This window comes from Myotis lucifugus, unplaced genomic scaffold (genome assembly GCF_000147115.1).
Source record: "Myotis lucifugus unplaced genomic scaffold, Myoluc2.0 scaffold_28, whole genome shotgun sequence".
Taxonomy (NCBI): domain Eukaryota; kingdom Metazoa; phylum Chordata; class Mammalia; order Chiroptera; family Vespertilionidae; genus Myotis; species Myotis lucifugus.
Window position 1 is genome coordinate 9,895,420 of NW_005871076.1, and position 62,451 is coordinate 9,957,870.

At 40.2% G+C, this 62,451-nt stretch overlaps 2 protein-coding genes, 1 non-coding gene and 2 pseudogenes across 4 annotated transcripts in view; 2 read left to right on the plus strand and 3 right to left on the minus strand.

The window, feature by feature from the left end:
- The window catches only part of CDKL3 (cyclin dependent kinase like 3), a 35,603-nt gene extending 34,637 nt beyond the window's left edge, over positions 1-966 (plus strand). The window contains exon 12 of one of the 2 annotated variants that reach the window (XM_023751999.1): positions 816-966. In XM_023751999.1, the coding sequence (XP_023607767.1) occupies positions 816-884 (69 nt within the window). In that variant the 3' untranslated portion in view covers positions 885-966. The remainder of the gene's footprint in view (positions 1-815) is intronic. The other variant, XM_023751998.1, reaches the window with a different exon arrangement.
- A 5,220-nt stretch (positions 967-6,186) lies between these two features.
- LOC111825509 lies at positions 6,187-6,292 on the minus strand. Its single transcript, XR_002828691.1, has one exon. It is a non-coding gene; the product is annotated as a U6 spliceosomal RNA (small nuclear RNA).
- A 22,386-nt stretch (positions 6,293-28,678) lies between these two features.
- On the plus strand, positions 28,679-53,461 carry PPP2CA (protein phosphatase 2 catalytic subunit alpha). Its single transcript, XM_006086595.3, has 7 exons — positions 28,679-29,173; positions 44,546-44,755; positions 48,451-48,624; positions 49,143-49,232; positions 49,916-50,077; positions 51,744-51,862; positions 52,355-53,461. Exons 1-7 carry the CDS (start codon positions 29,072-29,074, stop codon positions 52,425-52,427), a joined length of 930 nt encoding a protein of 309 aa, XP_006086657.1. The 5' UTR covers positions 28,679-29,071; the 3' UTR covers positions 52,428-53,461.
- LOC111825487 lies at positions 38,571-39,607 on the minus strand (annotated as a pseudogene).
- Positions 53,462-54,865: 1,404 nt separating the features above from the next.
- Positions 54,866-56,158, minus strand: LOC102422059 (annotated as a pseudogene).
- Between the last annotated feature and the right edge of the window lie 6,293 nt (positions 56,159-62,451).

Here is a 62,451-nt window from a genome sequence, read left to right on the forward strand (position 1 = left end):
TATAGTCACCTAAATTTGTTTTTAAATTTATTAATCTTTAAATTATTTATGTTTTCTTAATTTGAACATTAAATTATATATATATAAAAACTGCCTGACTGGTACATCCTAATAAAACTACAGCTTATATTAAATCATATAATTTTAATTAATTTATTTATTTTTATTTTTTAATGTCTTTATTTATTTTAGAGAGAGAGGAAGGGAGAGGGAGAGAGAAATAGAAACATTGATGAGAGAGAAACATAGATTGGCTGCCTCTTGCACCTCCCAATTGGGGATCAAACCCCAAACCTGAAACCGGATCATGTGCCCTGACTGGGAATCGAACCAGTGACCTCTTGGTGCACGGGATCATGCTCAATCCACTGAGCAACACCAGCCGGGCAAGTCATATAATTTTAATGATACATTCATTATCTCAGTCATGTTTGATTAGGGGTCATTCTTAGCTTAGGCTCAAAACTTTGTAATTACAGAAGGAAAATTTTTTTAATGTAAAATAAGATCCCAATGTCTGGGAGCACCAAATATTTCTGAGCAAACAAATATATTTGATAAGAATGAAACATGGGTTTGCTTCTACGCTGAACATTCGGGAACAGCATTTAAACATATCATGAAGGTTGTGTTTAATAAGGATGGAAGTTGAGCAAAGCATTGAAGCAAATCTTCTGGCTTGACCAGCATGTTTATCATTTAGTAGTTTAATAGAATATGTTGTTACATATAATTTAACATTAATAGGTAAAGTTTTGGCAATATATATTTACATTCTTATCTCTGGTTCTTACTGGCTTGGTTTCTAATTTTAGGGTGGAGATGGCCATTGTTCGGAGAAGAATTTGAAGAGGAGCAGATTTTTGGGGGGTAGCGTCTTTTAAATCTTAAAATACAAATTGGCAAGCCTTCCCTTTTTATTTTATATACAGTAGAAATGTAACGAGCTGTAAGTAGGCCATTCATCTGCATTAGCATCATTCCACTTCATTTTGTTAGCAAACCATTCACTGTTTTCATCTTTCTTCTAAGAATTCTGTTGATGTGATGCTCTGATTTGGAATTAAAGTCATCTGTCTTCCTGCCTCTTTACTTGCCATGATTACTGAGTAGGTAACACATCCTGTCGTAGGACACACTGTACTTAGACTGATCTCTGCCCTCTGCTAGTCACATAACTTTAAATGTCAATTATTCCCTAGGATGCTCAGGCTTTCTGAATTGAGTTCTTCATGAAATGTCTGACCCATTGTTCTAAAAGCTGTCCATTAACATTAAATGATTAAACATATGTTCTGTTAGTCAGCTGTGAAAGTATTTATAATATTTTTAAAATATCGAAATTATATGATATTCAAGTGTTAAATTCTTTTATCCTTATAAACAACTACCTGCACTCTTTCAGTTTTCTAGTTCCATCAGATAGTGCTTTTTATGTGCTATAAGCCTTTTTTATCTAATAAAACCCAATTATATACAACCCAAAAGAAGAATAGTGCCAAAATTCTCAATTGTCCTAGTCTTAAAAACCAAACAAAAAACCAATAAAATGGGATTATCTGGTGTTTTACCAGAACACTACCTGATTTTTTATTTATTAAAAGTAGACATGAAAAACGAAGGAAAGCATAATTTGTATTATAATATTATAATCTCTTATTTATTAATTACATTTTTATTTATTTTAGAGAGAGAAACATTAATTTGTTGTTCTACTTTATTTTTAATTATTTTTTATTTTTTTGTTAATCCTCAACTGAGATTATTTTTTTAAAATATATTTTATTGATTTTTTACAGAGAGGAAGGGAGAGGGATAGAGAGTTAGAAACATTGATGAGAGAGAAGCATCGATCAGCTGCCTCCTGCACACCCCCTACTGGGGTTGTGCCTGCAATCAAGGTACATGCCCTTGACCAGAATCAAACCTGGGACTCTTCCGTCCCCAGGCCGACGCTCTATCCAGTGAGTCAAACCGGCTAGGGCAACTGAGATTATTTTTCCATTGATTTTTAGAGAGTGGGAGGGAAGTGGAGAGACAGAGAAACATCAAGTATTTGGGCTCAGTTCTTAGACCTATTCTGTGTTCTGTCTACACTCCCTTGGTGAGCTTATCCAGATACATGGTCTTAAATACCTTTTATAATTTTTTATTTTTATTTATTTTTAGAGAGAGAGGAAAGGAGAGGAAGGTAGAAACATTAATGAGAGAGAAACATCATCGATTGGCTGCTTCCTGCATACCCCTTACTGGGGATTGAGCCCAAAACCCAGGCATGTGCCTTGACCAGGAATCAAACCAGTGACCTCTTGGTTCATGGGTCAATGCTCAACCACTGAGCCACACAAGCTGGGCTTAAATACCATTTATAAACTGACTAGAGGCCCCGTGCACAAAATTCGTGCATGGGTGGGGTCCCTAGGCCTGGCCGGCGATTAGGGCTGGCCAGGGCCTTCCTGCTGGCTGTGGGCTGCCAGCTGCCGACCAGAGCCTGCTGGACGGGGGGAGGGACTGCGGGAGGTTGGCTGGCAATGGGAGGTTGGCTGTGGGAGCGCACTGACCACCAGGGGTTAATTCCTGCATTGAGCGTCTTCCCCCTGGTGGTCAGTGTACATCATAGCGACTGGTCGTTCTGGTCGTTCCGGCATTCTGGTTGCTTAGGCTTTTATATATATAGATGACTTTCAATTCTCTGACTCTAGACTTGACTCCTACACTCCAGACTCAGATTTCCAATTGCCCATTTGCCAGCTCCACTAAAATACATAAATATCTCAGACTTAACATGTCCAAGATTAAGGTCCTGATCTCTTACTTCCGCTTGTGTTTTTCCTATCTTAGTTAAGGGAACGCCATTCTTCCAATTGCTCGGGAGAAAAACCTTGTAATTCATGACTTCCCTCTTTCTCTGATGCTCCATATCCTTTCAACTCTACCCTAAAAGTATTTCCAGGATTTGACTACTTTTTACCCTCCTGCTATTCACAACATTTCTTGTTTATATTTTGTAGTAGTATCTTAACTGATCTCCTTGATTATACCCTTGTTTAACCTTCAGTCTCTTACCAACTCATTGCCTGGGTGATTTGTTTGAATATATTCTTATTGATTTTTAGAGTGAGAAGAAGAGAGAGAAACATTGATGTGAGAAGGAAACATTAACTGCCTCCCCCACACACCCCCACTGGGGATTGAACCCACAACCCAACATTGTGCCCTGACCAGGAATCAAACTGTCCACACTGGCCAGGGCCGGGTGTCCTTAATACAGTTTAAATCAGACTGTCACTGCTGTGCTCAAAACCCCCAATGCTTCTCATTTCACTCAGAGTAGAAGCCACAGACATTACAGTAACCTACGGGGCCCTACACAGTATGCCTCTGGCCCCTCTTTAACCTGATTTGCTGCTCTCTTCCTATTGCTCATTCTGTTCCAGGCCCACTGACCTCTTTGCTGTTCCTAGCTATGTTCCTGCCTTAGAACCTTAATTTTTGCTATTTCCTCTGCTTAGAAATTTTTCTCAGGTGACTGCGTGATTGCTTCTCTCCTTCACCTTCTTCCCATTGTTCATGACAACCTCTTTACTGGTTTTTACTCATATATGAAGACTTCTCTACCACGTTTCCTTAAAGTTACAGCTTTCCCCATTCATAATCCCCTTTTAATTTTTCTTTTTTTTTGTTGTTTTTTTATAATTATTAAATCTTTATTGTTCAGATTATTACAGTTGTTCCTCTTTTTCCCCCCATAGCTCCCCTCCACCCAGTTCCCACCCCTCCCTCTGCTCTTACCCCCTCCCCACTGTCCTCATCCATAGGTGTACGATTTTTGTCCAGTCTCTTCCCGCACCCCCTACAACCTCCCCCCCCCGAGAATAATCAGTCCACTCCCTTTCTATGTCCCTGATTCTATTATATTCACCAGTTTATTCACTTGATTTTTAGATTCACTTGTTGATAGATGTGTATTTGTTGTTCATAATTTGTATCTTTACCGTTTTCTTCTTCCTCTTCTTAAAGGATACCTTTCAGCATTTCATATAATACTGGTTTGGTGGTGATGAACTCCTTTAGCTTTTTCTTATCTGTGAAGCTCTTTATCTGACCTTCAATTCTGAATGATAGCTTTGCTGGATAAAGTAATCTTGGTTGCAGGTTCTTGGTATTCATCACTTTGAATATTTCTTGCCACTCCCTTCTGGCCTGCATAGTTTCTGTTGAGAAATCAGCTGACAGTCGTATGGGTACTCCCTTGTAGGTAACTGAGTGTTTTTCTCTTGCTGCTTTTAAGATTCTCTCTTTGTCTTTTGCTCTTGGCATTTTAATTATGATGTGTCTTGGTGTGGTCCTCTTTGGATTCCTTTTGTTTGGGGTTCTCTGCGCTTCCTGGACTTGTAAGTCTATTTCTTTCACCAGGTAGGGGAAGTTTTCTGTCATTATTTCTTCAAATAGGTTTTCAATATCTTGCTCTCTCTCTTCTTCTGGCACCCCCATAATTCGGATGTCGGTACACTTGAAGTTGTCCCAGAGGCTCCTTATACTATCTTCATATTTTTGGATTCTTTTTTCTTTTTGTTTTTCTGGTTGGGTGTTTTTTGCTTCTTTGTATTTCAAATCTTTGACTTGATTCTTGCGATCCTCTAGTCTGCTGTTGGAACTCTGTATAATATTCTTTATTTCAGTTAGTGTATGCTTAATTTTTAGTTGGTCCTTTTTCATATCCTCAAAGGTCTCACTAGAATTCTTGAGGGTCTCACTAAGTTTATCAGCAGTTTCTAGAAAATTCTTGAAAAACCTTATAAGTGTGGTTTTGAACTCTATATATCCAGTAGTTTGCTTTCCTCCATTTCTGTCATTTATGACCTGTTTCTTTGTCTCCACATTTTTTATGCTTCCCTTTGTTTTTTTGTTTTGTTTTTTTTTAATATATTTTATTGATTTTTTACAGAGAGGAAGGAAGAGAGATAGAGAGTTAGAAACATCGATGAGAGAGAAACATCGATCAGCTGCCTCCTGCACATCTCCTACTGGGGATGTGCCCGCAACCCAGGTACATGCCCTTGACCGGAAGCGAACCTGGGACTTTTCAGTCTGCAGGCTGATGCTCTATCCACTGAGCCAAACCGGTTTCGGCTTCCCTTTGTTGATAGAGTAGCTTTCCGTGCTAGGTGTCCTATAGGGCCCAGTGGCTCAGCCTCCCCAATTACCTGGGGTGGACACACTTGGTGCACCCCTTTGTGAGTTTTGTGCACAGTCTTGTTGTAGTTAAGCCTTGATTGTTGTAGTATCACTGGGAGGAATTGACCTCCAGACCAATTGGCTGTGAGAATCAGCTGTGTCTACAGTGGGAGAACTTCTGTGCTGGAGACACCCTTAGGGGCGAGACTTGCTTCAGTGGGGCTTTGGTGCTCACTGAGTCTGCCCCCTGAGTGTGTCCCTTATGGATCTGAGGAGTTGTAATCTGGATGGTCCCACTCTGACCACTGGGTACACTGGCTCTTGGATCTCTAAGGAGGTGCTAATTTAGCCTCTGCCTGAGGCTACCCAGCAGGAGCTATGGAGAGATCTGCAGGTTCCTCTTCCTTGTTTGGGTTTTGGAGGTGCCCAGATGAGGCCCAGCTGTGAAGCAATGCAAGCTGCTGTGGGGCCTTGGGCCTTCTTTTGGAAGTTCTGGGTCTCTCTGACCCAGCTGCAGTTTCTTAGGTAATTTTCAGATTGCAAAGGGCCCAGCCTTTCATATGCAAAAGCCTGGGTGGGGTGGGGTCTCAGGGAATCAACAGGGTGGAGCAAACAGCTACGGCTGATCCTCAGTCCTACCCTAAGGGGCCCCATGTCTCAGTGTCCCGGTAATCACTGCAAGCACCTCTGAGAGAAAGCCGCCCTCAAGTTGCAACCGATGCCAGACAGTCCAGTTTCTCCCTGTATGAGTCTGGGTCCCCATAGACTCGCCCAGAACTGGAGTTCAGAGCAGTTGGGAGCTTGAGACTCCCTCCCGATTGAAAAAGACAACCGCGTCCTCAGCCCTTTCCACGTGCGCCTCCGTACCACTGTACTTTACTTCCGCACCTCCTCTGAGTCTCAGTGTGCTTTTCTCTTTCCTTCTAGTTGTAGAATTTCCACTCAGCCAGCCTTCCTGTAGTTCTGGATGATGTCCGTTTTGTCTTTTAGTTGTATTTTTTTTTTTTTTATAATATGGAACGCTTCACGAATTTGCATGTCATCTTGCGCAGGGGCCATGCTAATCTTCTCTGTATCGTTCCAATTTTAGTATATGTGCTGCCGAAGCGAGCACTAGTTGTATTTTTGAAGTAGTTGTGTGAGGCAGCAATTTCTGGTGTTTACCTATGCCGCCATCTTGGTTTTTCCCCCTTTTAATTTTTCATGTAACACTTTCCTATCTAGCAAGGTATGTATTTTACTTATTTTCTTTATTAATGGTTTCCCTCCACTAAAATAGGAACCACCTGAAGGTGGGGATTTAGAATTTTGTTTGCTGCTGTATTCCCCATGCCTAGAACAGTGCCTAGCACAGTGGTTCTCAACCTTCCTAATGCCGCGACCCTTTAATACAGTTCCTCATGTTGTGGTGACCCCCAACCATAAAGTTATTTTCATTGCTACTTCATAACTGTAATTTTCCTACTGTTATGAATCGTAATGTAAATATCTGATATGCAGGATGTATTTTCAGGGGTCACAACCCACATGTATTGGCACTCAGTAACTTTTGTTTTGTTTATGAATGAATGAATTTACTAAGCACCTTATATAGTAATCACTTGAAAAATATGGGATAATTTTATTGGTAGAATATGCTCTCTATAGCAGGCTATTATTCATTGTTCAAGGACTAAGTAGAAGTGATCTGGCATGGAGTTTAAAGGTGAAGGAGATCAGCTGAGTTTACAATTTGCTAGTATTTTAATGAAGGAATTGAAACTTAATTACAGAAAGATAACAGAAGGATGCATGTTAGGAACAGAATTCCATGGAATATCAGATAAGTTAGAAAAATTGTTTCTCAGAAAGTAAAAAAGAGAAAGGAGACAAGGAAATTCAGAAAAGGCAAGTGAAAGAGTGAATAGAAATGATGCTCTGCAAAGTGAGTTACAGTATATGGGTCAGATTTTCACATTCTCCACCTAAAGTCACCACGTTCCTGTTTTTTAGCCACTGTGTGTCAGGGGACCAGGAAAGTCCTAAATTAGTACACTTAATACTTGCTATAGAGTGGGAAATTGTGTTAAGTACTCTCAGTGTTGTGCAGGTATCTCAATTTGCTCTCGGCTTAGAATAAGTGAAATGATTTCTTTGCTTCGTTAAATGGATACATAACGGTATTGAAAGAATAAAAGAACCTGTGAAATGAAGTTTGCCTGAGATTGGCTTTAAGCTGACTTTGTTTTAAGGTTCTTGCTGTTACAAATTAGCTTTCATTTAATGCATAGTGGTATATAGATTGCAGGTATCCAGTGGCTATTACATAGTTTATGTGCCTCTCTTGCCAAAGAGTAAAGGTGAATCTGGTTTTCTTTGAAGTCAAATAGTCCTAACCTCCTCCAGAGGGAGCTAAGGGCCCAGCATTTTCAGGACCTGGAGACAGTCTCTGCCCTGGTGTAACAAAGGATAGCACTCTTCGTCCCCTGTTAGACTGAACTAGCTATGAAGATGGGATACTAACAGAAGGATGCATGTTAGGAACAGAATTCCATGGAATATCAGATAAGTTAGAAAAATTGTTAGAGCAATGCTTTTTGCTCTAAATCAATGCTTCTTGTTCCTCTAGATGAGAGATGCAATAAAAATGCATGCCAGGGCCCCGCCTGCATGGCTCAGGGGTTGAGCATCTACCTATGAACCAGGCGGTCACAATTCAATTCCCGGTCAGGGCACATGCCCAGGTCGTGGGGCTCGATCCCCAGTGTGGGATGTGCAGGAGGCAGCCAGTCAATGATTCTCTCTCATCATTGATGTTTCTATTTCTCTCTCCCTCTCCCTCCCTCTCTGAAATCCATAAAAATATATATTTTAAAATATTAGGAATTGGGTTTCCTCAGATGAATGACTCTAAAGCAGGGGTCCTCAAACTTTTTAAACAGGGGGCCAGTTCACTGTCCCTCAGACCGTTGGAGGGCCAGACTATAGTTAAAAAAAAAAAACTATGAACAAATTCCTATGCACACTGCACATATCTTATTTTGAAGTAAAAAAACAAAACAGGAACAAATACAATATTTGTATTTGCATGTGGCCCGCAGGCCATAGTTTGAGGACCCCTGCTAAAGTTTTAGGACATATAAACCAAGCTATAGATTATTTATATACATTTCAGCCATCATATTTTGGGCGTCCCTGAGTAATTTCCTTGTGGCTAATAATTATTACATCAAACTGTTTATTACAATGTTGAAAGAATCTGATGCCTCATGAAAACTTTAAAAGCAAGATTTATTATGGAATAATTCTGCCATCAATAGTCTTCCTTGGATTATTGTTTGATAGATTCGAGTTTGAAAAGTTGGTTTTTTTCATTTCTATCCACCAAACAATATCTGGTAAGTATCAGACTATTTATTGAAACTGTACTTATAAACTCCTGGGGCTTCTTTCTTTTTAAAAATATTTATTGAATGAACATTCTATTTTTATTAAAAGCCATCAAGTACAGATGAGTAATAAGAGTCCAATCATGCCTTTACCACTTCTCCACTGGGGCAGATAAGTGTGGTGCTCTAAGACTCAGTTTTCCCAGCTGGAAAATGGGAACAAAAATAGCTGAAATCCTAAAAATAGCTAAAATGAAACCCACTCTCAGACATCACACTAATAATTAATGCAGGCAAGAATCGTTGATAGATGCTAAAACTGAACAGGATATTTGCAGAGTGTCAAAGTATCTTCCCACAATATACTTATTCTAAAGGAGTGGATAGAGCGTCGGCCTGCGGACTCAAGGGTCCCGGGTTCGATTCCGGTCAAGGGCATGTACCTGGGTTGCGGGCACATCCCCAGTGGGGGATGTGCAGGAGGCAGCTGATCGATGTTTCTCTCTCATCGATGTTTCTGACTCTCTATTTCTCTCCCTTCCTCTCTGTAAAAAATCAATAAAATATATTTAAAAAAAAAAAAAGTATCTTCCCACAATATACTTATTCTAAAGGAAAAAATAGTAATTTTATAGAGATGAAACCTGTTAGAAAACACCTTAATAAATTGGTCAAAGTGAACATTCTCATTAATGGGACAAATTGATGTCATTTAGCACCTGACAGGATACAATGAAAAGAACATTATTTCTCTGATATTCCTGCCAAAAATATGTGACCTGAATTTAAACATAATGAAATACTAGAAAAACTAAAATGTTGGGACACTATACAAAATAACTGGGCCGTAAAAATCAAGAAAAGACTGAGGAACTATTCCATATTGGAAGAAAGATAGGAAAGCTAAATAAAACATGTGATCCTGGACTGGAGTATTTTGCTACGAAAAACACACTGGGACAGTTGGGAAAACTTGAATGAGTTCTGTGGATTAGATAGTAGTAATATATTAATGTGAATTTCCTGCTTTTGATTATTGTATTGGGAATAAGTAAGAAAATACTATTGTTGCCCTGGCCAGTGTGGCTCAGTTGGTCCGAGCATCATCCTGTACAACAAAAGGTAGTAGGTTCAATTCCTGATCAGAGCACGTAACCAGGTTGCAGTACTATCCCCCGTTAGGCCACATGCAGGAGGCAAACAATCGATGTTTCTCTCTCACATTAATGTTTCTCTCTCTCTCTCAAATCAATAAAGTAAAATTTATAAAGGAGAGAGAGAGAGAGAGAGAAGAAAGAAAGGAAGGAAGGAAGGAAGGAAGGAAGGAAGGAAGGAAGGAAGGAAGGAAGGAAGGGAGGGAGGGAGGGAGGGAGGGAAAAAAGAAAGAAAGAAAGAAAGACATATAAATTCTAAGTTATTTGGGGACATCATACCAACAACTTAGTCTCAGATGATTCAGGAAAGAAGGAAGGAAGGAAGGAAGGAAGGAAGGAAGGAAGGAAGGGAGGGAGGGAAAATACCATTGTTTGTAGGAATTACATATAAATTCTAAGTTATTTGGGGACATCATACCAACAACTTAGTCTCAGATGATTCAGGAAAAACATGTTCTTTTGTACTGTTCTTATAACTTTTCTACAAGTTTGAAAAATTATTTTAAAATAAGAGAATCCAATGTTCATATCAGCATTATTTGTAATAGCTACAAACTGGAAACCACACAAATGTTCATCAATGGTAGAATGGAAAATGAATTCTGGTATTTTCATATAAAGAAATATTATATAGCAGTAAAAATGAACAAATTACACCCATATGCAAATTACCTATATGCAACAACCTAGATGTATACCACAAATATAATATTGAATAAATGAAGCCAAACACAAAATACATAGTACATTATTCTGTTTTCAAAAAGTTCAAAAACGGTAAAACTAATCCATGGGGTTAATGTTTACCTTTGGGAAAAACAGGAGATGGTGATTGGGAGGGGCATGAGGAGGGCTTCGGATGTCCAGTAATATTCTGTTTCTTGACCTGCATCCTGGGAATTACATGTGTTCTGTTCATTTGGTGACAATTCATTGAACTCTTGTGATTTTGTTGTTTATGTGTTATAATTTTTATAAAAGTTTAAAAAAGACTTGTAATAGAAGGAAATATGTAACATTAAATGTTTCTATCAGAAGATAATGGCTGAAAATTAATGAACTAGACACCAACTGAAGAATTTTTAAGAACAGAATAAAACCAAAATGGAAGGAAATAAGTGTAAGAACAGAAATTAATGAAATGAGAAATTGAGACATAAGACAATAGAGAACAAATCTGCAAGCTGACTTTTTTATAAGACTAGCAAAATGGACAAGCCTATGAAACTGATCAAGAACAACAAGGAAGGGACAAGGAAGTTAACAAATGAGAAGGGGGCCACGAGGACAGAGGTAGTAGAAATTAAAAAAGAAAATAGTAAGAGAACATTGCCAGAAACTGTAAGCCAATAAATTTTAAAATTTAAATTCCTACAAAATGTTGGTTAAAACTAACTCAAAAAATAGATAGAAAACCTAAATGACCCTGTAACCAATAAAAAAAGAGAATCAATTGTTAAAATACCAGGCCTAGAGAGTTTAACAAATATGTTCTCTCAAACATTTAAGGAAGAGAGAATTCCCAAGTCAAACAGCTCCTCCAGAGAATAAAAAAGGGGAACATACTTCAATTCATTTTATGAGGCTAGAATATAATCTCCATCAGGATAGGGATAGTTTTCTCCTTTGTTCATGACATGTCCAAGTGCCTAGAAATAGTGCCTTGTGCATAAGGGGGATTAAAAACTTTGTTCAATGAATGAATGCATGGAATAGTCTTGAAACCAAAGCCAGGCAAGGTCACTAAAACAAGGAAAATAACAGCCCAAGCTCATAAACAACTATAAAACTTCTAAACAAAATATTAGCAAGCAAAATCTAGAATATGTAAAAGTGATAATATGTAACAATTAAGTTGGTTTTATCCCAGAATACAAGGTTGATTTAGAAAACCTATTATTGAAGTCTACCACTCTAACAGATTAAAGGGGGGTGGATTAGTTTTAGTTTCTGGAAAAAAAATATTTTATATAATTCAATATCTATTTTGATAAAAGGTGGAAAGAAACCTCTTTTAAAAATATATTTTTATTGATTTCAGAGAAGGAGAGAGAGATAGATCAATGATGACAGAGAATCATTGATATCATTGATTGGCTGCCTCCTGCACGCCCCACAGTGGGGATCAAGTCTACAACCAGGACCAAGAATTTATTTGAAGTGGAAAAATGAAGCTGCTGGTGCTAATGATTAGAAGCTTGACTCTCATGAATGTGATTTCGTTAAAACAAATGAGAGCCTTAGGGGCACTAAGAGCAGTGAACCTTTAGCCTCATCTGGACTCTTAAGTCACATGCCAGGTGGCATACTCAGCTGTGAAGAAAAGAAAAAGAAGTCTCTACAAATGCTGGAAATACTGTTTGATACTATGATTAAAATGTGTGATGTAATTAGGGATTTTATAGTATTTTTAGCTTTCTAGGAATGAACTGTCTTTAAAACATTTAAGCCCATTGTTTGACCATACGTTTAATTTTTTAATGTTTCATAAACACGAAACAGCACATAGTTGAGTAAAGCTTTCTCTTCCACAGTTACCCACAGAGCTAGAGCTCTAGAGGTAGAGTGAAGAAATCAGCCTAGGCCTGCCACAGGGCCATAGTCTTCAGCCAGCCTGGAGTAGAAGGCGGCAAGAGAAAGGGGGTGTTGGCTCTGCCCGGAAGAACAAGCCAGTCCTGTTTTTGGCAGCCCAGAGCAATTATTTCATTAGGAACTGTCTTGATGACATGTACCCAGTTCACACGGTCAAAATATGCTGTCCAGTTGCATTGTTTCTTGGTGTAGGTGTTGTAGTTTTTATCTTCAGGTATTTGGGTGAGGCAGGATCCTGAGCAGTCTCACTTGAAGTCTTGTTGACCCTGACAACCTGGCACTGACTTATAGTTTCATTTAGTACAATAAAGATGTAGGACTTCAGTAGTCAGGACTGCCAGCTTTCTGAAGCTGAAAACCAGTGGTAGTCACTGACCTCATGGTCTTGACTATCTGTAGGTAGAGTGAGAGGAGGCAGCATGGACATGCAGCCTTCACCCTCCGGTCTGCCTTTGAATTATACATACATCAAGAATGCACATCACAACGGCATCATCAGGAAAAGGAGACTAGAAGTGCTTTAGCCTTGTGCCATATTTTAGGTCCAACACTGTGTATTTATTTTGGCAAAAGCTTTGAGAATAGGGGAAGTCATAGTTTGATCGTATCACTTGAATCTGACAACATCACTGATATTGCCTTTCTCTTGAGTCCCCTAAACTCAGCTGGGTTCAATTGTATTTCACTGTATTTGCTGTCAGGAGGAAATTTCTGTTTAGTAGTAGGGGAAATAGTTCCTGGGCTAAAATCTAGCCCAGAGTTGGAGATTCTTCTATAAAAGAAACCCTCAGGGAAACAATATCATAATAATGATAATGATCCACAGCCTTATTCAACAAACATCACTGAATTATTTTTGAGTTGTCAATGTCTGTTTCTGTTTGCTAACTAGAGTGTGAGCATTTGTATGGCAAAGGACCAAGTTTCCTTCATATTTTATTCCCCATGGCATTTAGTACATGGCAGGGATTTAGTAAAGTGGAACAGAGATGCATATCTAAATAATAATAGTAACACAAGACAGAAAGTGATTAGTGCTGAGAAAGAGGTATGAACAATCTGTGGGATCCTAGAGGAAGGAGATAAGACTTTCAGCTGGGGAACTAAAAAGGCTTCAAGGGGTAGTGTCTCTTGATAGATAGAAAGATCTTAATAGATTGAAATAAGAGCTATCATATACTGGATGTTTATTATGTGCCAGGCACTGTGCTAAGCATTTGACAGAAGGCCTACTTTTATATATGTTTGAAATTATACATTTTTATTTTTTATTTTTTAATATTTATTGATTTCAGAGAGGAAGGGAGAGGGAGAGAGAAGAGAAACATCAGTGATGAGAGAGAATCATTGATCGGCTTCCTTCTGCATGCCCCACACTGGGGATCAAGCCTGCAAGCTGGGCATGTGAATCCACCCATGACCTCCTGGTTCATAGGTCAACGCTCAACCACTGAGCCACGCCAGCTGGGCAAAATTATACATCTTTTTAAAAATAATCACTCTAGGTAGAGGGCAGAATTAGCAGTATTTAGATTTTGAGTTGAGTATTATAGATTTTGAGTTGAGTATTTTTGCTATAATTCATCAGGAGAAATACTGATGAATTATTGTTAGAAAAATGTGCATACCCAGTAATTTCTATTATTTTAAATTTTTCGTTCAATTACAGTTGACATGCAATATTATATTAATTTCGGGTGTATAACATAGTGATTACACATTTATACAACTTACGAAGTGACCCCCTCAATAAATCTAGTACCTACCTGACTGTATATATAATTATTACAATATTATCAACTATACTAGAGGCCCGATGCACAAAATTTGTGTAAGAGTAGGCCTTCCTTCCCCCAGCTGCCGGCACTGGCTTCCCTCCAACACCCAGGACCCAGACTTCCCTTGCAGCCCCAGCTTCGCCGGAAGGACATCCGGTCTAATTAGCATATTACCTTTTATTATTATAGATTATTATTATAGATTCCCTATGCTGTACTTTACATTCCTGTGACTATTTTTATAACTGGTAATTTATACTTCTAAATCACTTCACCTTTGGTATTTTCTCTTCTTAATGCATAGTACACTATTCAGTCCCACACATGTCTTCAAGCCTACACTAACTCTGTACAGCAGTGATTCATTTGCCTGTGCCTTTTATCTGTATTCCAAGAGCTTTTTCTCCTCCAGCTTGTCTCTTCCATTAAGTTAGTAATCTCATCATGGCAGGACTTTCCATGTAACCAGCCCCTCACTCCATGGCCCAGAGTAGAGTACTATGATTTCTCAGGAATGATAAAATAAAATATTAAAGATAAGAGATCACACAGTGTAATCCAATATTTTTTAAAAGGTTTGCGAAGGGATGGTGATTATCTAAATGTTGGTTTTTGTGTTAGAAACAGCGGAGTTCAATTCAATCACCAACAGTGATTCTCTCTGAAGCTATGAGGAATGAATGCATCATACTTTTTCTTCCCGTAAAATATAAATAATCTAGTCTCAGGGTAGAGAAGAGGAGAAAAGGCGGGAAATGGGGGATGAATGGCAACCATGTTCCCCAGAGACCCAGAGGTTGTTCCAAACTTCATTCCTAAGTGGTGGAGACCGTGGGCCTGGCCCAGGAGGGTATGTGTCTTATTGGTGTGGCTGCAACACTGCTCTAATTCTCCTGAGCAGGTGAAATTGAGGCCAGAATCTTCTGTAACAACTGCTACCCCTTTTCCTCTTTTTGTATAGAATTCTAGAAAATGTTATTGCTGAGAAATGTCATAGCATCATTTTAAAGGTTATCCAAAGGCCCTGAATGCAGCAGGGCTCATACTGAAAGCCAGGTCTCAGCAGTGCTGGCCAACTCTCACCTCCACCCAAGTCCTATACACATGTACCTTGGAGGTTTGTTTTGAAAAATTTCATCTGTTGCAAAATAAGTTGAGTGCCTCATTTAAGAACTATAATCTCTAGTTTGGGCTTTCAAAAGGAAGTTAGGGGAGGGTGGCTTACCTCTTAAGCAACCTGCTAAGATGACTGAGTGAACCCCTATGGGGAAGTGGTGACGTCATCAGCCCTTTCTGGCCTCCATACCGAAACTGGAATGCCACTCTTGGTTAGGAAATAAAGGAGGAAGTGAAGTAGATTCATCATTGTTTAAGGAGCCTGGTATGCGGACCCAGGATTCCTTAGTTCTTGGCTGAGGCAACAAAGGGAAACTTTCTCAGCTGAAAAAGGGCTGGCTCTGGGCTCTGCTGAGCTCATCAGGAACTGCAGCGACCCCTGTCTTCTTCTGGCATTGTTCAATACCTTCAGGAAGTTTTCTTTAGGAGAAAATTTTCAGAAGTAGTTCTGCATGATTAACTGACAAATATGACTTTGACACAACAGGCAAGATTTATTTGACTATTGGAAAGTTTCTTCCACTAAATGGACTTTAACATTTAAGATTCCCCTTCTTTGGCCCCCTAAACGTGGTTAAGAAAATGAACCAGGCTCATAGGGCTCAGGGGGTAGACCTCGCAGGTAACTTGAGCTCTTGGAATCCTAGACAGGCTCTGAGCCCTCCTTTTTCTTCTAGGAATAGGTTCTTGTTCAGTTGTTAATAATAAAAATTCAGCTTGCTAGAGCACCTGGCCACGCTTCTGAAGTGTTACTAGATCTGAAAAGAACCTTGGCCTTCCCCTGTTTGCCAGCAGGCTTGCCTCAAGTCTAGACTATACACAGTCTTCTGCTCAGTCTGTTCCTTGAAGGGCTCTGGAAAGATATGAAGTTCCCGTTTTCTTGCCCATGGCCTAGTCCAGCCTGTGTTCCATCTTTCGTCAAATATTTCATCAGGTGTCAACTGAAATCTCCCTTGCCTTAATTTGGGTCCATTTCTTCTTGCTTAGTCATCTGGTGACAAAATAACTTCTTTTCTTTTTTTAATATATTTTATTGATATTTTTACAGAGAGGAAGGGAGAGGGAGAGGGATAGCGAGTTAGAAACATAGATGAGAGAGAAACATCGATTCAGCTGCCTCTTGCACGCCCCCTACTGGGGATATGCCCGCAAACCAGGTACATGCCCTTGACCGGAATCGAACCTGGGACCCTTGAGTCCGCAGGCCGACGCTCTATCCGCTGAGCCAAACCAGCTAGGGCACAAAATAACTTCTTGATCATTATTAAGTAACTGCTCCCTGAAATTTTTTTATGAACTTTGAGTCTCTCAGAAGAGACTTTAAAATCCAATAAACAAACAAAGCATACCTTAGACTTGAAATCAAGTAGGAGAGAGGAAGGAAGGGTAGCCTGAGAATCTTAACCCAGACTGAGACCTTGTAGTGAGCTACTGAAGCTAATTTTAGTCTCCATCATTCTTACCCCCCATCTCTGTTGAGATACAGTTGACATACAATATTGTATAAGTTTAAGGTGTGCAATATGTTGATTTGATACGCTTATATATTGCAAAATGATTACCAGCTGCATCACATCACATAATCATTTCTTTTTTGTGGTGAGAACACTTAAAATTTACTCTTGGTCTCCATTATTCTTTTTTTTTTTTTAGTCCTCACCTGAGGATATTTTTCCATTGATTTTTCGAGAGAGAGGGAAAGACAGAGAGAAATATTGATATGAAAGAAACACATTGATTGGTTGCCTCCTGCACGAGCCCCAACCAGGGCCCAGGCTGGGGAGGAGCCTGATGCCCTTGACTGAAATCGAAACCAGGACCCTTTGGTCCACAGGCCAACGCTCTATCCACTGAGCCAAACCGGCTAGGGTGGTCTCCATCATTCTTAATGACAAAAGAATAGGGGCCTGGCTGACAGCAGGGAGCAATGCTGACTCTGGATTCATATGAGATAGAAGTCACCCCAGATCTCTTTAAAGAGAGAGCATCTGCCAGAACCGGTTTGGCTCAGTGGATAGAGCGTCGGCCTGCGGACTGAAGGGTCCCGGGTTCGATTCCGGTCGGGGGCATGTACCTTGGTTGCGGGCGCATCCCCAGTTGGGGACGTGCGGGAGGCAGCTGATCGATGTTTCTCTCTCATTGATGTTTCTGGCTCTCTATCCCTCTCCCTTCCTCTCTGTGAAAAATAAATAAAATATATTTTAAAAAAATAAAATAAAGAGAGAGCATCAACAAGCCAATGATGTGAGTTAGTGACTTTTAGGACATAGGAATGGAGATCTAACCAAGAGACACTGTGGGAACAGGCACTGAAGGGGTGGTGTATTTCTGGTATGAGGAATGGAAGGGATGAGGCTATGCTGGAGCATCTGAGAAGGAGAAGCCAGGCCCCACTTGATGGTGGGTACCTTGTCCTGGGTGAAGCAGCCAGGCCATTTGTGAACCTCTGGATCTTTCTGTCATGTGGCAGCCATCTCCAGGTTTTAACTTTTGCTCCTCTTTCTAATGCCAAGCTTCCATTATGATTTTTATGTCACAGGCCCACTTTGTGGTCACTATTTTCCCAGCGCTGATGTTTATTAATGCATCCCGCTGATTTGTACTTTTGTTTCCCTGTGTTGTTTCAAAGCCCACCTCTTTGCTTATTTACAACTAGAGGCCCAGTGCACGAAATTCGTGCACTGCGGGGGGGGTCCCTTAGCCCGGCCTGTGCCCCCTTGCAGTCTGGGACCCCTCCCTCCTTACCGCCCACCTGTTCGCTGCTCCTTACACACTAGGCGCTCTGCTCCTTAGCCGTGAGCCAGGCTTCTGGCTGAGCGGCACTCTGACCACCAGGGGGCAGCTCCTGCATTGAGTGTCTGCCCCCTAGTGGTCAGTGCGCATCATAGGGACCGGTCGTTCCATTCGGTTGATTTGCATATTAGGGTTTTATTATATAGGATTGTGCACGAGAATAATAGTGACAATAGTATTCATGTGGCTCACATCCTGGCATGATTGACTGTTATCCAGGCTTATTATAAGTACTGAAATGTAGTTCTAAATTCACAAGCACATTTCAGAAATACAGTAATAGTTCGATTTCTCCCAGAAATCTTACTCCCAGAAATCTGAAAATTCCATTGGTTCTTTCCTGAAAAATCATAAATTAAGCCTTCTGTCCCCTTTTAGAAGTTTGCGTTGTCATTATCCTCATTTGAAAGCTGAGGAAACATCAGCATGAAAATAACAGCTTTCTTAGATATTTGATTTACCTCCACACACATTTAAGAAGGTTTAAATATACCTGAATGGTCACTGGGAATTTCTGATGGACTTTAAATCTGACCCGTTTAAAGGAGCTGTCCTGGATGACTCAATCTAAGCCGCTTCAGCTGACTTTGAGTGAGGACTGCCACTGCTTACGTCTGTCACAGGATGCTAACCAAGGGGCAAAGGCAGGTTGGCTCAGTACTTGATCAGCAGGATTACAGTGTTGTTGTTTTTAAAGAATCTCATTTACTGATATCTGGACTTGTGTGAGATGTCTTCTAACATGCCTGCTCTTATCAAACTCAGGGATGTCTGATGCTATCCTGGTTCTTATCTTGATGGGCATAAATCTAAAGAAATGAAAGCATTTACTTCGCTGGGGGTTTAATCAACACTATAACAAGTATGCTCTAAATGGTTTGGCTCAGTAGTTAGAGCGTGGGCTCTCAGACTGCAGGGTCCCGGGTTTGGTTCTGATCAAGGGCATGTACCTTGGTTGCGGGCTCGATCCTCAGTAGAGAGCGTGCAGGAGGCAGCTGATGGATGTTTCTCTCTCTGTAAACTCAATAATACACACACACACACACACACATATTTTATTTTTAGTGGAGACCGCAGCCCAGGCAGTCCCAGGGAGGCATCAGACACTGCTGCCACGGCCCTCAGGACCCCCGTGAAGCTGATAAAATATATTTTTTAAAAACTATAACAGCTATGATAATGAAGAACAGGGACTGCAAAGAAGAAAAGAAAACTCTGGTTCTGTTTGGCCTGGTTCCCTATATATCCTGCATCCACTTTTTGCATCCAAACAAAGCTGGCAGCAGATGGGTCATTGGAACACAGTGCAGAGGCTTCCTGAAACCCAGGACCCTTAGGTCAATGTGGGAATTTCAGGCAGAGACACAGAGGAGCAGGGGGAGGCATATTCTTAGGCAAATGTTTTAGGCACTCCTCAAATCAAAATAATTTTTGGTGGCTAAGATTTCCCTTGAGGACAGAATTTTCTTCCCTGACAATCCCTAGTCCAGCTCTAGGTACAGAGGGAGGCATCCACAAATTCCTGGAGAATTGATTTGAATTTAGAAACCTGATTGTTCAGAATCAATCCATCAGCTTACTCTGAAGGTTAGATAGTGTTCAGTGTTGAACCCGAAATATATCTGTCAGCAGAAAGACAGCAAATAGGCTGCATGTTGCTATGCAGACAATGTATTTTGGAAAGTCCTTCTGTTTGCCTGTGGGTTCTCTCCCTTGAAGAAAAACTATTAACTCATGCTGCAGCCTGCTGCTCTCTGCTTAGTTTTGGCTATGTCACTAAGCCCAAAATAGAAAGTTCTTTTACTGCAGAGCAGAGAAAGAGGTTTAAATTTATCAATTCAATTAACAAAGGACAGCATTATACTGGCTCTTCTCGGGTGGGAGGTGGAGGAGAGATAATGCCTGCTTCATCAGGGAGTGATCTGACACTGGCAGGGGCTGGGATCAGGAGACAAGCTTCCACTGTGATGAGTTGGGCTTGTTTCCCATCCTGGCCCCCCTCACTCCTCCTTCCAACTGTGTCACCTCTTTTAGGACATGGGAAAGCAACTGAGCCACTGGGGAAATGTCACTGAAGTTATCAGACTGGGTACAATTCTCTGAGGCCAATGCCTTCGCTCTCAGCTTTTAGAGGAGTCAGTACCTTGCCACAAAGTTAAACAGCAATGAGCTATATTTTCTTATCAAGTGGCCAAGCATTTTCAATGATCCCTAGGGTTGGAAAGGGCTTGGGAAATTGCCATTCTCAGACTTTACTGAAGGTAGACTGATCCAATCATAGGGGGAGCAGCCAGAGGATGTGGTCCAGAAGATCTCACCTGGGAAACTAGGTAGTCTTTTAAAAATACTATGTTCTAAGAGTATTTAAGTATATGGTAAAGTGCTTATGATATATCAGTTGAAATAACCAGGTTTCAGAACAGACATTCTTAACATGAACCCAGTTTTTAATTTCATACACACACACACACACACACACACACACACACACACACACACATACACAAGCTGGGAAGACTACACATCAAAATAAACGTAACACTCATCCCTGGATGTTATGATTATTTCTTCCTTAAACTTGTCAGTAGTTCATAAATTTTCTATAGTGATCCTTAAATCTTTCACAATAAAAAATGATTTTATTATAAAATTGATGTTAATAATAGCTAATGTAGACAGAGTACTTGTTATGTGCTAAGAACTTTACATGGGTTTATTTAAAGCTTAAAATAGCCCTGTGCAAATGGTACTACTATAATCCCCATCTTTAGATGAAGATACTGAGGTTTAGGGCATTAACTAGCATGAAGACACAGAAGTCAGGAGAAGTGGTGCCTTGAATGGGGCTTGTAGGGGGTTCTTCACAGGGTGGGCCCAAGAGTAGGGTTTTGGTCTACCTGATGCAGTGAGGATTCCACTGAGAACAATCTCCCTGAAAATAGTACTGGGAACTGCATAACCTGACGTGGAACCTTCAATCCACAGAGAAAGAGACCCCCAAGTGGTGTCTGAACCAGAGCCCATATAAGGCAGCCAACCATCTAACATGGGGAGGGCAGACATGGGGGAGACCCTGCAGTTTTCTGATGAGCCAGTGGGAAAGGAGAGCCCAGCGACTGGAGAACTGATTGGAGAGCAAAGATGTTTTACTTATGGCTCTGGCCAACTCTGACTCCCCACTGTAGCATTCATGTGGGGAGGAAGAGGGTGCTCCAGGGTGCATCTAGGGATGGGACAGAGCCAGGAACTTAACTTCGGTCTCTTCTCATCACTCATGCTTTAAATATAAGCTCTGATGTGATCAAGGCGCCAGAGATAAAATGCCTTTCTCAAGCTGAGCAGGCAGGATCTAGTATCCAAATTGGACAAGACAGTGGAAAATATACTCAGGGGGAAAAAATCCCTTGGCCTCAATAACAACACACGGGAGTTAAAGAATTTGACACCTTAACATCGTAAAATAAACAAATGTGGGCATGGTTTCCTATGTTTTCTTCAAAACATCTAGAATAGATATGATTTAAGATGGAGTGATTTTAACATTTCTTCTCTTCGGAGCTGAAGAATTCTGGATTATCTTTCTAGATGTAGCTCAAGCATCAGGTTTTGTGAAAATATTTCCCAAGCTGCCCCAAGCAACAAGGCCATTCTCCTTCTGTACAAGTTTAACAAATGATTTGTTTACCTGTTGGATTATCTGTCCCTTGCTGGGGCATAAGCTCAGTTGACTGTGTTTTATGCACCTTTGGGTTTATCCTGCTTTCTCTGAACCTCTGTCCATCACCTCTTCCCCACATGTATTCCTACATCTGCCATGTGGTAAGCGCTAATTAAATGTGGCTGTTGGAATAGAAAGCTAGACATTTGGGTGTAGTCTCAGAATTCCTAGAGCTGGGAATTCAACCCCCTTTTGCATCTCTGATACTGGAGAGAATCTGATGAAAGCTAAGAGCCTTTCCCCAGAAAAAAAGCACATGCAAGAGAAAATTCCCAATTTTATAGCAGTACACACACACACACACACCACAAAAAGTGAGTGTATGTAAAACTGGGCAAATCTGAATGAGATAGGTGGATTGTCACTGTCAAATATTTCATATTTCAGTTGTAATATTGCACTACAGTATTACAAGTTATCACCATTGGGAAACTGGCGTCTCTCAGATTATTTCTTAAACTGCATGATTATCTCAGTAAGAATATTAATTTTAAAAATTCCTACACATTATCCTTTGGGAGTTGATGGATCCCCCTGAATTCACCCATGAATCATAACTTGAGAACTCACCAATATGGTTCAGTCTTTACATTGTCGGATGAGGAAACTGATGGGAAAGAATGCACTCAAAATCAGACAGCTTGTTGGTGGCAGAAGTTGGGGTGAGCCCAGGGACCAGCAGCCTTTTTTATTCTGATGCCCAAAGAGGAGCGAAACTGTATCTACGGGCTATCCCAGTAGGTTGAACAAATGGAGAAGTAGGAGAAAAAGAAAGAGGGTACATCAAGAAAAGAGAGCAACCCTAGCCGGTTTGGCTCAGTGGATAGAGTGTCAGCCTGCGGACCTGAAAGGAATGACAAAATAAACTAACAAGGGTTCGATTCCAGTCAAGGGCATGAGCCTCAGTTGCAGGCTCCTCCCCAGCCGAGGCCCTGGTCAGGGCTCGTGTAGGAGGCAAACAATCGATGTGTCTCTCTCACATGGATGTTTCTCTCTGTCTTTCCCTCTCTCTTCCACACCCTCTGAAGATCAATGGGAAAATATCCTCGGGTGAGGATTTAAAAGAGAAAGAAAGAAAGAAAAGAGAGCAGAAGGGGATGGTACAAGCAGAAGACAGTGGAGGAGGGTATGGGATAGATATATTTAGGGAATAGGATTGATGGGGTGGGCTGGACCGCAGGCCACTCAATAAGCTGCAAACTTTAAGGATCCTGGTTATTGCTCTATCCTTGGGGATTGCTGGGCAATGAAAGTGTCAGAGGGTCCAATGGTCAGAGTCTTCCTTTCATGAAAATCACTTGTGATCTGATGCTAAATGCTGTCTAGTAGTTAAAGAGTTTGGTCACTGAAGTCAGACTGTCTAAGTTTGAACCCCAATAACTCTCCTTACACGTTATTTTACTCATACAAATTACTTAATCCCTTTATGCCTCAGTTTCATCACCTGTTAAAATGAGGATAATAGTACCTGCCTCATAAATTGTGAGGAATAAATGATAGAATACATGTAAAGCACTTAGAAAAAGTACTTGACAAATAGTAAGTGCTTAGTGCTTAAGAAGTGCTGGCCTTATAATTGTTACTACTTGACAGAGGTTCATTTCCTCTTGTTTGTTCCTCCAAAGATGGAGACAACTGATTAGCATCCTTCCTCTAAGAACCAATTATCCATCAGCTATCTCTTTTCAGTTCCTTCTTTTGTTCGTGGACCTAACTCCCTTACCGTCCACCATGCTCAGAATGTAAGGATGATCACATACTAGTAAGTACCTAGTAGTCAAGGATGCCTCCCTGCCCAGTGTTCCCTCTACCAGCTTAACACTTCTGTGAGAGGATACACCAAAATGTTTCTTTCCATCAGACTGGAGAGCAGTATGGCCCATCTTTCTATCTTTGCAAATAAATTTCAAAGCATTGCTCAGATGCCTCTATGCTTGCAAATGCACCTGCTTCGGGGATCTGATTTCTAAATCTTACCTGGAGTCGAGCGATAGCACTGGGTTACTGGGTAATCTGGAAAATAAAGAGCAAAATGTAAACAGATTTTCCCCTCTGGCTCCCTGCAAAATGGCCCCCTCCTCCACAGTGTTTCTGGGAGTTTTTACGGAACACCTCACATGGGTTCACCAATAAGTCCTCCATTCACACCCTTCAGCTCAGACCAGTGCCAGGTCTCTGTTCTGTTCCACCAAATTCTTGGGGTTTTCTGTTGCTCTTCTAGGCATTCCCAATCCAGAGAGGCCTGGAGACAGGAAAGAAGACTCTTCAAAGGGTGTGGAGCTTTAACTGGTCTTGAATGACAAGCAGGGTTAATATAGCTACAAGAGACTATCTGGAGAGCAGGAACAGGCTGAGCAAAGAGGAGAAAGAAGGAATGAAATGGATGAGTATAACATTGGTCTGGAAGAGTAAGGGGTTGATTGAGCTGAGGGGAAGAGCTTTTAGTGAGAGAGAAGGCAGGAAAAAAGGTCATATTGAAATGCTTTCTGAGGAACCATGTGAGAAAGCCACAGGAGAGGTGAGGCACTTTTCACAAGTGCGGGCCCTTGAGTAATATTCTAGGGCATAGTGAAAATTTAACAGAACTGTTGCTACATGTTCTTTGGGGCTGTAATTCCCCAAAGAGGTACCTTATCAAGTTTACTCAGATATTTTGAAGATTTTCTTTGCACAAGTATAAAAGCAATATGTTTTCATTACAGTTGAACCAAACTGTTTTCTTAACTAAAAAGAAAATAGAAAACAATCCCACTCACCAGAAGCAACTGATGTTAATACCTCACTGTGTATCTTTCTAAAGTCTCCTATAAACATGTATTTATAATACATATTTAATAAAATTAGGGTTATAGCCACATGCTGTTTTATAAGGGACTTTTTCACTTAATAATATAATGTGAATAATGTTCTATGTCAATAAACATACTCCTATGATAAGATTTTTAATAGGTACAAAGTTGGTGGCAGTATTCTTAATGTTTACCCAGTCTTCTGGAGTGATGAACTTTGCCTTCCATTCCAGAGACTTTTTTTTATGTAGCAGAAAAAAATATTTCCTCTGTAACTGAGAATAATGTCTGGACATCAGGGACATTACCATGGGACATGGTAATTTCTCTTCTTTTAATTTTTCTTTAGCCAAACTGTAGTAGCTGGGGGAAAGGGCTATATTATTTCTATGGCAAAGTTCCTGGCCACAACATTTTGGCCACATTTATAAAATTCTAATTCCAGGTGAAGGGGCAGTAAAGTTTAATTTTTCTGAAAACCACAAAGGAGAGAAACAGGGATAGATACCAATGAGTTGCAAACATCATTACATATCCTGAGTCCAGAAATTTTTTGATTGTTGGGCAGTTCTGATTGGTCAGATCATGGAAGGTTTCTCATAGGCAGAGCCACTAAGATGTTGATTGCTCAGGTCTTTATTTTGGGACTTCTGGGGATAGAAGGTCTTGGTGCAAAGAACATGTTATCAGATATGGCACCCTGTTCACATATAAGATTATGAGCCAACAGGAGCATAAACCTGACCAGCTGTGTTAATTCTTGGATTTAATCCTGTGACTCTCTCTCTCTCTCTCTGCACAACAAGCCTTCTGAATGTTTGCTTGATAGCAAGGGAAAAGAGGGGTGTTCTTTTTGTTCAATCTCTACCTCTCTTTGCTTGAATTTTCTCCCTCATCTCCACTTCATCCAATGGCTCTGTGTCTATATGATACCATTATTTTGTGTCCAAAGACCACTATGTATTTCATGGCAGGCATCGAGGGATTCCAATTGGCATTAGGGATATTTAGAATCAGAGACCGCCCAGCCAGTGTTGCTCTGTGGTTGAGCATTGATCTATGAATCAGGAGGTCATGGTTAGATTCCAGTCAGGGCATATGCCCGCGTTTCAGGCTCAATCCCCAGTGGGGGCGTGCAGGAGGCCGCTGATCAATGATTCTCTCTCATCATTGATGTTATCTCTCTCTTCCTCTCCCTTTCTCTCTAAAATCAATAAAAATATATTTAAATAAGTAAATAGTTCTCTATCATCATTGATGTTTCTATCTCTCTTCTCTTTTCCTCGTTGAAGTCAATAAAGAAAAATATAAAGAGGGGGAAAAAGAATCAGAGACCACTTAGAAATAATATCTAATACTTACTGGTTATTTATTATATACTGTTCGGTGTCTTAAATTTATAATTTCGCTTAATTCTCGGAAGAACCGTGTTATTTGGCTATTACAATTATCCTCACTTTATGGAGGAGAAAATTGAGACTCAGAAAAGTTAGGTAACTTGCCAAACTTCACATACCTTGGCAGTTACAGAACCAGAATTCAAAGAAGATTCCAAGGCCACTTCTTAACCTACAAAGCTCTACTTTCTGTCTCAGTAACTTTAGAAGTCAGGCAACTGGAAGGAACAACAAAATAAACCTCACATAAGGCCAAGAGAATGGCTGACAAAATATATCTCATTCCTTCTCTATGTTTAATGTCAATTTTTATACCATCGCTAAAGAGTGCCTATTATGAAGCTATTTGGTCAAGGTTATCTTCCTCTTACCCCACCCCCATCATCAGATGATTTTTATTTATAGCCATGTTTAAATATCATAGGCACACTCAGACTCGCTGCATAATGAATTTGTCTTCTGAGCAAAGATTCTTTTTGAAAGCATAATTGCTTTATTCACTCTGTTTTTTGGCCAAGAATTTTTTTAAAAAAAATATGTTGTTTGTTTTTTAATTTGTTCAAAGTATTCCTCAGTTCTAGAATTGAGAAAGTCAGGCCAATTAGTCAAGTCCAGATTAATCACGCTGAATTTTAAGATCCATGAGCTACTTTGAGTTCTACAGAGTAAGAAAACATCTTAGATTTCTTCTAAAGACATTCTGATTTAGTTCTATATTGTTTAGTTCTATATGCTTTACTCCACTGTTTCAATGCTAGTAAGAGCTTCCTAGAATTCATTGCTTAAGAAGTTAAGTCCTGGCATCTAATTACTTGGCAAGCTGTTTTAAGTATATATAATTATATCTTCCCTCCATTTTGGGGTGGTGAGCCAAGTAATCTGCATCAAGAGAAAACAAATAATACCTACATTAATTGCTAGCTAGCAACAAGGAGCTCACAGCACCTTCGAAAAACCCACTCATTATAATCTTAATACATAGAGCGTGCTCAATACTTTTTAATAGACCAAACTAATATCACCCTACCTTTCTAGATAAGAACTCCAGCAAAGGGAAATTATATAGACCCTGTCATATTTCAGTCCTTGGCGGTCAGTTGTGTGAGAGAGATTAAGACTTGGCACTTGGGAGTATGAAATTTTAAATCCTGATCACTATTTTGGGCAAGTCCCTTCTCTTTTCTGAGTGCCTGTCTGCTTCTTGCCCTATGAGATAGGTACCAGGAAACCTGAAGACTAAGACAGCACACTGGACATGTCTTTATAATGGTGGGCACCAAGCGATGAGTTTTTTTCTTTATTCATTCTAAATGGTCTCAACTCTTACTCCTGTATTATTTGGGGATGCTAATTGCAAAACATGGTCAGACTTGAGCTAAAATAACTTTTCCCCAGACTAGTTAATTACATATAATCTTTTGGGGGAGTAGATCTAAGTAACTTTCTCCTGGGCCACACTACTGGGAGGTTAGAAGGGAAAGTAGAATTGCAATTTCCAGCCGGGTAAGGCCAACCCAGTTGGCCTGGTCAAGCAGGTTGTCTTGAATGAAGAATTTTCAAGTCCCTCATTGGCTGATCTGGGCCTCCAGGCCCTTCTTCAGCTTGTAGGTCAGGATGCTGTGCTCAGAGCTGCAGCGAGCACTCCCCTCTAGGGTAGGGAGTCTAGAAGACAGGGGACCAGGTTCAACTTTTGCCTGGTGCTTTAAGGTTAAATGCAAGGCTTCTCTCGGATCCTGTGGACATCAGAATCTCCCTTCTGCCTGTCTATCCCCAGATCATTTAAAGAGGACTGTTGGGAGAATGAACACAAGCCCCAGCGGGTCAGAGTACCTCGTCTATTTGGAAGACACCCCCGCCCCCCCACCTCCCAGGCATGGGATCTAGCATATAGTTGGAGCCAAAATATTTTTGTGAATGCAGGGACATTGGGATGTGAAAACATATCACAAACCCCAGAGAGATTCACAGCCAGACTGAGGTTTGATCCTAAGATAGCCAAGCTTTCTTTAAGCGCGGATCGTAGCTGTTTCTACCACCGCCGGTTCAGGACGGGTGCGTCCATATCTTCCACCTTTCCCTTTAGAAAGTAGCCCAAAGCGGGCAGGGGTGTGTGTGTGTGCGCGCGTGTGTGTGAGGGAGGGTGATGTCTCTCATTCCCGGGAGGAACTGGAGACAGAGGAAAGAGCACACCTGTGGCAGAAGGCCAAGTCGGCGAGGCTCCGAGGGGTGTGAGAAAGCCGGGCGAGGTCGGGGGCCCAGAGAAAAACCCAAGCCTCGGCCCAGCCATCGTACCCGACCAGCGGCCTAGGAGCAGGGAAAGGTGTGCGCCAGGGGAGTCGGGTGCACTGCGCAGCACTCCCCCGGGAGGTAACCCTCCTCCGCCTACGAGTGACCTAATTACAAGGTGCCAACCCGAGGTGGAGGTGGCCTCCACCCAGGCGACAACTCAGCGCTCGTTCCTTCCCGCAAAGATGCAGGAACCCCAAGCAACTCCGGCGCTGCTGCACCGCGGAGGGGCGGTGGGGTCGCAGCTCTCGTTTCCGATTTGGCTGCGGTCGCGGGTGAAGAGCCGGGGCCCCCGCTGCACCCTCCGGCAAAGGCCTCTGGCCGTTGGGAGGTCCCTCCCGCCAGGACTGCGCTGCGTCAGGCCCCCGCCCCCGCCGCGTAGGACGTCGCGCCCCAGGATCAGCCCAGCTCCCCGCCGCGATCACTGCGCTGGCCCGGACGCGGGCCGCCCTTCCCCCTGGGCCCCACCCTCCTGGGGGACCACGCCCGATGCCCAAGGTGCCTGTTACCAGCGGGCGATGTTGCGGCCTGCGCCTTGGCGCCTGGTTCCCGCCCCTCTTCCGGTCTGGCGGCCGCCCAGGGTCGGCTCCGCAGTTGCGCAGCTCGTGCCGCGGCCCTCCCACCCCTCCGCGCCTCGCCGCCTCCTGACGCCTGGCGTGACGTCACCACGCCGGCGGCCGCCATTACAGAGAGCCGAGCTCGGGAGCTCTAGTTAGCTGAGGAAGACAGCGGCCAGCGGCCGAGCACTGCGGGGAAAGCCAGCGGGCCAGAGCCAGCGCCGAGACACCGCCAGGAACCACACCAGTACCTCGGAGACCGGCGGCGGCGTGTGCGTGTGGCCCGTGTGCGGGCGGCGGCGCGGGTGTAGCGCGGAGCGGCAGCCTGTTCGGGCGGGTGGCATCATGGACGAGAAGGTGTTCACCAAGGAACTGGACCAGTGGATCGAGCAGCTGAACGAGTGCAAGCAGCTCTCCGAGCCCCAGGTCAAGAGCCTCTGCGAGAAGGTGAGCTACACTCCGGCTGCGGGAGCCGCCGTGGGCTGAGCCCGCCGAGAAAGGGGTGGCAGTGGGGAGGGTGCAACATGGCGGAGGCCGCCCGCCCGGGCCCCCGGCGCCTCCCAGACCGGGGTCCGGCGCGGCGCGGTCCGGCGGCGATTCCCAGGCGACCCGGCGCCCCCTGCCTCTCGCGCGGAGATGGGTTGTCCCTGCCACTGGCGCCTAAAATGGCGCCGTTCACCCCACTCCGAGGCTTCGGAGCCTCCCGGCCTCGGCGTCGGACGGGTGCTGGGGGAGCGGAGACCCCGGGTGGGGGCGGTTTTGAGATCCGGGCAGGAGGCCTTGGGTTCAAACGCCCAGAGACAGAGCCTGAGACTCTCCTGTGAGGTGGGCCAGAGGCTTTTCCCTTGGACTCAGGACTGAGTCTCAGCTCCAAAGCTGTCCAGAGGGTCCCCCCAAAGGCGAGCTTGTAGGCCAGACCCCGAGACCTATCGAGGGGCCCCACTGCTTTAGTGCTGTCCTAGGGGGATTGCGCCAAATTCGCCGAGCAGTCATGTCCAGTCTTTTTGTAAAGCGCGTCTTTTAAGAATTTAACAACAAATCTCTTAACCTAGTTTCTACGAAGGTCATGGTGGTAGATATAGGGAGGCATATAAGTTCTTTTTCATCGTTGGAAGAAATGGGAGAATTGGTTGAATCATACTGTATATGGAGTTTTGCGATTGGAAGTCAAATGTCAGTTGAATTTATGATTTCTATGCTGACCTAAACTGGGTAAGTGGGAAATCTTTCTCTAAGCTTAACGTACTTGGCATTTTGCCATTTATTTTTTTTAAATGAGCAATATCAACTGTAAGAGCACCAAATTTTATATCCTGGCTCTTTGTTAGGAAAGTTGCTTGTTTGTATTTTTTGGCTTTAAGTGGTAGTAATAATAATAGCTATCGATTGAGCGTTTACTGTGTTGCGGACTTGTGCTTACAGATGCTGAAAATAGGATCTTGTAGTCCGTTTCATTAGTCCATTTTAGTTACCCTTTTTTAAAGTGAACTTTGCAGCATTTTATTTTAATACAGAGTTGTGAAATATTATGTTATCACTTTGTATTAGTGAAGGAAGTTATTACAGAGCAATTATGCTGACTTGTTTGTGGTTTGATGTGAAAATTAGGTTCATGAGTTTGGCCTATATACCCCTAAAATAGGCTTTTAAAGAAATTATGCTATAAATAATTGCAGTTTAAGTGAGGCAAATTCAGATTTATCCCAAACCCAAACAAAACTCTCCTAGTTAATGAGGTGGCACATCATCCATTGGAGCTGCATTGTAATGGTAGCTTCTTGATCCTTAATTCCCCTGCATCAAATGAGGATGGTGTTTATTTTAAAGATGTACAAATAAGCTTTTCAGAATTATTTAGTGTATATTATTAGGTCTTAATTTATAGGTACCATAAGTGATTATTTTAATGACTTTTAGAGTTTAGTACTTTACATAAAGACTTAGTCAGCAGTTGGCTAGATGACTAGTCATTTGTGTAGAAAATATTGGAAGAGAAGTAATGATGTAATTGGAAAATCATGGGACTGCAAAGTTAGACTTGGGCACTAGTGAATAATTGTGACTGACCTTGGGGCAACCACTTCACTTGGTCCATTATCTTTTTTGAAACATCGATTTGTTGTTCCCCTTATTTAATGCATTCACTGGTTAATTCTTGTATGTGCCCTGAGCGAGGATTGAACCCACAGTCTATTGGGATTATGCTTTAACCAACTGAGCTACCCAACCAGGACCCATTTTCTTGTCTATAGACTTAAAGCATGTTTAATTTGAGATCATACAGTTTCATTTTAAATGAGTGCTTTGTGTTTAAATATTGAAAACCTACTGAATATCCAAGATTGCTTCCTTTTATGAGAGGAATGGAAAACAATGCAGAATATGTTTATTCTCAAGGAGTCTGAATCTAGTTGGAAATCAGTAGTAAATGGACCACAGAAGTAGAGGGTTTGTGTTGGAGACTACAGACGAAATATTTGATGCTTAGGTGGGGTGTATGAAGCTTGGTGCATCTAGTAAATGTTCGTTGTTTTCCACATTTTTGTAAAACTAAGATGAGTGAGGTTAATCAATTTATGCTTAGATCTCTGTTGCTCATCCAGCCTGTCCAGATTTTAATTCTCAGAGCCAAAAAGATGGGAAATAATATTTGTAGGTACGTTTCCAAGAAATGGATGAGCCTTTTGGGGGGATACCATCACACAGCCTTCCTATTGTCTTTAGCTTGTAAGTATTTCAACTTTTGGTATTATTATTTCCAGACTAAATTAATTTGAAGGCAGTTTTTTAGGTATGTGGGATGAGTTAGGATACGTGACTTGAAATGATCTTTTGTACAAGTCTTCCTAGTAGAACAAAAATTCCCTTTTCACTGTTAATATTTGTATGGCTAATAACCCATCTGGTGAAAGCTTCATTTTTTAAAAATCTTGAAGGAAATTTTTTTTTCATTAGTACAATAGTTTTTTATTTTATGAAAAGATACTTGTTGGAAATAGCTACTTAGTAATAGTTGATTATTTCTTTGATTATGAGAAGGTATGATAATTTTAAAACCTTTTATATATCTGAAAATGCCTGATCTGAATGAAATACTTAAAGTAGTAAAGATCATCATAAGAGATTATTGTAATTTTTAAAATGCAGAGGCCATTATTATGATATCTCATCAACATTGAACAGTGGTAGGTGTTCAAATGCAGAGAATCCAAGAGTGAAAATAGTTTTATGTTATTAACAAGTCAAGCTCCTCTACCCCTCAAATGTGATTAAGGGTTATATCAAAGCCAAGGTGCCCTAACTGGTTTGGCTCAGTGGATAGAGCGTCGGCCTGCGGACTCAAGGGTCCCAGGTTCAATTCCGGTCAAGGGCATGTACCTTGGTTGCGGGCACATACCCAGTAGGGAGTATGCAGGAGGCAGCTGATCGATGTTTCTCTCTCATCGATGTTTCTAACTCTCTATCCCTCTCCCTTCCTCTCTGTAAAAATCAATAAAATATATATTTTTAAAAAGCCAAGGTGGTTGTGTGTGTGCAGTATACCTTGTCATTTTGGGATCATAATTTGTTGATTGTTTAAAAATTTGTGGTAAGTGAGTGTAGTTTTGTGTCAGGCACAATTCTATAGTCAGTAACATGACTACATCTGTGTAATTGGACTGGTATATTTCCATCTACAGATGGGAAAAAATATTAGTGTCAACTTGGCTTTTCACATTAACTACAGTAAACAGTCTTTTATTATATGACTTCAGCAGTGGTTTAATTTAGGTATGATTTTTGGCTTTGTGCTTTCAGTTCTTACCAAACTTGTAGAGAATGTTGTTTGATAGCCAGATTTTTTTTTCTCAAAGCAGTTCTTTAACTAGGTATGCTGTTTTCCATTGCTCTACAAGCACTATAAATAAAATACAGTCATTAGGCTTCACTTAGTATTTAACCTTTCTTACGTGAGTATATAGAAAACAAACCCCTTCTTTCTAATTAGATGAGCTACAAAATATTTGACCAAAGATAAATTATTTTATGAAGTGTGTAATGTGTTTTTTGCTAGTCTGTATATGTGTTTGGTTTACATTGTTTGGTTCATTTTCATAAAAGTAATATGAACATTGAAAACAGTTGGCAGGGAAGCATAATACAGAATATTATATTCATCATACTTTACATGCATAGTTCTCCTAAGTTTATGTAACAGTTATTGTCCTCAATTATAAATAGAAACTAGAGGCTCAGGAAGGTAAAGTTATTAACTGCAGAGGCTAAATTGAGATTGCCTAGATTTAAGGATTCTAAGACCAATGTTCTAGCCTTGCTTCACAGCCCCCTTTTAGATTCTTAGGTAGTGTTAATAAAAGATGCAGGTGAATTGAGGCCAGACTGAATTGTAGAATCAACAGCTCTGTAAAATAAAGCATTACTTTTATTTTGATTGTTTGAAAGTTCCCTATTCCTGTCACATACTGTTGTTTCACTGTGTCCTGGAGGAGTAAACAATAATTATTCTTCAGTTTTGGATGTGGCTAACTGTATTCCCTCCTCAAATAAGATTAATGAGGTGAAAACTCCAGTTTATTTTCTATGTATTCCCAGATAGTATAAATTGTGATCCATAGACTAAGCTCTGAAATATTCTAATAAAGCATAACTGACATTATTGTTCCTTACAGTGTATAAATTGCCTTTTTATCCTCATAGCTTCCACAGTCAAAGCTGTTTGTGCCTCTTTGTTTCATGATCTTCCAGGCAAAAAGCAGTAATGCAGTTAGTTTTGAGTTGACTTAATGAGGAAACACCGAAAAGATGAACAGTCCTACTATTCAGATACACAAGTTCTCCAACTCTCTTTGTTTCAGAGTCAAGAGTTCTGTGTCTACAAATATTGATAGTAGTGAAACGCATGCTGTAGAAAGAATGATGAGCACTTCAGGAGTGTATGGGATAATATTTGCATCACCACTCTGGTGTTCACACTTTTTATGACAGCAGGTATTTCCTTATCTCATAAGTCACATGGAATATTAGTTTAGTTTAGAGGAGTTAAGCTCGGAAAACCAGGAGACATTGGATTTGGGTTGAAGAAATGGTAGGCAAGAGTCTTTTTTTTGGGAAGGTGCTTAGGAGAGATAGGAAAAGTTTTGTGTGGCAAGGGACCCGCCCCCCTTTTTTAAACTCTTTTCTACTTGGTCCAGTTCTCTCTTTTCACTTTTTAAACATTTTTTTATTGTTTAAAGTATTACATATGTCTCCTTTTTCTCCCATTGACCTCTCCCCATTCGTCCCCCTTCCCCCCAGCACATGCCCTCACCCCCTTACTGTCTGTGTCCATGGGTTATGCTTATATCATTTTTTTTCTTTAATTCATTTCCTATTACCATCCTTGTCTGAAAAAATCCTCAACCTATACTCCTACGCAAGTGAAATCTGAATTGTACTAGAACTAGGAAGGGGAAAGATTTCCTTTTGTTTTAAATAGCTTTTCTCTCTACTTCTGGAGCAGAAGTAGTAGAAGAAGCTGAAGTTGAGACTTATGGTTTGTCAATAAATGGCTAGGGTCTGAAAGAACTATAAAGTAACAACCTGGGGTTAATAGCTTACTTTCACAATACCAAGTTACTATTGCCTAGTTATGTATTGGTATTGTGGCTTGGAATGGATGAACAAGGCAGTGACAGAGAAATGTGTGTCTAAAGTTTGTACGTGACCAGCTGGCCAATTGCTCTGGCATCACTCCCTGTCCCCACCTCTGCCTTAATCATTTAATTACTACTACAGATTGGAATTTTTACATTTATGTTGTTGGGGGGGCTGAAAGAAGCTTGAGAACCTTTGTTCTAGAGTGCCCTGGGAAACAGTTTGTTTATTTAGCAGCTAGAGTCATATACAGAAGTGTAGTTGACAAAGGTTCTGGAGTGTCATTTGATTCTATTAACGATGTGACACTGTACATTTGTTCTTGGAATTCATTCAATCAAAAATTTTAAGCCCCTATTACATGCATTACTGGCTTTCAGTATTTAGCTTTGTCTAAATAGCATTATCACAGGGATTTGTTAGTTTTCTTTTTGTTCTTTTTTTTTTTTTTTTTTAATCCTCTAGGGAGGATATTTTTCCATTGATTTTTAGAGAGTGGAAAGGGGGGGGGCAGAGAGAAATATTGTTGTTTCTCAGTGAGAGAAACACATTGCTTGGTTGCCTCCTGCACACGTCCTGACCAGGGCCCAAGCTGTGGAGGAGCCTGCAACCAAGGTATGTGCCCTTGACCTGGATCAAACCCGGGACCCTTCTGTCTGCAGGCCGATGCTCTATCCACTGAGCCAAACGGGTTAGGGCTGCTTTTTGTTCTTAATAGCAGGGTTTCAGATTAGTCAGAAGGTTGAACTTCTGTAAACTATATAGGAAAGGTTTTAGAACAGGGGTGGGCAAACTTTTTGACTCGAGGGCCACAATGGGTTCTTAAACTGGACCGGAGGGCCGGAACAAAAGCATGGATGGAGTGTTTGTGTGAACTAATATAAATTCAAAGTAAACATTATTACATAAAAGGGTACGGTCTTTTTTTTTTTTTTTTTTTTTTTTTTTTTAGTTTTATTCATTTCAAACGGGCCGGATCCGCCCGCGGGCCGTAGTTTGCCCACGACTGTTTTAGAACATTTGTACTAGTGGTGATCGAGGGAATTTTATTTCTCTGCACCTATCATTTGTAAATTAGTAGTAATGCCCACCATCTATTTTGTTGTGTGGCTCTGACTTTTCATTAAAAGACTTTTAAGAAGGACTTTAGAATGGAGTAGAATTTTAGTGTTAGAAGGAACCTTAAAGACCTAGCCAGTGGTCGGCAAACTCATTAGTCAACAGAGCCAAATATCAACAGTACTTCTTCAAAATAGACTCGTCCAGGCCGAAAACCGACTTCTGTGCATGGGCCACGAAGTTTCAATCGCACTGTACGTGCTCCGGCACATAGTATTTTGTGGAAGAGCCACACTGAAGGGGCCAAAGAACCGCATGTGGCTCGCGAGCCACAGTTTGCCGACCACGGACCTAGGCCAAGTCATCTTTTACAGATCGGGAAGGAAACAGACCCAGAGTGGTTGAATCTAGTTTTATGATCAATTGTTGTGAGAATTTTTTAATAAACTATGTATGTAGCAACATTTCTCAGCTTAGTAGATTAACGTTTTTTCCCCCATGCAGGAATGATTGGGAATGTTTAATTTATGCACATGTGTAGGTTGGTTAGTAAAGATTGAGGTCAGATATATGGTTTTAAAGAAAATGATCATTTATTTTGGTTAGAGATGAAAATGATTATTTGAAGCTTAATCGTACAGATTTTAATCAAAGAAGACCGAATTGTTTCATAAAATATTAGAACCATCTGTTTGGTATAATTAATGAAAGACAAGTAGTATAAAAAAAGGTTTGATAATTGAAGATAACTAACATAAATTCATTTGCTTCCAGAGCTAATATGCACTACTTTATGTATCCCACCAAAGTAAAAATCTAGCCATATATATTAATTTATCTTAAAACATAATTTTGCATAGTTATGAAAATCAAAGAAACCTATCTTTTATCTTTTTTAAAGTAGCAAAAAGCAAAGTGAAATTCTCTTAAGATATTGAAAAAAGTATTCTTGCCTACAAATTTAATTATTTTGCTGTAAATTAAAACTTTAAATTAAAAATTTTAAAATGTCTTGACTTGTTTAACTGAAAAGTAAAATTCAAAGATTGCATTTTTCTCAGCTTCTCTTATGCCTTTATGGCTATATTGGTGAAGATGTATGATTAGAGTGTGAAATGTTAAATTTACTTGAACTAGAGTTCCAATGAATATTGGAATTAATAATCAGATTTTTTTAAAATATATTTTTATTGATTTTTTACAGAGAGGAAGGGAGAGGGATAGAGAGTTAGAAACACCGATGAGAGAGAAACATCGATCAGCTGCCTCCTGCATGCCCCCCACTGGGGATGTGCCCGCAACCCAGGTACATGCCCTTGACCGGAATCGAACCTGGGACCTTTCAGTCCGCAGGCCGACACTCTATCCACTGAGCCAAACCGGTTTCGGCAATAATCAGATTTTTAATAGAAAAAATTCATAAGATCATCACCCAACTCTGTGATTACTTGAAGAGTATGTGTGGACAATTTGTATAAGAGGAGAAATAACTGGTAGTAAATAAACATGGAATAAAAAGTTAGAAATCTTAAAGGGAAAGTGCCAGTTAAATCAGGAGATAGCATTTTATATCAAACTAGAGGCCCGGGGCACGAATTCGTGCATGGGTAGAGTTCCTAGGCCTGGCTGGCAATCAGAGCAAATCTGTGGGACTACCGGCAGGGCGAATGGGGCACCCGCCTTGGCTGGCCTAGCGCCGCCTGCTCACCGGCCCTAACCCCCGCCAGTCGGGGGCCTGCAGGCTGGGGGCAGCTCCTGCGTTGAGCATCTGCCCCCTGGTGGTCAGTGCAGGTCATAGCGACCGGTCGTTCTGCCAATAGGTCAATTTGCATATTGGGCTTTTATTATATAGGATAGCTGAGCATGTTGCATAACAAGTTGGGCATAATCTGGTGTGAATGTGTATGTGTGCGCACATGCACGATCCTGCATGCGCTACACACAGGCCCAAACCATTAGAAATACAGGAAGAAAAGGTTTACACATATATAACTTTTCCAGTTAACATCTGCAAACATAAATAATGATCTCAGTTTATAAGTTTATTAGGGCCAGAGCAATTGACCAGTGTCTCTTTACTGCTAGACTTACGGGCCATAAATTGCAGATGAATTTGTGTCCTTCTCTTCTCTCATTCTCCTTGTCCAGAGACATTTTGATGTAAAGTTGCAGTGCAGCACCTCCAGGCAAAGGTAATGTTTTTAGATAAGTACTTGGTTGCTCTGAATTTTACTTATCATTATAACCTATTTAATCACAGAAGAACCCCTACAAAGGTTGAGTTCAAGGTTGCATACAATAACAGGTGATCACAGTTTTGAAGTCTGAGATCACAGATTAAAAACCACTGGTATACCATTTATATAAGACGCTGATTGTCTCTTAAACTATGTATTGACTCCTCGTAAACATTAAAAATAAAGTAGTGCATCTAGGACAATCAGTTGCACAATTCACACAGCCCTGAAGTTTTTCAGTGCCAACTAACAGTTGGTCATGAGACGCAAGTGAACTTGAGATACTGTCCATTTTTTAAGATTCAGTCAGAATTGGCTAAACCGTTGGATCACCTCTGCTTATGTAGGCTCTGTGCTTCCCCTCTTTCCCTTACAGTTTAGTGTTCTTATTGTTTTGGTTGCACATGATAGAATGCTTTTGATCGCTTTGCAAATCAGGAAAACCAATGATCTAAGACTATGACAGGATCTTTTTTTTTTTTTAAATATATTTTATTGATTTTTTACAGAGAGGAAGGGAGAGAGATAGAGAGTTAGAAACATCGATGAGAGAGAAACATCGATCAGCTGCCTCCTGCACACCCCCCCACTGGGGATGTGCCCGCAACCCAGGTACATGCCCTTGACCGGAATCGAACCCGGGACCTTTCAGTCCGCAGGCTGACGCTCTATCCACTGAGCCAAACCAGTTTCGGCTATGACAGGATCTTAAGTAGGTTGATTTGTCCATTTCAGTTTGCTGGTTGGTGGGCCCCTCTAAGGACCTTCATTTTTCCTTCAAGTATTCCAGAAGATGAGTCAGCATCATCCCATCTCTCTTTTTTTTTTTTTTAAATTGAATTTATTGTGGTGACATTAGTTTGCAAAACCATACTAAAACTGGAATGTCCAGCCCAGTATATTTAAAAATCACCCACACAACAAAGTTTCTACAGGTCTTCACAAAATCTGGAATTTCCACAAGATGTCTGATCTTTATAATCCAAGCAGTCATCCTTGAAGTTAAACTTCCAGGAGGCAGTTTGGTCCTTATAATCCAAGCAGTTAAGTAGTTGAATTAAAACCAGGCTTGAAGCTACATATCCCTGGGTGGAAAGAGAAGCTGAGTACTGATTGAGATGGCTGGTGACTGTAGTGGTACCAATAGGTTGTGTGTGACTTCTGGTCCAGGAAGCTGGTGATGCAGAGGAGTCAAGTAAGATCTGTAGTCCATGCATGCCCCCAAAGTAGAAAGTTGAGCTGTTATATTCTTTTTTTTTTTAAATATATTTTATTGACTTTTTACAGAGAGGAAGGGAGAGGGATAGAGAGTTAGAAACATCGATGAGAGAGAAACATCGATCAGCTGCCTCCTGAACGCCCCCTACTGGGAATGTGCCCACAACCAAGGTACATGCCCTTGACCGGAATCGAACCTGGGACCCTTGAGTCCGCAGGCCGACGCTCTATCCACTGAGCCAAACCGGTTAGGGCACTGTTATATTCTTGACTATAACCTGAAACCCCAGTATAGGCTATGGGCTATAGGTCATGCATGCAGGAAGAGAAGGTGGACAAGGGATCTGACAGTGGGGAGATAGAAGCTGGACTCCAGATAGATACAGGAGCACTGCTGCTGGAAATGGTTGGAACTGGGGTGCTAGAGGGGTGAGTGAATTGGCCACTTGCTCCACTCTCTGAATTCACTTTCTGGGCTGGAAATTCCTTTTGGCAGGTATCACTTTTTTTTTTTTTTTTTTTTAACCTCCATTCTGTTGCTGCTGCTGGTGGTGCTGCTTAGCTCTTTGATTCTTAAACTGTATTCTGGTAGCCCATCAAGGAATTCGGCAAGTCTATGCCAGAAATGGTCAGATTCAGCCCATTTATTACATAAGGCAGTTGCTTAAGATAAAGCATCATGCTAATAAGGTTGTTAGGACACACACAGTCAGTCCAAATGGTGAGTGGGTGAGGGGGGTAGAATCCAGCTAGAAGGTCTTGCTTCACCCAGGGTAGACAGATTCAGGGCCCTTGGTGGGAGCGTTTGGAGTGGTGGAACTAAGTGAAAAGCTTGCTTACTGCTTCAGAGGCAGCAGCAGCTCTTCCACATTCCACCACTAACAAAAAGCATAATCCTGTTGTATAGTACATATGAAACTAAAAAATACTATCTTGCTCTGTAATCCCATCAATTGAAAATATTCTGAAAGGAAATCATTCGGATAACAATAATACGTGCATAAGTCTGTTCAGGAGGATGTTCTACAGCAGTTTAAAATGATCACTATAATGCTGTAGGAAATTGGGTTAGTGAATATGAAATATTAGAACACAAACGAGATGTTGACCACTTATAGATATGAGGTCTGTATGTAGGTAAAAACTGGAAGAAATGAGTGGTTTTGTTGCTGAGGTAGGATTATGACAGTCATATTCTTAAAGTTTTTCCACTGAAATTAACAATCTCAACATTTCATATTGTATTTTTAAGTGTTTGCTTGATTATAAGTGGTTGGTGCATCTGTTGGTTCATGTTTTTTCTCTTTTGCTTCCTTGAAAAATCTTGGCTTGGATGATCTGTGAGGTCTAATTTAAGTCTGCGTTGCTTGTAATTTCATATTATTATGGTGGCTAGGGATGACCTATATCTAAGAATGTCAAGCAGATCTATATAAGTCATTCACCTTATACTTGATTGCTTTATAGCAGGTTGAAATACAGTCTGATTTCTGAATCTGAACTCAGAATGCTGAGAGGATGTTGAAAATAAATTAATATCCCTAAAGGTTGCTTTCCTTCAAGTGATTTTCCAAATTGTTTATTAGGATGGTATAAAATTTAGCTTCACACTGTTACTTGTGATGGTCTCTTCTTATTAATAAAATAGCCTATTCCCATTTTAAATGGGAAGTTTTAAAAAAATATATATTTTTTATTTTAGAGAAGAGAGAAAGGGAAAGGGAGAGAGAGATAGAAACATTCAAGGATGATAATCATTGATTGGCTGCCTCCTATTGGGGATCAAGCCTACAACCTGGGCATGTGCCCTGACCAGGAGTCACCCAAGACCTCCTAGTTTGACACTCAACCACTGAGCCACACCGGCCAAGCTAGGAAATTTTACATCAAATCTTTTTTCCTTGAATTCATTCATTTCATTATTTACCACTTGACTGAATTTCAGTAGGGTTCCAATAAAAAAAAATGAATATGGTGCTAATTACACTATTTTTTTTTAAACGATCTTTTTTCAAATGTTAAGTAGCTGAGACATTTGAAGGTCTGAAAAAATGTTTTAGGGGTTTAGGAGAAGCAAAAAAGTTTGGGAGTGTGTGTGTGTTTTGCTTTTTTGTGCCCATGCATAATTCAGGGACATAGGCTTTAAATTATAGCAGTTAGAATACCAGAGGATGAGACCTGCCAGCATAGCTTAGTGATTGAGTGTCTACCTATGAAACAAGAGCTCATGGTTCAATTCCCGGTTAGGGCACATGCCTGGTTTGCAGGCTCGATCTCCAGTTAGGGGTGTGCATGAGGCAATTGATCAATGATTTTCTCTCATCGATGTTTCTCTCTCCCTCTTTGATCTTTCATCTCCCTCTCCCTTCCTCTCTGAAATCAATAAAAATATATTTTTAAAAAAGAAGAAAAAAATGCAAACCACTAGATACACTAATAAGTCCACTTCATAGTATCTTCTTTCAGGAAATGTGCCTTCATATGTATACAAGGGAGCAAATACTAGGATATACATGCAGCTGTCCCCTCCCCCAGAGTATTATCTTCTATCTATCTAGCTAGCTATCTAAGTATCTAGTCTATATATATAAAAGTGTCCCCTTAGGAGTTCAACCTGGAGTTTGATCGCTCGCTATGATGTGCACTGACCACCAGGGGGCGGCAGCCAGAAGGCCCTGATTACTGGCCAGGCCTAGGGACCCTACCTGTGCATGCATTTCATGCACCAGACCTCTAGTTCCTCAGATAATACTCCATGTTCAATGTGAGAAATTAACCAGGTGTATATATGTGCATTCTGAACTCCAAGATATATTGGTAAGGAGAAAAGCAGACTGCTGAACAATATTGTTTCTAGTTTAAATATGCAGTTATATTTCTTTAGGCTCATAACATGACTTAAAATGTGTAAACAAGGTTTTGAAAGGATATACATCAGAATGCTATTGGTGGTTACTCTGTTCAAGGGGGGCAGTGGGGTTGTGGAGAGTGGATGATAACTTTTGAAAATTTCTTTGAAGTAAGGCCTATCATTTCATTCATAGCTATTTTCATTAGTATGTAGACATGGTATTAATGCCAAACAGTAATAGAATATGTCTAGTGAACTGCTTTTTAGTAATAAGAAACCAAGGAAGGTTGGAATTACACTAGTGATGTGGATTATATGTATTTCTTTAGAAATATCCCTTTTTGAGGACAGTGAATATTTTTCTACATTTAAAAATGTTAGGTCAAATTAATAATTTTGGATGTCAGTGGTTGGTGAATGTACTGAAATAGGTTCCAAAATGTTTAGAGACTTGAAAATAGTGGTTCTTAAACTTGGCTGCACGTGAGAGCACCAGTATGGGGTGGGGAAGGGAGACTTAAAAAAATTATTGATGCTTGAATGAAGTGCCTTCTACATCTCAGGCATTGTTTGTTCTAGCAAGGTGCTGTGTACACAGTTGTGACTAAAATGAATCTGGTGAACATTGTAAAAATTGTCAGTTTGTTGCATGAAACATAGATTAGAGACAGGAAAATGAAATAGGGAGGCCAGCATAGTAATCCAGGAGAGATGATGGTGGCTTGGGCCAGGATAGTAGCAAAAAAGATAGAAACAGATAGATTTGAGATATGTTTTGGGAGGAGACTGGGCAAGACTTGCCTGTGGATTGGTCCTGGAATACTATTGGCCTTTAAGCGCTACTCCATTTCAGATACCCACAATACCACATTTCATAGCCCCTGCCTCTGAAATACTACATTCACTCATCAACTTTGCTGCCAGTGGGTCTTCGTTCCAATACCCCTTTGTTTTTCAGTCTATATCCATGCTTCTTTCTCCTCCTACATTTCCTACTTCGAGTGACCAACTATCATGGTTTGCATGGGCACAGCTGAGGCATTTCCTGGGATGCAGGATTTTCAGTGTTAAAACCAGGGTAGTGGGTTACCCTACCTCCACCCCAGTCCACCCTCTTCTTTACTCTTGTGTGTTATGCTTCAGTCATGTTAATTTTTCCCTCTTTTAGCTCCTGGGACATTTTTACAAGCAATTGTATCTGCCTGTGTAGGACCTCCTCCGATGTTCTACTTTAATCCCCTTTGTGGAACTCACTCACTCATTTTTTGGATCTCAGGCTCAGTCAGTTTTTCTAGCTGTCCCGGGGACTGTGATCCTAGAACACTGCTGCTTACTCCAGCATGTCTTAGCACTTGGCCCTTTTGTAATGATCATTTTTTAAAAAAATATTTTTGTTGACTTCAGAGAGGAAGGGAGAGGGAGAGTTAGATAGAAACATCAGTGATGAGAGCGAATCATTGATTGGCTGCCTCCTGCATGCCCCCTGCTGGGAATCGAGCCCGCAACCCGTGCATGTGCCCTTGACCAGAATTGAACCTTGGATCTTTTGGTCCACAGGCTGATGCTCTGTCCACTTAGCCAAACCAGCCAGGGCTGTAATGATCATTTTTATTGTCTGTCTCTCCTGCTCTACTGTGTGCTTTTTGAGCTGTCTTGTTTGTTGTGATAATCTTATTTAAAGTGGCCTCCACCAGTTACTCTCTCCCTTTCATGGCATTTAAGAGTCTGTACTCTGTTGCTTAGATACTTGTTTGTTGGCCTGCACCCCCTACCCTACCATGGGAATGACATACATTGTTCACTGTACCTTCAGTAGCTAGCACAGAACCTGCCTGACACATAATATCACTCAGATAAATGTAGCAAATGAATGATATCTTCCAGTGCTCTTTACAGTTTGTGGTATATAGTAATGGTCAATAATTGTGTTGAATGAATGAAATGGTATTGAGAGATAGATTATGTTACCCTTAAAAGTAATGTTTGAATTTGTGACTATGTGGAGGAATGCTGTCAAACAGTTTTCTAAAAGCAGTATAAAACCCATGTATATTGAATAGGCACAAACTGTAAAACAAGAAGCTTGTATTTTGGTATACTGTAAAGTATAAAAAGTATATTAACATACAGATAAAATTTTAATGTCTTTCAAAAATTAAAGTCAAGCAGGACTAAGAAACCTCTCCTCATAGCCTGGGTTCCTGGAATGCCAGCATTATAGTTAGAACTCTAGCCGGCTTGGCTCAGTGGATAGAGCGTCAGCCTGTGGACTGAAGGGTCCCGGGTTCGATTCCAGCCAAGGGCGCATGCCTGGGTTGCGGGCTCAATCCCCAGTAGGGGGCGTGCAGGAGGCAGCCGATCAAATGATTCTCTCTCACCATTGTTGTTTCTCTCTCTCTCTCTCCTTCTCCCTTCCTCTCTGAAATCAATAAAGAAATATTTTTTTTAAAAAAGAACTCTAAAACTAAGGAATTAGGTACCTGAATGTCTTGCTCCATTTTCATTGATCTTTATACAGCTACTAATAATATAATCTCTTTAGTGTTTACTTAGGTGACAACTATTAGGCCTAAAAACTCTTGATACTGATGAGAGAAATAGGGCTGTGCATCTTGATACGCATTTGGTTTTGGATTCAGGGGAGAGATGACCAATGGAACAAAATCTTGCCCTCATATAATGGGATCATAATTGCCTGCAATTTCATTTTCTACTGAGTTGCGCCTTACACTACATTAAGTGTGAAGAAACATGTATTTGTTAATGTTTAATGTCAAGTGTATTGGTTTATTTTTTTTCTCTCTCTCTCTCTATCTGTAGGCTAAAGAAATCCTGACAAAAGAATCCAACGTGCAAGAGGTTCGATGTCCAGTCACCGTCTGTGGAGATGTGCATGGGCAATTTCATGATCTCATGGAACTGTTTAGAATTGGTGGCAAGTCACCAGATACAAATTACTTGTTTATGGGAGATTATGTTGACAGAGGATACTACTCAGTTGAAACAGTTACTCTGCTTGTAGCTCTTAAGGTAACTTCAATTTTATGTTCAGATATTTTAAACTGAGTAAAACAGTCCTTTTGAATGTTCTTTTTTCCAGAGATTTGTGATTTTCTCTGAATATTAAGTTGTAGAATAAAACTTTAAATTTAGGATTGCAAATATTTAGATTTGGGACCTAGAAATCATAGGTCTATCTGTCTGAGTAAGGGGATGGTATAGAATAAAAACAAAAAGGGTTTTGTGTATTTGTGGGGAGTTTTTTTGTTAATCCTAACCCGAGGATATTTTTTTTTATTGATTTTTAGAGAGTGGGAGAGAGGTGGGAGGGAGAGTGAGTGAGAGAGAAACATTGATGTGAGAGAGACATATCGATTGATTGCCTTTCCACACACACACCTCACCTGGGGCTGGGGATTGAACCTGCAACCCAGGTACATGCCCTTGGCCAGAAATCAAACCTGAGACTCTGTGGTATTCGGGCTGATGTTCTAACCACAGCAACACCAGCCAGGGCAAAAAAAGATTATTCCTTAAGGAAGAAAATAACCTTCGATTATTTGAAAAAATTATTAGAGGGCTGGTCAGATAGATTTTAGATCAATAAATTGGGATGTGGAGGGAATATAATTACCTTTCTAGATACTTTTGAAGTATTTTAAAGGAATGAAATGTCAGTTGTTGGAATGTTTATATCCTTTGACAGAGTAGTTCTATTACAATTTTATTGAAGTAGAAATTCAAGAGGAAAAGAGCTTTATTTATATAAAAACATAAACTGCAGCATTATTTTTAATATCAGAAAGAATTGACCTAAATATCCAACAGAAAGTGAATATCTAAATTATGATTTATCTCAATGGACTAGTTTGTAACCATTAAGCATGTCATGATAATCTAGAACAATAGAAATGATAATTAAAGAAAGCAAGTTGCTTTATATCGGGTATAGCTTTGGGAAATGTACAAAGGTCTGAAGGTGAAACATGAAATGATAAATAGCGTTTAGTATGGTAGGCTTCTGTCTTTCCCATAAAAAAATTGACTTTACCTTTTGGGGAAAAGATTTTATTAAATATGCAGAATGGTGCCGGAGCCGGTTTGGCTCAGTGGATAGAGCGTCGGGCTGTGGACTCAAGGGTTCCGGGTTCGATTCCGGTCAAGGGCATGTACCTTGGTTGCGGGCACATCCCCAGTGGGGGTCGTGCAGGAGGCAGCTGGTCGATGTTTCTCTCTCATCGATGTTTCTGACTCTCTATCCCTCTCTCTTCCTCTCGGTAGAAAATCAATACAGCATATTTAAAAAAATAAAATTAAATAAATAGATATGCAGAATGGTAAAATGCCAAAGACTTCTAATATTGGAGAAGCAGTGAGATGTGGTTTTGGCAAGAGCTGAATTTTAGGCAACTAATATAATGTATGTGTTTGAAGCTACTAGTCTGAATCATGTAAAGTGCTACAGAACATTTTTGGAATCATTATGTTCTGCATCTGTAAAACAAAGGAGTTAGATTAAATGATGGAAACTTTCTGTGGTAGCTCTAGATATTATAAGAGCAGACTTATAAGCTGACCTTAAAGCCCAGGATATGAATCCCAGTGCTCAGAAGGATTGAATATGTTAACTTTAAGAATTCATGTTTGAAGCTGTTAAGGGTTGAATTGTGCCACTACTACTCCCAAATTTCATGTGTTGAAGACCTAACCCCCATTACCTCAAAATGTGACTGTGTTTGGAGATAGGGTCTTTAAAGATGTAATTAAAATGAGGTCAGATGGGGAGCCCTAATCCAATGACTGGTGTCCTTATAAGAAGAGATTTGGACACAGATTCAGAGGAAAGATATTAAGACCGTTGGAGAAGATAGACATTTACTAGCGAAGGACAGGGGCCTTCAGATGTAACCAATCCTACCAACATCCTCTATAACTGTGAGGAAATACATTTGATATTTAAGCCACCCAGTCTGTGGTGCTTTGTTATGACAGCCTATTCTTTATTATGACAAACTAATAAAGGGGGAAGGAAACTAACAAATAGTGATGGAACAAGAGTATCCATTTACAAAAAAAAAAAAGAAGAGGAACTTAGATACCTCATACCATATAAATGGACCATAATTGATCATAGACCTAAATATGAGAGCTAAAGCTATGAATTTTCTAGAATAAAACTTAGAAAATCTTTGTAAACTTGGGTTAGGCATAGATTTCTTAGCTATGATACCAGAAGCATGATCCATTAAAAAATTAATAAGTTGGACTTCATCAGAATTATTTTTGGTCTTCAAAAGACATCACTAAGGAAAAAGACATCACTAAGGAAAATGTATTTGTATTCATATATATATATATATATATATATATATATTTAAAACCTGTTATAACTAAGATGACAATTTAAAGATGGATGAAGTATTTGGATATTTCACCCAAGAAAATATCAGTAAGCACATAAAAAGATGCAAATTAAAGTCACAGCCATTCAAATGGCTGTCATCAATAAGGCTGATAATACCAAGTGTTAGTGAATTTGTGGAGAGATTGAATCTTTATGCATTGCTGGTGGGAATATAAAATGCTCTGCCCTTTGAAAAAGTTGGCAGTTTCTCAAAAAGTTAAACATATCCCTACCATATGACCCAGCAATTATACTCAGTTAGGAATCTACCCAAGAGAAATGAAAATACGTTCATATAAAAATTTACATGGCCCTAGCTGGTTTGGCTCAGTGGAAAGAGCATTGGCCTGTGGACTGAAGGGTCCCGGGTTCGATTCCAGTCAAGAGCACATGCCCTGGTTGCAGGCTCAATCCCCAGGGGGGCTGTGCAGGAGGCAGCCAATCAGTGATCCTCTCTCAACATTGATGTTTCTATCTCTCTCTCTCCTCCCTTCCTCTCTGAAATCAATTAAAAAATATTTAAAAAATTAAAAACTTAACACGCATTAACTTGGGGTGGTAAGCATACAGTACAATATATAGATCATGTAGTAATTTTATTAAACAATGTTACCCCAATAAATTCAATTTTAACCATGTACATTCAAATGATTATAGTAACATTATTCATTGTAGCCCCAAACTGCAAACAATCCAAGTATTCATTCAACTGGTGCATAAAAAATAAAATGGTATGGCCATACAATGGAATACTATGCAGCAATTAAGAAAGACAAACCACTGATCCATATACAGTTGAGCATCAAAAATATTCTGCCTAAGTGAAAGAAACCAGGCACAAATGACTGCATGTTGTGTGATTAATTTATATGATATTTCTAGAAAAGCAAATCAATAGAAAGTAAATCAGTGGTTGGTGGGAGTTGGGAGTGACTGCAAATAGGCATGAGGGATCTTTTGGGGATAATGGCATGATTATAAAGCTGGATTGTGATGATTGTTGCATAATTATAAATTTACCAAAAATTATTTAACAAATAATTTATGAATAGAGTGTTATAGCTGATAATTCTCTTGGTGTAAAATTGGTGGTAGGAGTTTGATTTAGTTGAGATTGGGTTGACAAATACCTCATGGACAAGTGCCTGTAGATGTGTGGTTTCAGTTCAGTGTGATACAAGGATTTGGAATGGGTTTCGTTTTTTGTCTTTTCCCCCAATAAAATTGGAACTCTAGATTTCCCTGTGGAAGGTTTGCTGAATTGTTATTTGGTTTTTGAAGGAGCCAGCATTTCATGTTGTTTTCCATTTTGTTGTTTCAGGTTCGTTACCGTGAACGCATCACTATTCTTCGAGGAAATCATGAGAGCAGACAGATCACACAAGTATATGGTTTCTATGATGAGTGTTTAAGGAAATATGGAAATGCAAATGTTTGGAAATATTTTACAGATCTTTTTGACTATCTTCCTCTCACTGCTTTGGTGGATGGGCAGGTATGTAGGTCTTCTTAAAACTTACATCGCTGATTGTTCAGTATTCTGCTTTCTTAATGTTTAAGTACCAGTAACTTCTTTGTCAACTCACATCCCTTTGGGGCCTCTTTGAAGTGCCTTTGTATCAGGCCCTGAACTATATGTTGGGACTACATCCATCCTCTCAAACTGTTTCTGGACACATCTGGGAGATGTAATTAAGGAGACCATAACAAAATTCTGTGCAAAAGAAGATAATAGTCTGTGGTGAGAGTGAAATCAGAGAAACATTTTCTTGGAGGAGCAGATTGAAGTGGAGTCTGCATTAAGTAGTGATGGTTTATCAAGAAGAAAGGGAGTGTATTCAGTAGTTTAGAGTGGGTTGGGAGAAAGATGGCTTAGAGGAGGTGCAGAGACAAACCTGTTTGTGGCAGAACATAGATACAAGTGGGTCAAATAATGTGGGCTGCTGTCTACGCCTTAGTCCAGAATGTCTCAACTTGTTTTTAGGTGAGGTTAACATAAACCACTCTTTTCAGATCTTCTGTCTACATGGAGGCCTCTCGCCATCCATAGATACACTGGATCACATCAGAGCACTTGATCGCCTACAAGAAGTTCCCCATGAGGTAATGACTTTTATTTGGTTAATAAAATCTTTTTAGCAAACTTCTTGGAGGAAAAAATTTAATTGTAACTTAGTTCATTATATGTATTCTTTTGTTTAATTCTCAAAAATGACCCCATGTGGTGTGAACACTCTTGTCCACCCATTCTTCAGAAGAAGCTAATATAAGGAACCTGCCAAGATCGCCATACTTGTGGGACTGGGCTTGGGACATAGGGTATAGTTTTCTTCAGAGTCTCTGTCTTAATTACTAGACTCTAGTGCCTAACATTGACATTTGTATACTATAGGCAAATTATTAGTTAGGGTTTGTTATTGGGGCTCATTGATGTAGGCTATTTCTCTTAAAAGACATCTGGAAATAGTTTATTTATTTGACATAGATATTTGTAACTGTAAAACCTTTTACTGTTTCCAGCAAACACCACTTAAAAAGAAATAAACCCAAATATTTTAAGTAGTCTTGGATGGTAAAATTACAGTGATTTGAAAGAAGAAAAAGGAAAAATGGGCTCAATTCTTAGCATAGAACATTGACTTTTAGCATACAAATAAAATTTGGGTCCTGTTTAAACTAATTCTAATACAATTCTGTGATTATCAATAAAGTCTGCTTTTGATAAATTATTCAAATCATGTATTAACCGTTTTTGCAAGTCTGTTTAACTTAACTTGCTTTTTTAGGGTCCAATGTGTGACTTGCTGTGGTCAGATCCAGATGACCGTGGTGGTTGGGGTATATCTCCTCGAGGAGCTGGTTACACTTTTGGGCAAGATATTTCTGAGACATTTAATCATGCCAATGGCCTCACGTTGGTGTCTAGAGCTCACCAGCTGGTGATGGAGGTACGTTCTGTTCTTTGAAACCTGATTTGCCTTTTATGTAAACTTAATGAAGGAAGATATTAGGGAGTTTTAAATGAATGATACTAATGAGAACATGTAGCCTGAGCCTTTTCAGTAGGTGCACACTAGAAGTAAAATCTCAAGCTTTGGTCACCATGAAATTCATAGTTAACATGTTTTCAGAGATTCTTTTTTTAAATTTGAGTCAGTGTTGATTAGTAACATTATCTAAGTTTCAAGAGTACAATTACGATATTGTGTGCTCACCACCAAAGTCTAGTCTCCCTCCGTCACCATAAATGTGACAGATTCTTTTTTTTTTTTATTGTCTAAAGTTTTACATTTGTCTTCATTTTCCCCAATTGACCCCCGCGACCCCCCCCCCCCCCACCACCCCAGGATTCTTTTCTACACTTGATCTTAGCCAAAAGGCCGAGAAGCGATGCTAAGGATTCTTTTCTAATGTGTTTTTATTAACCTCAGAGAGGAGAGAGAGATAGACACATCAGTGAGTGAGCCCAGGTTGGCTTGGCTCAGTGGTTGAGCATAGACCTATGAACCAGGTCACAATTTGATTCCCTATCAGGGCACATGCCTGGGTTGTGGGCTCGATCCCCAGTAGAAGGCTTGGCAGGAGACAGCTGATCAATGATCTCTCTCATCATTGATGTTTTTATCTCTCCCTCTTCCTTCCTCTCTGAAATCAATACAAGTACATTTTTTTAAAAAGAAACATCAGTGAGAGAGCATCATCGATCCAGCTGCCTCCTGTATGCCCCCTACGGTGCATTGAGCCCACAACTGAGGCATGTGCCCTAACCAGGAATCGAACCGTGACCTCCTGATTCATATGTCAATGCTCATCCACTGAGCCACACCAACCAGGCTTGACAGATTCTTAATGACAGGATAGTGCTTGGGATTTAAGAGTGGGGAAGTAAGATTCAGGGGGCAGGACAAGAGGGAATGTAATATTTTATTATCTCAATTTTGTTATTTCGTATATTTAATGTGTATGTGTGGAGGAGAGTTTGGGAAGAAATAAACCAAAATATTTTAAGTAGTCTTTTGGATGGTAAGATTACAGTGATTTGAAAGAAGAAAATGGAAAAATGGGCTCAATTCTTAGCATAGAACATTGACTTTTAGCATACAAATAAAATTTGGGTCCTGTTTAGATTAATTCTAATACAGTTCTGTGGTTATCAATAAAGTCTGACTTTGCTAAAGATAGGGATATAAATTTGTGAACGATACTTTAAAAGTAACTGATGCATTTGAATAAAGCCAGAAATGCTAGAGGCATCTATTCTTTTTACCTGAGCAATGGCCGCCTTGGGACCTTGGAACCGCCTGATTCCTGGTTAGGGCACATGCCTTTATAAGGAATGGCCATATACTCATTCTTGGATCATGTTTAGAGTCACCGCAATAAGAGAGGCTGGTGAGACAGACAGTGCTGTTTACAGAAGGCCAGATATTTAAGAAGATGTATTGGTTATTGTTTCTAATTTAAAAAGTGTAGAGCTCAGGAAATTATTGTTGTCTAGAAACTGTTGCTATTTTTCAAGCCTTTTTGAGAGAAAAGTTTTTTTCTTGAGTAACATTTAGTTATGTAAATAAGGGAGTAAAATGTATTTTTATGTCCTTTCTTTTTTCCTTGTAGGGATATAACTGGTGCCATGACCGGAATGTAGTAACGATTTTCAGTGCTCCAAACTATTGTTATCGTTGTGGTAACCAAGCTGCAATCATGGAACTTGATGATACTCTAAAATACTCTTTGTAAGTATCTACACCTGAGTAGTTGATTGCTATTATTTGAATATATAGTTTTAATGGGAGTTTTAAGAGTTGAAAAGCTCATCGCTAAATACATTCCAATTTGATTTTTAAGTTTCCTTTGAAACAGACCTATGGTATTTTGAAATACATCAACAGAAACTTGTGATATATAGGTCCTAATATAAATTAGAACTTTAAACCTACATTTTACTTATTTAGTAGAGCCCATCTTAAAATTGATCTTATAAGGAAGCCTAGTATATAAAAGCATATCCTCTCTGGCTGAAGTTACCTTGGCTCTTTGAGGAGGCATTCAGCTAGAAGACCCTTATTAAAAGCATGATTGAACTATAATTAGTTTTGTTACATTAAGGCAAGCTGAAATTTGATAGGAAAAAATAGTGTAAAGTTTGAAAGAATGATGTTCTTGATTTTGAGTGTCAGTACAATGGTGTCTTCGAGTATAAACAACAAATATGTCTTGTTTTTCAGCTTGCAGTTTGACCCAGCACCTCGCAGGGGCGAGCCACATGTTACTCGTCGTACCCCAGACTACTTCCTGTAATGAAATTTTAAACTTGTACAGTATTGCCATGAACCATATGTTGACCTAATGGAAATTGGAAGAGCAACAGTAACTCCAAAGTGTCAGAGAATAGTTAACATTCAAAAAACTTGTTTTCACATGGACCAAAAGATGTGCCATATAAAAATACAAAGCCTCTTGTCATCAACAGCCGTGACCACTTTAGAATGAACCAGTTCATTGCATGCTGAAGCGACATTGTTGGTCAAGAAACCAGTTTCTGGCATAACGTTATTTGTAGTTACTTTTGCTTTCTATGAGAGACTGCAGATAAGATGTAAACATTAACACCTCGTGAATACAATTTAACTTCCATTTAGCTATAGCTTTACTCAGCATGACTGTAGATAAGGATAGCAACAAACAATCATTGGAGCTTAATGAACATTTTTAAAAATAAGTACCAAGGCCTCCCCTCTACTTGTGAGTTTTGAAATTGTTCTGTTTATTTTCAGGGATACCGTTTAATTTAATTGTATGATTTGTCTGCACTCAGTTTATCTCCCTTCTCAAATCTCAGCCTCATGTTGTTCTTTGTTATTGTCAGAACCTGGTGAGTTGCTTTGACAGAACTGTTTTTCCCCCTCCTGTAAGACAATGTTAACTGCACAAGAGCACTGCAGTGTTTTTCATAATAAACTTGTGAACTAAGAACTGAGAAAGTCAAATTTTAATTGTATCAATGGGTAAGACTGGTGCTGTTTATTTAAAAGATAAATCAGTTGATAAATTTTAGAATTTGTAGAATGCTAGGTAAAGAAAAAAAAAATCAAGTCCATTACATAGTCTCTCTGGTAACTCCTTAACATTCTTCAGGTGAATTTCATGATTTATAGTTCAGATAGTACAATTTATCAGATTGCCAGTGTGTTCTTTGTGGGTTCTTCCTGCATATTAACTTGTTTGCAAGAAAGGAAATCTGTGTGCTACTTCAGTGAGATCGGTCTGTAAAACCATGTAACTTGAGATTTAAGTTTTTTGGGTTTTTTAATAAAACAGCATGTTTTCAGGTAGAGCCACGAAGTAAATAATGTGTCTACTTATTCAGTGCAGTTTCTGGTTATAAATATATTGTTATAAATTAATTGTCTAATTGTAGATACTGTGGGCTTTGGTCATCTAAATTAGAAAGTGTTAGTAATCTACCTGATTATGAAATAAGTAAAGAAAATGCGTTGGTAAGTATAGTAATTTCCTTTAAAAATATATAATTGCTGTTGTTAATTTCTCAGTAACAGATTAAAATAAAATTTTCATAATATTTTAAAAGCTTCTTGTTCAAAAAAAAGATCAAAGACTTCTCAACTAAAAATGAGTATTTTGAATATACTGAGGACTTGAGGAAGTTTGCTTTGGAATGTATGGGTAAAATGAATTGGTAAAATGATGGGCTCATTTCTTAGGTTAAATATCCTAAGCAAAGATAGATGACCTTTTTCTTGGTTGCAGTAGTGTTTTAAATTAAAGTGTAACGTGAATATTAGCATGTAAGAAAGACTTAACCTTAGTTTTGTAGGAAAACAATGGTATTTCTGTGGTATTCGTCCTTGATGCAGAGGTTCTGATTTAGTTTGGAGGAGGAGGGCTCAGGTATACATATTTTTAAGTTTCCCAATTGATTTTAATTTACATGTAGATTTAAGAACTCAGTTTTCCAACTACACATTTAAGAAAATTGGTTTTTGTGGTGGATGATGATGGTTGTGGATTTTGGTAAATAATTAAGATATACCATGTGACTCTTACTTTGTTTCAATAGTGACTTCTACCTGACCTGTATGTAGTAAGCAGTCCCTTAATTTCTACTGTAGTGTGTTCCTAGAATTGGACCTTAAAATTTAGTAATAGGCATGTTTGTTTTGAGGTGGAATCTGTTCCCATGGGTTAAAATTATTTTCATTAAAGCCTTAATCTTTTCAAATCTTAGGGTTTTTTTTCCCCTTCAGTTAATTTATTCTATTGAATAGCCTTATAAAGGTTGTAGATGTATTACCTTGGGCGTGCCTGATGATCTCTATATTTGTTGTAATTATAATTTTTAAGCCTTATGGCTAAGTACATTTTATTTCTGCTTTTTATTAAATATATTTGGTTAATTGCACAGGTACTGACTGCCATGTAGACAAAAATGGGATGTTGACTTGCAGTCCTAGTGCTATCCTATAAATAGGTTACAATGTTCATTTATCAGCTGTTGTATAAAATTGAGGGAAGGAAAAAGTGGATTATGGATATTTATAATGTATACATTTTTTACAGGTTGGACATACAACTTACAAGTAAACTGGGCAGCAAACTCCAAGTTTATATTTCCTGTCATACTTGGACTAGAATGTCTTTCCCAGGAGGTAAAAAAAAGAAAAAAGATAGTTATAGCTAGTGATTGAATGCTCAAAATAAGACCATGTTTCTTTAAGACAAACCATAGATTGTCATGGCTGAAGTTTAATTGAATGGAGTTTGTATCCTAAACAGGTTTAGGATAAGTAGCTGGTCTGTTTCTCCACCTAGAATGCTGCTAATGTAACAAACCACTTCATGTGGCTCATTTTGCTACTTGGGCTCTGGAAATTTCTCTTGAGATAGCTTCAGTCAACCAGAGTATTGTTATTAGGAAAGTCCATTTAGGCTTTAATGGACAAATCAGTTGTTCTTACTAATGATAGAGATGATTGAGTGCAGTGGTAGGCTGCAGCTACCACAAGTCCAGTGCCCATTGGTGGAAGTGAAAGACCAGAATTGTGATAGAAAAGGAAGTTAAAGGAAGAGTACTTCTCTGCAAACACTTGAAGACCAAAGTAGAAAGTATAATTAAATCTCTTGGAAATGCCAGAGGCCAATGAGTGCTTCTACCTCAAGGCTTAGCATATTCTTTTTAACAGGCTTAATCCACTTTATTTTTCTTGTGTAGAAGTACATGGTGGCCATAGCTAGAGCCTGGATCCTCTGCACAGAAACTGGTTTGAGTCTTTACAAGATGATTAGTGAATTCTTGAAAGGGAGATTTTGTGAACACAGTCTCTTTCGAGGTCAGGGGTGAGATAGCTGAGGTCTTAGAGGTGTCATCAAAGGTGGCCTTGGTGAAGTTGCTCAAGGTGGCAGTGCAGCCCCTGGCTAAGGTGTAGCAGTTGTTAGTACTGGCAATCAGCAGCAGCAGCATCTTGGACATGGGCTGAGACGATGCCAGTGCCCCTGGGGGCAGGGATGAGGCACACCAGCACAGAGCCACAGTGAGTCACCCTGCAAGGGACAGTGTGGGGCTTGTCAGTGTTCCCACAGTAGCCTCGACACACAGGGACAATAGAGAGGTTGGCCGGTATGATGGCCCCACAGATGGTAGTGGCTACTTCCTTTGAGTACTTAACACCCAAACCAATGTATCCATTGTAGTTCCCAATAGTGACAGATGCCTTGAACCAGGTGCTCTGGCCAGCACTCCTGCTTTTGCACAGACATATCTTCAAAACCTCATTTTTGAGGGTTGCTGGCAAGAAATGTCAATTAACTCAGATGCCTTGATGGGCAGGGAGACGAGAGATCTCCAGCAACTTGATCTTCAGGTCCTTGACCTTGCCTCCTCGAGCTCTGCAACCTCAGCCTGAGTGCGACCTTGGCCCCAGATGCTACTGCCAAATCCTCCACTGAAGCCACCAGAACCTCCCATTCCACGGCGCTCCGGGCCCTCCCACAGTGCCAGCATCACCCGCCATTTGGTGTTTCCTCAGAAAAGAAGCAAGGCTTAGCATGTTTTCTAAGCTGTAAGGAAACTCAGTGGTTTAATTTGTTTTGGTATTTGGCAGTAGATTCAGAACTGCTTCAGCATGGCAATGGTACTTAGGGGGCAGGGGTAAGGGCTAGTGGTTAAGTTTTGTAAGCCTTGTCAAGGGTAGACCTGACTACAAGGTTACATATCAAAACATGTCTCAGGAGAAAAGCCAGGTTAGGGTTAGTCCCTTGCCAACAGCAGTGAGGGTCTGGAGTGTGTATTGAATGCAGCAGGCAGGAGTGGGAAGGGAAGCAATATAATGTATGTATGTGATCTTGAGCATTCTTTATTTCCCAGAACCAAATGCCAAAGAAGTGTGATTAATCTTTACCTTGGTTAAAATAAAACTACCATTTTAACCTTAATCCTCTCAATGATCTGACTGAAAGTACACCACAAAGACAAACCTAAGCCCAGCTCACTATTCCTTCCCTATAGCCACACTGGAGCAGGTTGTAAAGGGCTGGAGAGATAAACATTTAAATAAGTTCATCAAGATCTTTGAGGTGGCAGTACAGTAGCTCAGGGGTTTTCAACTGGTGTGCTGCAAGAATTTTTAAGATATGCAATAACAATTTAGTTGGGCATGATCTCTTTTCCTGTAGATTGTCAAATAAGAAAAGGACAATAGCCAACACAACACCATCCAGTGTGAATGAATCAAAATTACACCTATTTGTTTTGTCAGATGGGGGGAAGTATACATACTTTTGGTGTGCCGCAGAATTAAAAGGTTGAAAATCGCTGCAATAGCTTATAACCTCTGAAAAGGTCATAGTGATGAGAGATCTGGTTATGACCGCTCTGCCTGGTGCCACGCCACGGCATCATATTTTGTCTTTGGCACTGAACTTCTTTAAAACAAAACTTTAATGATTGTGTGTAGGCCTTTGGGCTTTTCCAGCTTCACCTTAGATCAGGGGTGGGCAAACTTTTTGACTCAAGGGCCACAATGGGTTCTTAAACTGGACCGGAGGGCCGGAACAAAAGCATGGATGGAGTGTTTGTGTGAACTAATATAAATTCAAAGTAAACATCATTACATAAAAGGGTACGGTCTTTTTTTTTTTTAATTTTATTCATTTCAAACGGGCCAGATCCGTCCCGCAGGCCGTAGTTTGCCCACGGCTGCCTTAGATCCTAGGAAAAGTAACCCCAAGGATCGTATGGCCCCTTGAATGGGAATCAAACCCGTGACCTTTCAGTGAGCAGGCCAACACTCTTAACTACAAGCAATACAGGCCAGGACAGAAGCCAAGATTTTTAAAATAGGATTGGGAATTAATAGATGACTTGGATCTTCATAATGAATTTGTTTAAGGCACCTCTTGGAAGCATTTGGACATTTCTGCTATCAACCTGGGTGGCAGATGACCTACATCATTAGGTATCTTAGAAGAGTATGTGGCTTCTGAAGCACATAATTTTGATATTGCAATCCTAAAAGATATAGTTGACATTCTGAGTGGGTTAGGGTTCTGGTGCACTCAGCATGTGAATGAGAGTAGAGTGCTGAAATGACCATTACTGTAAAGGGTTGAGTTGAATTTAGAGTGCCCAGGAGAGCAATAGGTATTGAATGTTCAGTCCTTGAAATGGCAGAGATAGCTAAGTGAATAATGTGTAACAGTGAGCGTTTCCCATGTGCCAAGCATTTTACACGAATTATTTTATTAAGCTGTTTCAACAGTTTGAAAACTGACTCAGAAAGCATTAGAGTTCTTTTTTGTTTGCTGAAATATATATTTAGTGGCCTTTGAAGGGTGGGCAAGAGCCTACTATAAAATACTAAACCAAATTAAACGACTGAGTTTCCTTACAGTGTTTGGGTCTAGAGAAAGTGACGTGTGTGTGCCTGACCCCTGCTTCAGGAAGTCAAATGTGTGGCAAACGCTTTGGGAATTATAGTGAGGGAGGTTTATTTGCACACTGGCCCTCTTATGAGTTTGGACGAAGTCAAGTATAATCTGGTCACTGCATTCCCAGAGCTCAAGGAATGACTTGACTATGTTTCTCAAGCACATTTATATGAGCCAGATTTGAAAGAGCTAAATCTAATCAAGAAAATGATTTTCAATTCAGCACCAGCCACCACAGCCTAACCATTGTTCCTGAGGATAAAGGAACTTTCACAGTGGACTTAGATCAACAGATAGATTAGAAATGAAAGGGGTTTCTTTTAAGGAGGTATATATGGAATGGGACACCCAATTCCAAAATTTAAGAGAAGTATTGCGTTCACAGCTAAATTGAGAAGAAGGTACAGAGATTGCTCATATGCCCCCTGGCCCCACATACAACCTCCCCTACTATTAACATCCCCTACCAGAATTGCACATTTATTAGAATTGTACCTATATTAACAATCACTCAGAATCCATAATTTACATTAGGATTCATTCACTCTTGGTAAACATTCTGGATTTAAGCTGGATTTAATGCCAGTCAATTCATGGTTGTACATTCTATGGGTTTGGACACGTGTATTTACATGTATCTACCATTATACAGTATTTTCACTGCTCAAAAAATCTGTGCTATTTACCACCCCCCCCCCACCTCCATCTGTTATTATCTAAGTGAAATAATTTCTCTCCCTGAAGCCAATTTGATTTTGGAGTATTGGAGCTAAAGAATGACCTTGTTTTTTTAGACTCTAGTAATCTGCTATTCCGTATAACACTGTTAGAAACTAGTCAGCTGTTTAGACTTTAACAAAGTGTAGTAAATGGAGTCTTATGCTAGCCCTTCATCACCTGACCATTTCCTCACCTTACTGAAAACTCTTACCAATATGTGGTTCTGTGCCTGCATTTTGTAGGCACAGAAGGCCTTTCTCACCCTCACGAACTGGACAGAATCCAGGCTCTGCTTTGGCTCTTATCTGGGTTCCTGGTGATGGAGTGAGGGAAGTGGTAGCTAGATGAATTGCCAGATGTGAGTTGTGAGTCCTAAATCCATCTGTTGCTTGGCCTGGTATCTTGGGTCAGCAGGAACCTGTCTTTAAAGCCTATAACTCCCTGACACCCAACATTCCAAGCCTTGTGCATATTCATGCTCTTGTTTATGAAAGAATGTTAAGGCTTTCCAAGCCTTGAGGCAGAGGACAGATATATTTGTCTAAAGGGGAGATCAGAGGTAAGAATAAATTGGCAGGATTTATTGAATAGGAAGAAGGGGAAAGCAGGGTTTTTCTGTGTTAGAGGAGGTAGGTATGTGATTCTAGCAAAAGGGCTTAGCTTTTTGAGCCAGGGGGAGTGTGGCAAGTGTGAGTTGAGCAAGAAGAGATGTTGCCATGGTGTTTTAATGTCCATGGGAGTAAGTAAGCCACTGCCAGGCACCAGCTGAGCTGAGTGGTTTGGTAGAGTGCTGGTATTGGCTGGTTCAGGTAGTGTATCACAGGTACCTTGAGTCAGACAAGTGATTAGATGGCATGGGTGGGCTTAGAAGCTATTTTTACTTCATTGCAGCTGTGTCCTGTCCTTGTAAGACAGAACTGTTAGATGTGCAAAGGAAACAGACGGGTAGTGAGGCCCCCCAATCCCAGGTCCTGGGTAATTGCAGCTCTGAAGTTTCATTAGCCACTTCTCTGTGTTAACCAGGAGCCTTTTAAAATATAACAACCTTTAAAGGGAAAGCATAAGGAAATGCCTTTAAACACTCAACAACTATTTACTGAGTACCTGTTATATGCCAGGTATTATTAGGTACTGGGAATAATAATACAGTGGTATGCAACACCAAGTGTCTGCCCTCGTAGAGCTTACACTTCTGAGAGACAAATAAAAAAGGAATATCATTTGCTATGAAGAGAAATAAAGCAGGGTAGGAGGCAAGAGAATAAAAAGAAGTACTCTTAGCCAGAGCTGGTGGTCTGCACAATTCAAGTAGTTTGTGAATTAAATTTTAAAATTTATTTTTAAAAAAATTTTTTATTGACTTCAGAGAGGAAGGGGGAGGGGGAGAGAGAGAAACATCAGTGATGAGAGAGAATCATCAGTCGGCCTCCTCATTCACGCCCCCCACTGGGATCGAGCATATGCTCTGACCAAGAATTGAACCCGTGACCTCTTTGTTCCTGAATCAACTGCTGAGCCACGTCCAGCTGGGCTAAATTTTTAAATTTAGATAAATTTGAATTAAATTTAACAATGCACTGATTGGGTGAATAATAAGGCTGGTGGTTTCTGAGGAGGTGACATTGAGCTGAAACCTAACGGATGAAAAGGCGCTGTCCTTTTTTACCCATCTGTATTAGACACTATCATATTAATTAGACATTTTATTTTATTTTTAAATATATTTTTATTGATTTCAGAGAGAAAGGGAGAGAGAGAAACATCAATGATGAGAGAAAATCATTGATCAGCTGCCTCCCGCACACCCCCTACTGGGGATCGAGCCCAGAACCTGGGCATGTGACCTTTGATACTCAACCTTTGAGCTACACTGGCCAGGTTATTTAGACATTTGAAAAGAAAAAAAACGGAAATATAGTTTGTAGAGCCTGCACTGACTGTGACCTGATAGCATCCTCAGGGAGTTCTTCAGCTGTGGGGGGTGGGAGGTCAGGGACAACAGGAGGGAAGTTGCTGGTTGGGAACCTGTTGTAGTCAGACTGGGATTTTCTGATGAGAACCTGATGCCTACACCTGAGCAGTAGGGCATGGCTAGAGATATTGACACAACTATAATGGTAGGGACTCATTTATACAAATGTCAAAGCAGCCATAGTTACTTTCAGACAGTCTCCTCCATTTCCTGAGATTCTTTCTCAAGCTTCAAAAGAACTGATTCACATGTTCTATTCTCAAATTGCCAGTACCTCCCCTCCAGAATTCTAAAACTCTGATGACTTTGCCTATTAATACTTCAAAGTACAATCAGACAATATATCTTTCTTCTTCCTGCCACCACCTCCACAAACTTCTTTGCAGCTGCACCTGTAAAGTGGATCTCTTCAATTGGATTATTTCTAGTAGCATACAAACATGGCTCCAGTATCTTTAATCCTTTGACACTGCAAACCTCATAAGTATCTGCCTCTTTTCTATGCTCTTCTTGTTAGCAAAACTAAAATTGTTATCTATTCTCTATCTTCTCATATTTCATTTCACTGGACCACTCCACTAAAGTAATTGGCTTTATCAAGATGATTTTCCTATTGCCAAGTATAGTAGCTATTTTTCTGACTATTCTAGTTTTAGCATTTGAAGTGATGAACAAAATGATGTCCTGGAAATAATTTGTCTACTGTTACACTAGACTTGTGGGTTTTTTTCCTTTTTGACGGCTGCTGCCCAACTTACTTTGCTATTTTTTTTAATATGATTTTATTTCAGAGAGGAAGGGAGAGGGATAGAAACATGATGAGAATCATTGATCAGCTGCTTCATGCACGCCCCCTACTGGGGATTGATCCTGCAACCTGGGCATGTGCCCTTGACCAGAACTGAACCCGGGACCCTTCAGTCCCCAGGCCGACGCTCTATCCATGGAAAAACCAGCTAGTGCCGTTGCCTCCATGATGTGACTCGGGTGTCTAACATATATCTCAAACTGAATTCCTGAGCTCCCACTCAAACTCCTGGTGCTCTCTACCTCAATAAATAGTACCACCATTCATGCAGTTATTATCCACATGTAGTCCATTAGCTATACCTCCAGATATATCTTTCTCTTCATCTCACAGATCCTGTCCTAGTTTAAGCCTCCTAAAAGATCTTACTACTTTCCTTCTTCCTCCAACTACAACCCATTCTCCATACAGTCACAAGAGTGATCCTTAAATTGTAGATTAGAGCATTCCACTCGCTAACCCTCCATTCCCTAAGGTTGCTAAATGCAAATAGAATAAAATCCAACTTTCTTAATGGTGTCCTCCATACAAAGCTCTTTATGATTGGATCCTTACCTGCTTTTCTGCCTTCATCTCTTTTCACTCTCCCCCATTCATTCAGTTCTAATGATGCTGGCCTTGCTGTTTCTAGGACACACCAAGCTCATTCTTTTTAAAAAATGTATTTTTATTGTTTTCAGAGAGGGAGAGAGAGGGAGAAACATCAGTGATGAGAATCATTGATCGGCCCCCACTGGGGATGGAGTTTGCAACCTGGGCATGTGCCCTGACCAGGAATCAAACCGTGACCTGCTGGTTCATAGGTCGATGCTCAACCACTGAGTCACACTGGCTGGGCCCAAACTCATTCTTATCTTAGAGCTTTTGCAAGTGCTCCA

Coding starts and splice junctions, on each gene's coding strand:
- PPP2CA (XM_006086595.3), top strand. CDS start 29,072: ATGGACGAGAAGGTGTTCACCAAGGAACTGGACCAGTGGATCGAGCAG. Junction 44,756..48,450: donor CTCTGCTTGTAGCTCTTAAG/GTAACTTCAATT, acceptor TTGTTGTTTCAG/GTTCGTTACCGTGAACGCAT. Junction 51,863..52,354: donor GATACTCTAAAATACTCTTT/GTAAGTATCTAC, acceptor CTTGTTTTTCAG/CTTGCAGTTTGACCCAGCAC.